We start from the raw sequence: 63310 nt of genomic DNA on the forward strand, positions 1-63310 counted from the left end.
TTGTTTACCACCATAATAGCACAGATAACATAATATTACATAATAATAGTATAAAATAATCACACATACAGTACCTAAGCTACATTATGAGCAAAAAATATGAATTGGATTCTTATATTTCATATATAGGTACTCGTACATTTTATACTTATTTTATCTATCTGTCATTACGCCATTTACCTCACAGAGTAGGCAGATGAAATACTGACTCATTGACTTGAGTCCTTACACACAACTATTTCGCCATTCGTTTTTAAAACTCTTCTCATTCGCATATGTTAAAATATCCATACTTCCATACAAATATTGTAAATGAAAGTGTGTATATCTGTCTTGGCTTGTTTGTAGCCTTTCTTGTTTGTAAATAAACGGCTCAACGGAATTTATTGAAAACAATGAAAAATTTCCACCAGAGCGAATATAGACTAAACTTTTTTTTAAAGCAGATAATGTTGCAGGTAACAAAGGAATCTTTTTATAATTTCCAGTATCCAGGATTCCTCCCCAACCAACTGCAGATGATTAACCTAACAGCGTTGAGCACAGAGCGCTGCCAGAGTCTAATGAATAAAATCAACCCAGTGTACGAAACGCAAATATGTTCGCTCACGAAATCCGGGGAAGGTGCCTGTCATGTAAGTAATTGGATAAAAAATGTACATTACGTACAGTTGGGCTCGAACGTTGCTATTTCATGTAATGTCATTGACATTTTGCATGTCTGTTTCACTCGCTCCATCTGTCTGTATGAGCGCGATAATCTAAAAAAATACTTTTTTCAAAAAGATTGTGATAAAATCCTTATTTATCAATAGAGTAATTTACAGGTTTAGGTGTATAATATAACCTACTACTACATAAAAAAGCACAGACTACAAACAAAATTAGTTTGTCCAAATAGTCTTTCTAATACTGTAATCGATAACGAAACTTATCTATGAATATCTAATGACATTTGAATAACATAACTCAAAGCGATATACAACAGAAAAATATAAATGTTAGCACACAGATTATATATATTTTTGGTCATTTTAATGTTCACCAAGACTTCTTATAATAAATAATAAATCTTCCAAAGGGTAAGTAGAGTGGGCTATGTACAATTTCTACCCACTAATAACCACGTGCACTCCTACACATTAAAGCGCCATTTGGCAGAGTTATGGAATCGTGCTTGCATTGTAGCATGACCCCTAACTACCTCCCTAAATGTTGTGGTGCCCTTGTTATCATAATTCCCACACGAAAGTAGCACGTAGGTGTATACTCACTCTTCTAACCATATCCTTAATTAACGCACAAAATACATGTAGATAGTAATATTCAGTAAAATACCCCTATAATACAGACAAGAAAAACCTCATGTTACTTTGCTAAAAATATATATTTTTCAACACACTTGCTCATAAAAAACGCATGCTTAATAAAAGCAAATAGGAAAGTTGTTCCATAACCCTACTATTTCAAAAGAAGAGAAAAAAACCAACCCCACTATTTGCTGTTTTTCAAATTTCGAACTGACGGCCACGCCGCGCCGCGGCCGTACGGTACTAGCCAGTAGGCAGAGCGCTGAATTAAAAAAGTAAAATGGCGGGAAAGCAACAGTGTGCATTGCAGTTTTATGGTTGAGTTTATTTCAAATCAAATTGAAAAACGTCGCACAATATACGTACATATTTAACACACTCGATTCTATAACGCACTCGCCTTCAGCTCAGAGTGAAATTCAGCCTCGTGTGTTATATCATAATCAATGTAACGGATTTATATCGTAATATACTATTATGATATTTCAATATTTAACACGCCTTTACATCTAGTTTTACTTTCAGGGTGATTCAGGCGGTCCTCTCGTTGAAGATGGTAGAATTGTAGGCATCGTATCGTGGGGCATGCCGTGTGCCCGGGGCTACCCTGACGTGTATACCAGAGTATTCGCTTTCAAAGATTGGATTTTGGATAACATCTCCAGCCAGGACGGAAACGTCGTCCAAAATCTGGAGTAACAGAGATTTTTCATTTACTACACACGAGTGAAGTTTATGTTACCGTAAATATGTATGCAAATTATTTACTCGTATGACCATTTCTATTTATGTAACAATAAATAACATAATAAAATTTATGTAAAAATAAAATATTTTTTTACTTGAAGTATTTATGTGTAAAACACTTAGTAACAAATTATTGACATTTTGTAATATTTTTTGCTCGCGTTACGGAAACGTTTTGTACGGTTGTTTCTGTTTATATAAAATATAAATATCATATATAAATGTTGTCATTTACATTGAATATTCTCCTTTAAATTTGTTTATACACAATACGACCCATAGTCCTGCCCCAAATACTACTCCAGGCGTTTCTCACTGACCTTTCTGTAAAAATGGGAAAATTCAAAATGGTCTACATTTTGAATATGAACTAAAGTTTATAAAATACGTAATAAAGTATCTAGCTACAAATCCCTTTTAACTGTTACACTTTATATTTTATGACTTTCCTTCTAATTGAAAGAAAAGCTAGAGAGAATATGTAATTTTTTTTCTTCAGGCCTTAACATGTCGAATCGAACATTCCAAATTTAAAATAGAATATATGGCAATAAAAATAAAAATGTTAAAGAGGTTTTACAGTAGATGTAAATAAGTTAAATATCTGTAAATGAAACCTATAATAATGGCATAAAAAATGAATGTTATCGATTTGAAATATCATCTGTTACATTTATTCGATTTGACCTGATTCGATTCAAAGTTACCCTTCTGATTATGGCGAAATAGAATTATTTTTGGCACAGAAAAGCATGAGCTGATATAAAAAAGAAATATTGTATGTAATATTCGTATTGCGAGATATGAAATGAACTGCACATACATTACAAATGTCTTGGGAGAGTATGGCCTTCCATATTCAGTACGGTTATGACTGTATGTGACATTTTTAGTATACCATATCTTCGAAAAGTCGTTACCTCTCCGTTTTCACTACGTTGAATTAGAACACAAAAGTCGTGAGTTCGAATCTGACTTTAAGAAACTTTTGCGTTAATTTATATTTGTTAATAATTTTCCGGTGATGGAAACACTCGTAACCTACCACGTTAATCTAAGATAATACCGTGGACTCACCCCCTACTACGGTGAATTCAATCATTGTGAGCATAGAACAAAATATCTACCTCTTTCTTTTGTGATTATAAGCATGACAAGTGTTTCATACGCCAGGTGATTAACGTTTGAAATTGCCTCTGCTTACACCATAACATAGCAGTCGTGAAAATGTAATATCTTATAAACGACTACACCTCTGTTACATTTTTCTGTCGATCTGCCTCTTGTTTTTCTATCTCAATATTTATTATTTTCAGAAAATACCGGAAAATATCATCGATATATGTATTTCTTTTAAACGACGCAAAAGTTGACTGGTTATCTGACGGAAGGTGATGAATAAAATAAATACCAATATATCGGCTGTCAAGTTTGTGACAAAATAAGGTATTGAAGCTTACATTATACAGCTATCCAGCCTCCTCATAGGGTTCAAACGTAAAGATATTGACACGAATAGATTATTCAAATGAAATACGTAACTAATATTACGCTTTATTTCTGACGGTCGCTGGTTCAATTCCTCACACACATACAAACATTTGTATTCATTAGTATGAATGTTTGTATTGGTCTGAGTGTTTTCAATGTATTTTATGAATGTACTAGCTGTGCCCGTTGTTTCACCCGGTGGAATTTATAGCCTATATATTATATTGATGTATAAATAAGCAAAATTATAAGCTATATTACTGTGCAGGTTCATCAAAATCCTTTCTAGCGTAGTTACAGTAGCGCGAAAGAGTAACAAACATCTATCCATACTTACAAACTATCACATCTTTGATATTAGTAAGATTTATAAATAAAAAACATTCAGTTGTATAGTACTTACTTATAACACAAGTTCTGATTGTCTTGGACTTTTATTTGTCCTGGATTATTACTATTACTGAAGTATGTAGAAACGCATAAAATAAGTTAATATTATAAGCAGTACAGATTTAATATTTGCAGGTTTTTTGTAATGTATATAATATAACTTATAAAATACTTTGAGGGATTTCAGATAATCTTGCACAATTATAGTAGCGGTATCAGCGAGTGATATAGGCTATACAGGAAGTGTTAGTAAGTTATTGTGAGTTATTGCTAGTATGTTTTTGATTAATCAACTTAATTTACACTTGCATACATTTTTTACCTCACTGTAGAAGATGGGTATTGATTTTTTAGGGATGTAGGTACATAAGCAGATGTGTATGAGTAAATAAATATGTTGACATAATGTCGACTAGAAATAGTAATATGTTGACATTTTTTGTAAAGAATCCCGAAAAGCATAGCTAACTGCAGCATAACTAACTGTAATAAAAGAGAAGAAACAAACTATTGTCTCTAGAAACTATAGTAATTATTGTTATTATGTAATAGTAAATAATAGATTTAAATTTAGGACAAATATGCTTTATTCATGCAATGATATGAAATACCCAAACACAAAATTTGAAACCAAAATAGTGTTCTATTTTCAAATAATTTCTACTCAGAAATATTAAAATAATTTCCGAGTAGAAATTATTTGAATATTTGAAAATAGAACACGACAATTCAAGCTGTACAATTTTAAAATAACTGCTATAGAACTAACCTCGACTAGTTCTATTATACTGACAAATGAAAGAATTGCAATGTAGAAACGCTTTGTTTCGCATTTCTCTTCAAATGAAATTCAGTCAGTTCATACGAAACAGCTAAATACTTTATTAGGATTTTTGCTGAACCCGCGATTTCATAGCAGTGGTATTCAGAATGACATAACTTTTAAATAAATTATATATATTATATGTCTAATTTACTACAATACAGTAATGTTAACGTAAACTTATTTATTACAGGTACAGAAAATATTGTTTTATGTAATTCGAGTGGCAAACAATTAGACGGGCCACCTCATGGTATGTGCTAATCCTGACCCATTATGACACACTTAAACACCATTATGGGTGTTACTGCGAGCGGGAACACAACTACTATTTTAATAAAAACCAAATACTAGTAAAAAATGTGTATTCTTCCCAAAAGGGCTCACAGCGAGAATGTAACAAAGCAATATTAGTTAGTCAAAAGTGATGTATAAAAAATAGATACAAAAAATATAAAGTTTATAAAAAGAATGGTAGACAAGCTGCCAGTAACGATGGGCATCACGTTATCATGTGTCATTCGTGCGTCATTATGCGACTTATTCAGTACTGAAAGTACTACTACTGGCTAATCTACATTGTATACGCTCAATAAATAATATTGTAAAACACGATACGGCAGTTGGCAACACTCACTGATTAAGTGTTCTGTGCAACTCTTTGATTATAAAAGCAATATGTTTTGAACATGTAACCTATTCCTAATAACTTTTTTTTATGTAGAATAAAATAATACAAATTAATTTCATTATTTACTTATAAACGATCGTACTGGTCATAGATCCTACTACCGAAATACAGCTTACAAAGCATTCGAACATTTTGTCATAACTTCTATTTACAGACAGCTATAAGATACATTTTTGTAATACGACTAACTGTTCCGGCAAAAGTTGTTTTGCCATATATGTAAATTAATAACGCTATAAAAAAAATAGGGATTGATGCTAAAAGGTTGAAAATTTAGGGTTATATGTATTTTTCAATCCTAATAATACTTAAAATGAAAATTAAATATTATGTCAAAAAAATAAAAAATATATATTTAGGGGTGTGGACATCCCTTACCACTTAGGGGTATGAAAAATTCTCAGAGCTACTGAATATGCATACAAAATTTCATGAAAATCGATCAAGCCATTTGGGAAGAGTATGATAACTAACATTGTGACACGAGAATTTTATATATAAGATGTAGATAATTTTAATATGAATTTCATTTCCCGGAATTTGTTTTCATCCGATGAAAATAAAAATACAATAACGTCATAATCCGTTTTCCTTAAAGGACGCGACTTTGATCGAACGACAGCGAATTGGATTGAACGGAAGATGAACATTTGTTATTGGCTCCCGCCACCAGAAACCATGAAAACGAACAACTTCTTAACAAGTTTTCTCGTTAAATAAAAAATATATTTAAGTTTTGGCTCACAAACATATTTATGGTTAAACAGTGTGGTATGTACCAAAATTAGTGAAGATTATTGTGAAGCGTTTGGAAATTTTTATTTCACATCTACTAATATACAATTTTTCATTATTTCAATTTATTTCCATAATTCGTTTTTTCGCTGAATGTAAGAGAAAAGAAAATGCAAGAATTGTACTTTCTAGAAACACACCTGCAATTTCTCATTTGCAACATAAAATCACTTAACATCAGTTGAACCGCATTAAAATAGAGAAAAAATACTATAGTATATCCTACTAAAACCTAGTTGTTAATACTCATACTAGTATTACATCGTATACAGCTATATGACCCTCTCGTCATCATACGGCGGCCGTGCAATATTGTGCATCTGTGGTGCAATACGTTTTGCGCGGGAAAATAAAAAATATAAAAAAACTTCTTCAGCAGACACACTCATTTTCTTGTGCTCTTCATTTTTAACACTTTTACACTATTATACATAACCTAACATATCTGTAATTTACTTTTATTATAATATAGTTGTGTCTAAAGGCACAACTATATACCTTTAGACACAACTATCCAAGTATAAATACAAGCCCTATTGTGGTACTAAATATAGTAAATTCGAAATAAACTATACCTAGTGCCTAGTCGTCGACTTAATAATACCCAATATGTATGTAAATTTGTGGAGAACCAGTGCCCGTACTAGGTATCCGAAGAACCTATGTCATGGATAATGTACTAATATGCTCATATAAAGTGAATACATAACCCATGTTAAGGGAAATTGGACAATAAACTGACACTCACCATATCGAGTCAGTATTTTGGTTATTAGCGGTTTAATCTGTCGTAAATAGAAACAAATTGGAACATTAATTTCTGAAATAATGATTATCTGCCTGACAATTCACACAGTTCCATCTAATCCCATACTATGCAGAGCATATGAATACAAATAATTGATATAAATACTTATTTATTCTGTAAATTATCTAATACCTGTAACCAGAGCAAAGCTTTGCTCTGCCACTACAGGTTAGAAAATTAATAGACATTTATAATTACGTTTTATTGTAAATATAATATACGTACATAGAGGCATAGGAACTGTTAGTAATGTTATATAATATTATGTTATCTGTGGTAATGTAGCCTGTTGACCCCATTGCAATGTATCATGTCAGGTTGAAGTCTACGCGGTTCTCTCTGGAAAACATCATGATAAATTCCTAATGAAGATTATCTAGATGGGCTAGGTAACATAATCTCATGTTAATGTAGTGCCCTGCAAGTGTAAACCGTTAGCGCAGAATGTGCAGAATTCCAATATATATCTAGCTATTCAAATTATTATATATACCTATATAAAAACTATCAGACCAATACAAACAGATTCACAAATACAAAAGTTTATTACATTGTCGAACTGGTAACCATGCAGAAAGGAAAACAATATGCTCATAAACCGACACAACGTAGGGGTCATCGCCTTCATTCTTAAAAATTATTTAAACAAACACATTTGTTACCTCCACGAATTTATTATTAAATCTTCGTTTCTAAGTCAAATGAACGTCTACTTACTTTACATGTACTTTTTAAGTAAAGTATTTATGTTTAACATAAAACAAAGAATACACGTTGAAGGTATATCAGTATTACCTGAGTCAGTATTACATTTTCACCGTGAATTTTTGTACTATAAAGGCTAGTTAGCGAATAAACTAATTCGAAAGTGTACTCCCAAAGGCGAACTACACGAACCAGTTTGTAGATCTTTAGCTCTTTAGTTCGTCAATTTGTTTAATAAACAGTCTTGCCAATAACAAGAACACATATGTATTACGCAAAAACATAATAATAATAATATATTAGGAAAATTCACACAGCGCTCATTTAGCTCATTTAGAGTAGAGTTTATGTTATGAGTACTAGACAACTGATACAAACAATCATACTCATAAATACAAGTGTTTGTACCGTACTAGGAATTGAAACCGCTAGACCACAGAGAACGCCAAACCTGTAGGCCTTATGGGTTGATCAGCGTACTGTCTTTTTCTACTATGAGTTGGGAGCGAACGAACAAAAAGAATGAACTAGACCTAGAGACTAGACCACAAGAGAGATACGAATTAAAGTGAGCTATATAATCACGAACTATAACTAACGCACAACGCTACTACAATATATCCAATATCTAAATATCAAAGCACTAAATTGATTTTGTCAAAAAGCTGCCTGTCCATGACACGATTGAATTTTCAGCTTCAATGTTATAAAATTACTAGTTTTCGGTGCTCCGTATTTGTTTACTTTGTGATATTTCTATCAAAATATATTTGTTATTTAGAATTCCAATTTTCCTATAGTGAAAATTAATATAAATCAACATCTAATAAATTCACTATTTGTTTTTAATACATATTGGTAATAGCGAATACTTCTTTGTAAACATATGTTCACGTGAAATCAATAGTGGTTAATTTCTACGAAATATGCGGTCTGCGAATTTGTCATGATGCTAAACTAACTGACTTTCCCGTCTTCATTCTCATCCAGTCGTCCACTAGTACAAAGCTAAAGATAATATTATATACTAGAGGGGTGAAAATTTAGGATTGTATGTATTTTAAAGCCACGTTATAAAAAAATAAAAAGAAATTGTTAAGAAAATAAATGTAAAGGGTGGACAACCCTTATCACCTAGAAGTATGAAAATAGATAGTAGCAAATACTCAGACTTACTGAATATGAATATAAAATTTCATAAAAATCGGTCAAGTCCTTTCGGAGGAGAACAGTAACACGAGAGTTTTACATATCAGATAAAAAAATATTCCATCAGTTAAGTCGTTAAGTCATATGTAATGTTAAGTATGTAGGTACACTCATTTGCCTGTTCAGTGCAACTTAAACGAGGTTTAACTTTGAGCGTAGTTACTAAGGATAATTCCTCTTCACGAACTCTGGCATCTGATAACTAACTAACATAGTATCGATTCACGTTACAGGCCGAGTATTGTACAGTAACCCTACCATAAAGCACAACTCACATTGGCGCAGACTTGTGTAATAAACTTATAGTAATACTATCTGAATATGAAAGTGAAGATGGGGGAACTATCACGGCAAACGTTGTTTTGACATATAAATGTAAGTACTAATATCGTTATTAAAAAATAGGGGCAAGACGGGGCAAAACACTTTTTTTTTTATTTTATTTTTTTCTCTCAAATGTGTTACCTAAAGAATGGAATAATAATAATTAGTTGTTATTTAAAAAATAAATAAAATGTAGGGTTGTATATATTTTGAATGCCATATTATAAAAAAAATGTCACATAAAAATGTTAGAGGGCGTGGTCAACCCTTATCACTTAGGGGTATGAAAAATAGATATTAGCCGATTCTCAGACCTGAATACACATATAAAATTTGATAAATCCGTTTCAGACGGTAATGGTAACTAACTTTATGACACGAGAATTTTATATATAAGTGACCTACATTAAAACACACATGCCGCTTATATTTTATTTATACTCAACTTTTCTTTTGCAATATATTTTTTTAGTTGTTTGTAGAATATTAATTAATTAAATTTACTTTGATAAAACATATAGGTATTAATGTAATGGATATGGAAGAGCTTGATGCACCTGACAAAGGCACTGGATGCTTACTAGGATATCTCAATACTGTATTATTGGAATCGAAATGTTTTATAAAGAAATGAACATTTTTCATTTTCAATAATGTAGTAATTCTTATATTCGAAATATTTACTCAGGCTTTTTTTTTAATACAAACAATTAATCATTACATACTGTATTGCACCCTATTCAACATTGCTACAAAGCTAACTACTTTTAGAACTTCTTCTTTTTAGCCTGAGAAAGCTAATATATTAAATATATGATACTTGAAGGTATCACGACTCATAATATTATGAGTCGTGATACCTTCAAGTAAATTTTACAATAACTGTAAGGCGATTTACGTAAAGATAGAGTTAAAAGATTATATTAAATCTTGAAGAAATAAAATTACAATATTTAATTGTGTACATCAATTTATAATTATTAGTAATTTTATAGTTCTGTGATACTTTAAAAAACATTGCATTATACTTCGATCACATTACTTCCAAATCAGCGCTTGTGCTCAGAATGTCGCTTTTATGATCCAAATACTGATGATCCGATACCCACACAATATGAAACCAAATCCTGTAAAATCCCCTGGGAGACGCATTTTACAACCCGTAAACGTAGATACCTTTGTAACGGCAGTTTAGAATAAAGCTTTCCATTGAGGACACATAAAATCAGATAGTAAATGGACAACCCCGCAAAAGTTTAGAACTTTTTAACTTTGTTTTCTTAGAGAAATATATTCTGAAGACTGCTATTTATATAATGCAGCTTGCAATATGATTTTGCTATAAATACCTACACATCAATTCATATTATTTTTCCTTTAGATGCTATTACATTTCATACTTCTTCACTAATACTTACATATTATATTATATGTGCTAATACTGAAAATACATTAGAATATTATAATTGTGACATCACTAAAAAAAATATAGCAAATTCCTTAATTTCACCTATTTTTTCCTGTTTTATATTTTTATAGATACTTTATTTATTTCTTGTATTTTTTTACATCACAAACATTTGCAACCATAAATCTATCGTATGTAAGAATACTAAATAACAAATCAATTACTCCTATGAGTAGTTTTTGAATTGCATAAACCAATGAACCCTAAAAACCTTGTTACCGCAAGAAAACAATATACCCAACGCGCAACAAAACCTTAACGCAAAGCTAGCAAAAACCCGTACCTAAAACGATTTGTTCTAATGCCGGGGCAAAGTCCTCGTATACACCGCGCTAACACCGAACTAAATGCAAATTGCGCCCTTCTAGCAAGAAATTCACTAAGGGGCGGGGTGAGGTTGGTCGGTGTAACGCGGTTCTACTATACATACTTATTACTAGATCTTATAAAATAATTTATATTATCTATAAAATCAAATTGTGAAATCGCTGGCGGGTACATTCCACCATCATATCTTAATGATATTATAAACGCGTATGTTTGTGAGTATGGATGGATGTTCTACGTCGGCAACGCACACGTAACACCCCTAATGTCTCAAGTCCATTTACCTATAATCTTGTTTGCCTCCGTCATAGTATAAAAAAAAATTGTTGCTCTTTCATGCAAAATGTACTGGCCGGATTTTGATGAAACTTCCCCAAATATAGCTTACACATCAGAATAACACTCATATTTCACGCGTGTAAAACCGCGGGTAACATATGGGTCATCCATAAAAAATGCGTTGCCATTCTGTAGAACTTTGGTGTCGTGCCAGCATACACTGTAATTTCACTGCCATATCGAATGCTTTCTAATCTTAAAAAAACTGCTTGGCGGCTGATATTGACGAAACGGAGGTCCGACTGAGAACCCACGCAAACAAATTTTACTAAAACTATCTGACTCTACCTCTAAATGTATGTGCAAAACACCAGATACAAATATGTTCGATATACAATTCTGTATCTACTCGTAAAATCTGTATAGTTATTATAATATAACATTAAAAAAAACAGATTAACCTCAATACAATTATTATTTAATTACATTATGTATTTACTTTATTTTTTTATTCATCATGTAAAACAGGTTCTATTTTCCTCATCACTTACAAAATTATAATTTAATAGTAAATATTACCCTTAATTAAAATTTTGCTTTGACAGATGTATGTTCATTAATATGATTGAAATTATTAATACGAGCCGCTTCGTAAAACCACATATAACATAAAATTACATAGTAAAACCATACCGCGATGTACTTACACACAGTGCCATCTAGTTTACTTAAATTGAATTAATTTGTCCAATATTTTAGGCAGTATATATAGTCTATGGTTTGTTAAAAAGAGGTGAAGGCGATAAATTAAATGTAAGTGCACTAAAACCTTTATTTACAAATAAATGCAATGACAAGCTAACGACACACCAAATGATAAGTGATAACCGTCCTCTGTATACATGTACAGTACTACGTGCATCACGTTATCATGTGACACCACTTACGCCTTGCCTTTCCAGAGTACTACGATGTCATGCCTCTTATCCCGTAATTTCACTGCCTACAACCGAATAACAGCACAAAACAAGCTGCTTGGAGGTTGAAATAACTGAGACTATGGTAGCCGACCCCACGCTGATGAAATTCTACAGTCTACCTCTGCTAAAATAAAGGAATATAAATTAAACAAACTAAACTTTATAATACTATTATTATGTGCAATTCAAAAATATATAGAAATAATAAAAAAGTAATAAATATTATTTTAAAACTGTTTTGTCAGAGAATCAATTTAGACGCAACATAAATGGAGAGCATGGTGTAACACACATAATATATTGTTTCTACAACTTATTCCAAAATCAAATAAGAAAATACAACAGTTAGCAGGAGTGCACAAAGTTTTAATTTTCCCGCGCATACCAATATCGCCACAGATTATAAAATTGTCGCTACGAACCGTTTATTATAGCTATATGTTTAAATATCTGTATTTACAGTGAAACAATATTACTAAATATTACTTTGTCTATTGTAACTGTCTCCGTAGAACAATATGAGCGTACAAATAATTCTGTGAACTTGAAGCCGTGTATTCCTAGGCTGAATTTATATAAACATTCGTACTTCAAGTATCACTGACATGAACCATCTGTTACTGAAAGATAAAGGCATGGTCTCAATTGAAGACGATTCGCATATTAGAATAATAGAATATAGTTAGAATAGTAATGAAATTATAGTATTAAAACTATCTGACTCTACCTCTAAATGTATGTGCAAAACACCAGATACAAATATCTTCGATATACAATTCTGTATCTACTCGTACAATCTGTATCTCTCTGTATCCTCTTGAAATTAAAATAATATAGAATTACAAATTGTTTTTCGATGCACACAAATACTTATTATAATTTTATAAATAAAAAGTGGTGCAAAATATTACGGTGTTTTATTCTTAATGATCATTAGTGGTTTATTCTTAATGATGATAATGATTTCATCAAATGTTGATCCCCTCCCCCGTCACACTTGGTCGCAATTGTAAGAATCTCATCTATCTAATGTCAGGACATATGTTTTGCAACTTTACACATATTTTTTTTTTAATTAAATAACATGCTTTAATACTTACATATATTATATTTTGAAATGCAACGTCACGTTAAAACACTTCCCACCCATTGTAAACCAATATCACACTTCCTCGACCCCCTTCCGCCCCCGTGTTATCGTGTGACATAATACCATCTGCTTATTGTAATGTAATAAAATTTTCAAATTGCCAAACAAAAAACATTAATTAAAAATTTGCCAAAACCACAAACAATCACGAGCTTATAAATTTATGAAGTGATATACTGTGCAGTCGTTGAATAACCAGTTACTGAAATAGTTTATTGTCTACATAATGTTTCAGCTATTTATTACAAATTACATAGATATAAATAGGTATTGAAAATGCTTATGAGCGTACCTACCTAACGTAATAATTTAAATATACTCTACCTTTATTACATGTATTTACAGATTACAACCCAAATGAGATCCAAAGGTCATTAGTTTTAATCTAACCGACACAAAAAATCTGTAAAGTTTTTAAAATTTCTATAGTGTTTGAATCAATGATTTTAGGTTCGAATTTGAGTACTATATCTAATTATTATGGTTTACTACTACAACTTGTTTCATTTGCTAAAGTCTACAATTCTAATCTTATCGATTACAAAAATTCTTGTCTTTCTCACTCATTTCATATTTGAAGTCCTACATGAATTGATTTTAGATTCGAATGTGAGTACTATACCTAATTATTGTGGTTTACTACTACAACTTGTTTCATTTGCTAAAATCTACAATTCTAATCTGATCGATTACAAAAACATTCGTCTTTCTCACTCATTTCATATTTTGTCTGCTTCCATCATCAATACTTAATAACAAACGATATTACAATAAGAAGGAGGAGAGGTAGGGCGTTGGACGGATCCTGTACGAGAGGCCGCCAAACGAAATATACCTACAGTCGGCGGTCCACTTAGCACAAGATAGAAATACCTGGAGAGTCTTGTAAGTTTAAAGATAATGATGATTAATCATATATAGTATACGAACCAAAAAAAACCAAAGAAAGTTTTCATGAACTCAACTAATAAATCGGCATAGTTTTGTTTTTTCTTCCATTTATTCCCTCGCATTCATTCCCTTTCTCGTCGTATATATAGAGACAGTTCATACATATCTTTTTTGGAAACGATGATTTTATGATATAAAAATGATTTCATAAAATTATTATTATTATTTATTTATTTACGAAATTGTTTTACATGTTAACATTAATATTGATTCCTACACTAGGCTGGGTCTGTCTGGCAGGAACCAGAATATGAATTTTCACAAACAAATTGATTTAAGTTTGTGTCGCTGCCAAATTTCGTTTATCGTTGTTACTATTGTTAATTAAATTATAAAATACTAGCTGTGCCCGCGATTTCCCCTGCGTGAAATTTATAGCGTATATGTTATTCTTATGTATAAGCTATATTATTGTAAAGCCTAATCAAAATCAGCTCAGTAGTTTTTGCGTGAAAGAGTAACAAACATCCATACTCACAAACTTTCTCGTTTATAACATTACTAAGATTGTTAGTTCAATTTGTTATAACTCTTCGGTATCATAAACGAAACCAATGCTTTCAGTTGCAACCTTGACCGATGCAAATGCAATAGGTAATGTCTTCAGAACGCCCGTATATTTACAACACGGATAAACAACGAAGTAGGTCAATGGTGCGCCTTGCACCGCGGTCGATACCTTTCAAGGGCGGCCCGGCGGAAATGATGTAGGCTTTTTGAAACACAGTAACCTGATTGGTACAAAAACGGGGGCTTTGAAAGCATGTAATACATAGGTATGTCTGTGGATACATACATTATATTTGAACTAGGTGGGTCCCAGGGTTTCATCCGGCGTTTAATGTAAAAGGAAACCACCCTCGTCCCCAAACCCACCGTAGTCACACCGAATCACCAGTCCGCTATTACTTCTTTTTTTCACACTTAAGAGTCGCAGCGAAATGTTTAAAGACTGGAATGAAATGAGATAAAATCAGAATTCAACATTCATTCAGGTCAACTAGAAAATTCAATTTCTAACAGATGAATATATGTTCAGTATCTTCATAAATTATAACTAAGAACCATCTTAAACAAGTCAGTTTTCAAACAAAAAATCCAATAGATATCGATCCAACCATTTGTGCTAAAATTGTTTAACAAGATACTAATAAACACAAATATAAAGACAAAATAATCTTAAATAATAATGTTAAAAAATATATAATATCAAACAAGCTGGTATATAAACAATGCATTTCATAAGTACATTATAGTGCATTATATATCTAAAATTGATTAACACCCTCTATTAATAAACAGATAAAACTACAATAAAAATAAATTGAATACACAAATTATACATATAATCAAACTTAATAAACATCATTTTCTGTTAACGTTGTTAACAATCAAATTCCTCAATTTTATACATTAGTATAGTCAGCAGAAGCTGGCCTTGGATCTGTAGCCCTTCCGCGGGCTTGGAGTATCATCTGAACTTCGTTCGTCCCTTTATATCCGGAAAAGCTGTAAAGGCCATCTGTGGCCGACGGCATTGTTTTGTTCGAACAAGAAATATGATGTAGAAGATATGATTTATATGTATGATTCTCTAAAAATGTAGGCTCCTGAAGAACAAGTTTCCTTATGTGTTTTCGATGGATGGATCACTTTAAATCAGGGGTTCATCAGCTTCCAATTTCATAATAAAATATATTAAATTGATCATATGCACCCTTATTTGTATATGTATGTATGTATGAATGTTAAAGCTTTAATTAAGTAAAAAAATATCAAAATAAATTGATTACATCCAAACAAAATAACACATTACTCTATGTAAGAATAATAGGAACATTATTATTCTTATATTTCTTAGTGTAGTTACTATTCTTTTTAGTATGTGATGGCTTTTTAATGTTACATAAATCTCAACACTACATGATGACATTGGTGTCCTTACTAGGTCATTATAATGGTCTGTATAATAAATATAAATACATAGATTAATATATGAATACATATATACATATACGTATATATATATATATATATATGGTAAGAACTAATATGTACTAGACACGATCCTTATAGATCAAATATAACATTTGTATACTTCCACATAGTCCTGGTAACTGCCGATTGCGATGCCATGTTTACGAAAACCGTATGTTTAAGCCTAGGACGCACTAGGAGACATTTCAGTGAAAGAAAATGCTAAACGCTCGAAAATCGGCCCTAATTCATGAAATTTAATTAGAAAGTATTATTTATGTATATTTTCAATTTTAATTGTATTGTGTGCCACAAGGCATAAGTATCTATCTAGTATCTATTAACAAAAATATAAAATATATTTTATGAATTGCAGGTTCTAAAAAGTTTTTCTGCACTCCTTCTCGATATGAACTTTAATTGTGCCACATTACACACTCTCTCATTCATTACAAAATTTCACATATATTAATTATAACCAAATCTCGAAATTTTGGTGGATATGTTGCTGCCGTCGATTGAGATAGCTAGTAAACTCATTGGCATAAATCTCATGACTTTAGCCCTTAGATCTTTATCTTACGACATAATTCGTGCATTCTCATAAAAATATATTCCGAAAGCATACTTCATGGGTAACATCGTCAGAGATAAGTCATCGTGAGATTGTGTTTTTCAGTACAGGGCCTCGAGACACAATAATGTCTCCTATTGGGCACTAGCTTTAGATAAACAACGCCGAGACATATTTACGAGTTGAGGAGTTACGATTGCACTGGTACAAATACTGAATATTGACACCATATTGAGTTCGTAGCTCCGATCGGTAAATACAAACACACTTTACGACCGGCAGGCTATGATCATTTTTGTTTTTAGAATATAAAGAAATCTATTTGACCATTAAATTCTGCAGGATTTTCTGCCATATATATGATCACTTTAAGAGTCGCTATACGAGAATCTAAATCTAAAATACATTAAAAACAATGACTGTTTACCAGCTAATATTGACAGTAAAATAATTAAACTTCAGCCCAGCGAAATCATAAATACTTTTAAACAGACATATTTTACTATTAAATAAACCAATCTCATATCGGAAAGTACCTGTCCGTGGAAAGTAAAAAATCAATTTATTAGAAATAATTCGTAAAAGACGAAGAAAGCTCCTTATTGCATGTGAAAAATACTTGTTTTAATGTTATTCTCATCATCATTCAATCATTCTCCTCTGAATTTCCCGCAATTACATTGTTTTCAGGAAAATTTCCCACACATTTGTCTAAAAACTCTTAAAGTAAACTAATCCGTACAGTATCTAATTTAGGTCTAGAAATTGGCACACAAAACATACAGCTGTGAAAACTATTTACAGCCATGTCCGTCAAGAATGCCTAGTGAATACTTAAATATAACCTAAAATGTTTATGACAACTGACAGGCAAGCAACAGGAAATAAGAGTATTAAAAGTGTAAAAAATAAACAACCAACATGCAGCACGTCCTGACAAACAAATGCATACATTTGCATGCGAAATGAGTGTTCAACTACACTCAACGAATGCAATTTAGCAAAAGACAAAATATTAGTATATACATGTAACGTATGTATAATGTATATATATACTACCTACCCACCTCGGCTTCTCACAGGTGTACATGTATTATACATATACATACACCTTCCTCTTGAATTACTCTATCTATATCTAAAAACCAAAAGATCTATGCGATCAGACAACGGAAGCGACTTCATTATATACTATGTACATAAAGATGAAGAATATTGACTACGAAAAACTTTGCGTAGTAGCAAGAGTAGCAAATGCTACAGACCCAGTGCAATAAGGGACATGGCGCTCTCACTTCTGTCGAAATACGATACAAACAAGAAATAGAACTTTTTATACACCTCTCCAACCTCCAACCTGGGCCATATTGGAGTATGCCAAAGCTTCAGAAAACAATTCATTAATAGTGTAAAAGAGAAAAGTATCTATACTACTACACACACACTTAACGCAATACTTTTCGTGGAGCAAGTGAGGAAAAGAAGAAACAAAAAGACTTTAAAACAAAATGCAAAAAAGGACATAGACTTAAGTCTATGGTAAGCAAAGGCGTAATTATAAAAAAACCTGGGCTATAACAAAAACTAAAAAGTCCCCAGGCCCAGGTCCAAAAAAAAACATACTAGCAAGCATCCGCCTGCGTTGCGGTATACGACCAAAGGCAGTAAACACCATTTGTTGACAAAAGCCTTTTGTATACACCAATAAAAGTATTCAATATCATATTATATATTTTATACATCCATGAAATAGTCATCTTAAAAAGTCTATAATAGAGTAATAACAATTTTTTATTAGAATTGATTTTAATTTGTTCTTAAATTTTGTTGTAGACGTTCTTTTTAATTCGTTAGGTAGTTTATGATATATATTTTTAGACATATATATAAAAGATTTTGACATGAGTATTGTTCTAGCTCTTGATGTCTGAATTTATATCGTATTTTTATCACGCTTTTGTCTGTATTTGCTTTTAAAGACAGTTAAATAAATTGCTACTTGTTTTTACAAATATACATACTTCGTTTATACTATTGGATCAATAATGGGTACTGGAGATTACCCAGAATAGTTTACCACTTCCTAGATCGATACCCTGTATCGACGTGTAGCGACGCCTGGAACTTATTATTCAATACACGCTCTATTTCACATTTAAGATCTCACCCTAAGAATTCACAGTATATGTAACCTGTCCCATTATAGAAGCAATTTATGATTCCGCTCTAATAACTTGTTTACTGCATAGGAATGGAGTAGGTATATATTTTTACAACCAACTCGGAAAATCAATTCAATTCAAACTCGGATTTTTTTATCAATTCTTCCATTTTGATGTCTTACATAATCGATAGAATTTCCTCCAGCAATGGTATAAACTTATGTACCTAGTCCTGGATTTATTAATCCATTCTTATACATATAAATGTTAAAGCGTGTCTATCTATCTGTCTGTTTTTGACCTCTTCATTATTAAAATTTGATGTGAAGATTTATTGTATCACGAGTTCCGACATAGGTTGTATCTTATCTGAAAAAAGTGATGATATTTCGATACAAAATTTCACCTCCTTTCTCAGGGTCTGTCATCCTTTTTCAAAACTATCTGTGTAACAAATTTCATTTAAATCTGCTAGTAGTTTTAGCGTGAAAGCGAGAAAGAGACAGACAGACTGAGTTACTTTCTCATTTAAAATATTACTACGGATAATTTAAGTATATGTGAATTTGGAATACTTTCCCTGTAACAAAACTCGTTATGTCTCATTACAAACAGATTATTACCGAGTAAGATAAACTACTACTCTAATGCTGTTTGCCGCAGCTGGCCTTTACAGCTTCGACACACCGGACTATAGGGGGCGAGTGCAGATGGCACTCCAAACCCGCGGAATGGAGCGGTTGAGGGCCAACTCCCGTCTGTCGGATACGACTTCAGTCTCAGGGCATTGCTAGGGGTTCGAACCGCAGCTCAGGCCGCCGTAATTTTGATGCCCGTTTGAATTGGGACGATCAGTGGGGTGGACAGGGGATCGTACGGATGGAACAACAACAATAAGAACTGTAATAGTATCAATATTGGAATAGCAAAATTCTACCATTATATATAATAGAACAACTACAAAATTAATCTACATCTTTCATACACTTCGGGGAATATAAACATATTCACAGACATGTTACTGAATATCCGACAGCATAGATGCATTCTGGGAATAGGGAATAGCGGAATATTTGCAAAGCAATATATTTTTACAAGTATGATCGCATATAATGCAGGCAGTTGTAGTAGGAATCACATGAGTAAATAAACATTGCAGTAGAAAAGCTTCGATATATATTGAAAATAAAACAGGAAACATGCTCAAAATCTATTTATTTATTTTATTACGAGTATTATTACTAGGCAAACGAATGGACTGCTTAGTAGTGGTGTGTATAACCTATATATTATATCATCTATATAAATACACTAACTATTCGACGTTCTGCGACTTCGACGTTCATTTAAAATTGCGTGTTTAATATAATATATGTATAATAAATATTTAATATATTATATAATATAATATCTTAATAATATTATAAACGCGAAAGTTTGTAAGTATGGATGTTTGTTGCTCTTGCACGCAAAATCTACTGAACAGATTATGATGAAATTTATAACAATATAGGGTGAAACCGCGGGTACAGCTAGTATCTAATAATATTGAATTCATCGATGCTATATTTAACGAGATGCATATTGTGTATGAGTTTAATAAAGTATCTACTTATAAGCTGCTATAACATAATCGTGCAACGCAACTAATTAAATAAATAAATCTGATCTGATCTAAAGGAAAATGTTAGTAATGTGGACTGATGACCCCCTGAAAATTATGATAAATTCCTAGTGAATTTACCGATATTCATGTAGGTCTATAACAGACTCTTATGATATGTCAAATCTACCTTCAGTTCGGAATGATTTCGAGATAAGTACTTCTTATCTCGAAATCATTCCGAACTGAACGAGAAACTCATCTCGTATTCTTTTCAAATAAATGATACTATACAAATAAACAGAATATAAATATACTCTGTGTTTTCTAATATGTTGCGGCTGACTGAGATTTTTTTAATAGACAAACAAGAGTGTTCATAGTGAAATATGAAATACTTCATAGATTAATCAAATTTAGAGCCTGAGGTCATTCACAGGCTGCGCTTACAAAGCGTGCAGATCTCATACATATATTTATACTGCAGTCGGTCTAGAATGAAATTGGAAAGGATGGTAATTAAATTTCTCGCTATATGGTATTCATGGAGTTACTAATTTAAATTGTAAATTAGGCTGTGCACCTATGAAAACCACATAAGTAGCAAATTGAATTTATATTCTAAATTACTGCTGCTTTTCAATAAACCTGTTCAAAATAAAGGTGTAAATATCGTAGGAAATATCTGATTACCTACCTATCTGGTCGACACCAATATTGTGCGTACAAACTTAACTAACTTTCCAGTAATGGAAACACCGGTAAAAACCAAATTAATCCGTGACACGAGTGAAATATAAATTCTTGCCATTATTCGTAATGGCTAAGATAAGCCTTGTTTTATTCTTACAGAATTGAAATGGCACTCAATTCTGTAAGAATGATGGTAAGTCATAACCACCACCTTTATACATGAACAGCATTACAAACATGAGGTTATCATGTGGTGCATGTGATAACATGATGTCTTACTCATGCGTTGCCATTCAAGAGGACTGAAATCTTATGCTGTCCGAAACATTATAAAAAGCAGCTCACAAACCAAGTTGCTTGGCAGCTGAAATACCTGAGACTAAGGTACCTCAGAAGACATTTTATAAAGACTTTCACAGTATAATAATATGAATGACGTTATTTTTTGTGTAGGAATATATAAAATATATATAACTTTTAGTTAGTATAGTTTAGATTTAATTAAACACCAAACTTAAATATTAAACTGTGTATTTTTTACACTATATCATGAACATAAACATCGTAATTTTAGTTATTATGAAAAACGTACAAGTATGAAGGCGGCCTTAAGAAGACATTTACATTCTATAAAAATGTTTGGAGACTCTTTACAGTGCCTCAATGACTTTGCTTTCAGAAGCATGTATACTTGAAAACCTTCCGCGCCATAACGACCGCCCGCTCTTCAAGCACCACACACTTAAGACTCGCACTCCACAGATAACTCAAAAAATACAAGGTATAAGTTACTTATAGCTCTATAATGGAAATACACACTAACTAGCTGTGCCCGCGACTTTGTCCGCGTGTTATAGTGTCCTAACCAAATAAAGAAAATTTCTTCAATAATCTAATTCATTCAAATCGGTTCATTAGTTTTGAAAGCGAGATCCATGAACAGACAGAATTACTTTCGCAGTTATAATATTAATAATAAGGATTATTAAGGTATTTAATAAACTAACCCCAAAAACCCGAAGAAAAAAGTTTTAGCTATAAATTTTTATCTATCTTTTCAACCCCTCACAACCCTTTTTTCCCATTAGAAAGTAGTCCTAGGTCCTTTCTCAGGGTCTAAACTATTTGTGCACCAAATTTTATTTAAATTGGTTCAAGTTCAGACAAACATAGTTACTTTCGTATTTTTAATATTAGTAAGGATATTCATTATATTCACACACACAGAAGCAGGATAATAATAAAAACATTAGTCCAGTTTTTTTTTATATAGCTATTGTAAATTACTTTGCATTCTGTGTTACTTATAAATCATTGTATATTTCGATCATAAACCATTATATGTAAATAAATAAATTTGTATAATATGACGATTGTTGCTGATCCTAACTAAATAAAATAAGAGAATTGTTAGCTGCCCTGGACAATTCACACCGCCACCTTGGCCTAAGCGAAGCAGAGCTTATGTTATGGGTACTAGACAACTGATATATTTATGTAAATATTTACTTAGATATATTTTTATAAATACAGATACAATCATACTCGTGAATACAAATGTTTGTACCATGCGAGGAATCAAACCTTCGGGAGGAAAGTGATGTGCTAAACCTCTACGCCACCAAGTCATTACTAATGTTCAGATATATTCAGTTCGACCTTCATAAGATCCTCGATCCTTCGTTACATAATATTATCTTATTCGTGGTAACAGCTGGCAGAATGCTATTTATTCCATTATCCAAATCAACTATTAGAATGGTTATTAGTAACAAAAACAAATTCAGTTCAAACCTAAGTGAATATTTTGATAATTTCAAAAACATTTTACCTCTATTTCTTTCCACAATAAACGTTACTTGTTATTCTGAGCATAATATTAGCTCAGAATAACAAAAACAATGCATTTTTAATTGGAAATTCAATCCCAAGTTTTACAGCGGCACCCAGAGTCGTCTAATGATTACTTAAGCAACTGCCGTGTCGATTTAGAATGTATATTTGGCAAAATAAATCTCTTCTACAAGAAAAAGTAGTATATTTCTGTACATAAATCAGGAAAAATAATAATTAATGTATATTAAATACTATTAATGCTACTGTCATGTTCATCTTACACGAGTATGCCCATCGGGGTCCATAGTGCGGCTATATTGATATAATGTGAACCATTATGGTAACATTCCGGAATGTAAATAAAGAAATAAATACTAAATACACTAGACACTAACCAATAAATTAAATATTTTGTGGTTTGTGTCTAGTGTTTAGTAATACTAAATTGTAAACATTCTACTTCTAGGTCATAAAAAAGAAGAAGACCTGTCAGATAGACCTTTAAAAAAGTCGTGTCGCGGCGGTTTATCAGTTTTACATACATGCGAAATATCAAAACTACAAAAACTAGTAGCTACCTATAGAAAATAGCTCATAGACTTCGCGAATTTTTTGAAGTTTGAAAAGGAGATATTACTTCTAATTTTAATAGGATTTTCAATGAAATTTGAGAAATACCGTAAGATCAACTGATAATACTGACTTTTGTTTATTTCTAAGTTTCAATGTTCATGTATAAAAATCTGTTTGACTTTTGGGCTTGTATCCATGGTCATGAATAAAGAATTAAGAAAAAAATATTATTGACTTCTACTTTTTTAAAGTCAGTATCAATCATTCAAATGTCAGTCAATAAAGAGTCGTTTCACAGAATAATACAAAGAATAAACAGATGCTTTGAGCAGTGGTTAACTTTGCTTCTGTTGGTTTTTAATTTATTTTGTATAAATAAATACAGGAAATAGCCGAAATAGAATAATTCGTTTAATTAAACACAATATGTTGTTTTTTATAAAATAATTATATATTTTTATTTGTATTAGCTCTAGTTGTTAAGTCTAAAATGGATTTTATAATAGATAACGTGGGTGACGATCAACTTAACCTAAAAACTGAACTACTGGATGGAAAAGAAAAACCTTATTTCGTCGGTTAGTTTTTGAACTTTTTTAACAAAACTATATTTTTTTACTATTATATTATTCCATTATTATTAGTGTGTTTTACTATATTGAAATTTCTATTATACAAGTAAATGATTTGAACTCTAAGTACCACATGACTGAAATGACAATTTTACTTATAAAACTCGCTATTGCCAGAGAATTCGTCCGCAATTTATATGTAAAGTCTTAAAACACTTTCGCTTCATTACTCAATTTGATTCAATACGTACGAACAACAGAGCTGGGTCTATTTATTAAACTAGTGACTGCTTCCCACACATTACTGTTAATTCAGAAAGCAGGTTGGAATGGGAGACTAGCGGGTCCTATTTTCATTATTAGAAATATCCACCTGCGCTAATGCCAATGCATTATTCTGCTAAATGCATAAAGAAATATATTAAAATTCATTCTAATTTCCAGACAAAGAGGACAAACAGCAAGCTATACTTAAACTATTTGAAAAGCAGAAAGAAAAATTGGACACACAATCAGCAGCTGAAGACGAAGTCCAGAATAAATTAAAGGGTTTAAAAATTGATAATTTATTTGATGATTTTTTCCAAGAAATGCAATGGACGCACAAAGTTGCAATTAAAAGAGAGAGGCGTGTTAAATTTCGATTCGAACAGGTGGACACAGAGACTGGCAAGCTGAAGTCTGGACTTGGAAAAGTAGATGTGGAGAAAGAAATGCTCAATTCCGTGTTGAAACCAGGACTAGAGAAAGAGCACCGATTATCAAAATATAATTTGTCTGAAAGGGCATTGAAAGCATTGCGGAAGGTAAGCAGGAAACATTATTATTATTATAATTGAAGGTTTTGGGCCATAATCTGGTGCTAAGAACCCTGTAGCAGTAAGACCTGTATAGTTTGCTACCTAGACCCGTGACAGATAAGAATTAAGGATATTCTTAACAGTGATGGTTTTTATCTCCTCAGGATATAGTGTATACTTTCCAAATGAGATATTTTGTTTATGCATGAGTAGGGTACAACCACATAGTAGTTGCTGTTAAGCTGAGGCTTAGTTTGACTGCAGGAAACAATTCTGTATTTGTGATGTCTTTACTTATCATACACATTATTTGGTTAATTTATGAGCTATTCCATTTTATATACTCAATATACATACTCTATTATATATATTCTATACTCAAAGTTATAAAGCACCAGGCCATTCAGTATTGGTTGGCATATGCATAATTTTTCTTATACTATTACAATTTTAATATGTAATAATATATTAAACTACAATTTTTTAATGAACAATTATTTTGCTTAATAAGGTCTCCATTATATTGCTTTGATTATAGTAGTAGCTATACATCTAATTGAAAAAAAAAATACAAATTTGTGATTGATTTATTGTAGAGGAAGCTATAGGTAGTTTTTATTCTAATAATTATTTTCCTTCAATCAATATTTAGTGAGTTTCTAAGAATTTTTTATATTCTAATATTAGAAAGAAAATGAGAAGACTAAAGGTCCACAATGGTTTAATCTACCAGCTCCTGAAATAACAGAGGAACTGAAAAATGATCTGCAAATCCTCAAAATGAGATCAGCACTGGATCCAAAACATTTCTATAAGAAGAATGATATGGAAGTTTTACCTAAATATTTCCAGGTAAGTTCTTTTTAATTTTTATTTATAGTGTAGCACAATGGGCATCACCTCCCCACTGTGACATTTATATTTTAGTAAAAGAAGAGTAACTATATTTAAGTACCCTACATATAATAACTTTTTTGATGATAAAAGCTTTGATAGTGGGTAACAATAAAAAACAATGACACACAATTTTATACATCATAGGTGTCACTATTTTACTATTATTTTTTTGTCATTGTAGTATCTTGGAGTTTAGGAGAGTGGTGAAATATAATTTCATATCATATTTGATTGTACTACATGGCTTATGGTTCAACACTGAATCAATATGTGGGTTAACTTTTCACTAACTTATGCACAAACATAAATAAATACAATGATGTTGAGTGAAAGGTCTGTTGATTGTTTACATAATATTAAAATATTTATAAGTCGGAGCAGTTGTTTTGAGAAAATGAACAATCTGATGGCCAGCTAAGTGTAAAATATACAATTTTATTAAACTGCATTAAATACAGTCCATGTGACTTGTTAATTATGTGTTAATTTTTTTTTAAACTTATATTTATATTGTAACTATTACAATAAGAAATCAATCAATTATCTTCTCTCTAAATTTATATCTTTTTCAGGTTGGTAGAATAATGGATTCTCCCTTGGACCATGTCAATGAGAGGTTGACCAAAAAACAAAGAAAGAGAACAATGGTTGATGAATTATTAGCCGATGCAGAATTCCAGAAATACAACAAGAAAAAGTATAAAAATATTATAGATGAAAAGAGAAAATCTGAATATAAAACCTTCATGAAGGATAAGAGACAAAAAAATAAAGCAGAACTTAAAAAGAATAAGTTAAAAGCAAAGAAAAAGGTGCAGAGTTAGTTAATATAGTTCTTTATTGTTTATGGATTTTTTTATTTTTATCCACATATTATATTTCCACCACAACTTAATTATTGTATTATGTTGATCTTCCTTTAATATTTAATTATTTCCAATCACTTCAGAAATATTAACTGATAACAGGGATGAATGGGATAAGGAAGAAGCAGTTGATGGGCTTACAAACAAGTTATAAAGGTACAAATAATTGTCATAAAAACTTAGTACATTCCATTACAGTACCATTTAAGTAGTATGCAGCTTAATTTTGAATTGATTGCATTTAATTGATTACGAACCGTCGAAATAGCGTCGATAAGGGTGCGAGAACTGGTTTGCTGATATGATATTACAGTATCATTTTTTTTATTTCGATAGTTTGAGATATCTTCTACACATTTACGAATTACGAAAATACCTATATATTTAAATATATTGAAATTTGTGTTAACACTTAATTCAAAGGGTATTGTTTTTATTTTTATGCGATTTATGGAAAAATTATAAACAGTAAACTTTTAAATGAAAAGAAAATGATAACGAAATTTGTGATAATATTTATTTTTTAACAAATTCAAGTAAACTGATCATAAGGTGTGTAAAGGACAACAGGTATATAATATTTTTACATTATTATATTAACAACAAACATTTTACAACATTGTTTAAAAATATCACAGGTGCAAGATTGTGTTCGATCAGAGTATGGTATTATACATGTCTGGCCCCAAGTTAAATATATTTCTGCTTATAATACAACATTAATAAATAAACTGTTCTTATTCGATTCGATATTCTGAGGGGGCGATTAATTATTGTTTTTATACAAAACTCACCAGTGTTTCTTTTCATATTATTTAAATTATCAAAGGTTAGGTTAATGCTGAGAACGCACGCACCTAGACTGTTCAGTTTTATTATTTATTAGTTAGTTTATCAAAATATGTGACATATTTTGAAATTTTAACTATTTTCATTAATATTTCACTTGTTTTATTATGTACAAGATATATTATATACATCTTGAAATTTAGGACCATTCACTTCCACCTCCTTGTCACGCTTTATATACTCATTTGACGTTTTTTACCCCCTGAACGTCACATAATTTATAATTAACCCCTGATTATAAATGCTATAATAAACTAACTGCACCCACATCATAAAGTATATGTATCAGTAGATAGATTAAAACAACCTATCTATATAATTAAGCACAATAAATAAACAAGTAAGATTACGCTCGAAGTTGAACACTACTAACTTACTATCAGAATCTATTTTCATAATAAACATATATTCCATCCATTAAACTTTTTCACCATTTCCTTATTTTCTATTAACATTTTTTAAGTAATGTCTCTTCTTATCTAGACGTCTAGCACCATAACATAAATACAAAATCATAACAATTTAGTGTGAACAGGACTAGTACAACTGTTTTTTATATCCAATTAAGTTAATTTTCTTAACTAATATCCTCCTGTGACGTCGATCGCAGCGCCCGTGATGAAGGAACTTTTATCGGAACTCAAGAACGCTATCACTTCAGCCACCTCTGAAATTAAAATAATATTTTTATAACATATACTACCATAGGGATACGGGAGAAAGAGAATTGTTAACAATGTGGACTAGTACCCCATTGCTAACAATGTACGTCATGTTGACCTGTAACTATTGTTTCAAATTCCGTGTGTGAATTTGCCACGATGGGCTAACTGACCTGACCTCATAATCATCCTCCTCTGGTGCCCAGCCACGGTAAAGCGTTAAAGCAGGCGGGTGCACCATTCCATTATCATCCTATAAAAAAAAGAACTACCATAGACGTTATATTCTTGTGTTCGATCAACAAAGAAGTATCAAAAGAATTGTTATCATGTGCATGAATGTTTGTATTGCTCTGGGTTTTCTATATATATTATGTATGTATTTACATAAAAATGTATTTAATAAACCGTTGTTTACTACAACAATTTACAGTTTAACACAAGCACCAACCGCTTGGGACTAACTGCTGCTGAGTAAATTATGCTAAATTATTATTTTATTTCTATTAACAAAAATAATAGTTTTACCGAAATAGACTTTATAGAAGTCTCCTGCGTCCACCAATTAATTTGCTTTGTAAGCTATGTTTCGGTCGAAAGGTAGGATGTCTGCATAAGCGTTGAAACTAATGGTGCATTTTCGTTTATTAATTTTATATATCATATCTTGGTAGTAAAAAAACCTAAGGGACCAAAGTCTTAAGTTCTAATATGATTTTATCAGAAACAGATATGAGATCAAAGTTAGATTAATGTCGATTGTCGGTTGTGTATTGAGGCTGTAAAATGCAGATATGAACATATTTTTGATAACATAATACATTGTATATATGCCAATAGATAAGATAGAGAAGTTATATAGTAATTACGCGGATGAAATAATAAATAAGTATTTACCAATTGGATTGCCCACCCTCCCCAATGGCACTAGTTTCAAGAGGCCTTGCATAACTTTATCTGGAACAGTTTTAATTATTGGCGTGTCTATGAAACCCGGTAGAACAGCATTTACTCTGAAAACAAAACCGTAATGTTTAACCACAAACTATTTTACTACTATTTAAAAAATTGCTAACGAAACATTTCTCAATTCAAGGGTATATTTTTTCAGTATGTATATTATCCGATGTCTTCGTCGCTTCTAAAACGCTTATTTGTATATAAATATAGGGTATTAAAACCAAACCTATATTTATTGACGATACTTAAGTCAGGATAATCTTTAAATAACTAGAGACAATAAATATTTTATCATTTACCTTATATTAAATTTTCCCAATTCCTTAGCGGCCGACTGCGACATTCCTACCACTCCAGCTTTACTTCCAGCGTAATTAGTTTGTCCTGCAATAAAAAAAAATTAACTCAAACCCGAAATCAGGACCATTAAGGTCTATAAATTAAGATATAATGTTATGACAACACTTCTTTAGGTGTTGTATAATTACTTCAATATTTGAAAAATGGAACAAGAAATAAAAGCCGAAAACAGGATATAAAAAATAAGAAGAATTTTGTAAATACATACCCATATTCCCATATTTTCCGACTATACTCGATATATTAATAATTGATCCAGGCAGTGACGCTTCAGTTAATGCTTTTGCACAAGCTTGCATCACCAGGAACGTACCCTGAACAATATAAAAAACAAAAATTATACAACTTTTTAATTTTGTAAATTATACACAATCGTAAAAGATATAGCAAGCCGAAAGACAGTAATAGTATTCATGAAAGTGAAAAACTTTCTCCAAAAAGAGATCAATTTAATATGAAATATTAAAAAAATATTAATTCCCACCTTATTTCTATGTGATATATACCTAGTTAACTTTCTTTTCATAACTTGAATATGAATAAAGTTGTATAATAGAAATTTTTATCTATTGTGGAGAAAAACTCTGAGCACACCTCATTTGCATTTGAAGTTATAATAAATAAGTATAGTTTGAAAACAAATTAAAGTACATGTTTTTAAAGAAACAGTGAGTTTCTGTATATGTAAAGCAAACGTGTTTAACATAATAACATAGTGCCGTGACCATAGAGACAATTTTATTTACATATTTTATTATTATTTCTTATGTATGTTAGTCTATAAGGCATTTATAATATGGGCCATCATGTAGCCTGAATTAAATAAATAAATAAAAATAATGTACAAACATACTATAATATTTCATAATCACCTGCTTTCTTGGCAGATGAATATATAATTTATATTAATAATAATTTCTTAAAACATTTACATATCGCCTGCAACTACCATTGTTAAAAGTTACGTAATTTTTTTTATGAATGAATGTATTCTAAATAATTGACTAAAGTGTACTTACCACTGCATTTGCAACATCCCAACCAAGTTTATGTTGTGTAAACAAACAAATGTATTAATGAATAATTTTTCTTTCATTGACAAAACAGTCTTGCTAACATTATGTATACTTATTTTTATGTATGTGAAATCGGAAATAATCTGACGGCCTTCATAATGGTAAGCTATGTACATGAACAGCTCTAAGAATATCGTATTATCATGTGACACTCATGATAATACTCATGAGTTTTTAGAGAACAAAGATGACATGCCTCTTATTCTGTACACACTGCCTAATTGGACATTCAAAAAAATGCGCAAAGCAATGCTTTGCGGTTAATATAGGTGAGACCAAGATACAACTTTCTAAAATTTACCTTTAAATTGACATCAAGCACAGTGCTGTAGTCGTCTTCAGACATTTTCAAAAGCCAATTGTCTCTTGTGATGCCAGCAGAGTTAACAATTATTGTAGGAGGTCCCTTATACTGTTTCAAAGTAGTTTTTAATAATTCCTGTACTGCATTGGAGTTGGACACATCTAGTTCAACCGCAGAATGATCTCCTATAGCTGAAATAAAATTGATGTCAACAAATATTTCATACAGCATAAGAAAATAAGAAACAAGCAAGCAAGAAGAGCCTTGGTTAGCTTCCACACCTTTGTGGGAATTTTAATGGAAGTCAATGGCCTATATTACTATTGGTTGACAGAATGAGTATGAAATGAATGAGTATAAAGTCGGGTCAATTGGGCTAACTGAATATTTGCAAACTCTGCAGGAATTTGATAGTGTTCATGCAGGTTGATCAGATATGGTACATTGCTAGCAATATGGTTCCTAAATAATGTTACTTAAGATCAGAAACATTCACTAGTATTGTGGACTAGTAGGAGCTTTGCTACCAATATAGCAAATCAAGCTCCACTTGGTCTCTCCTCAATCCTTTCACAGATTAATTTCAGAGGAATTGACTATAGTCGGCTAAGTGACTTTATTTTATAATAACCTGTCATTTTCAACTGGTGACCAACCAGCATATCCCAAAAATATAGGCAGCAGCACCATTCCATATTCATCCTTACAAAAAACACTCTTATGCTTTTGAGAATTGCATTTTTTTGCAATTTCAACTTTTTCCTACATAATTCCAATTTTAAAATGGAATTAACTACACAAGTTTGGAATAAAGTCATTTCCCATCTATATATATATATCTATATATATCCTATCTATAATACCACAAGATTGTTCAGAAAAAAACTATTACCATTTGCACCGCTGGCTAAAGCTGTATGAGTTTTGATTGTTTCAACAGCTGCCTCATAATTTTTGTCTGCAGCTATGACTGTGGCACCTTCACGGGAGAGCACCTGGCATGCTGCACGGCCAATTCCAGAGCCAGCACCTACAAACATTATGACATTTACATTATACTCACATAATATTATAACACAAATTTTATGTCAAACTATAGTATTTAAGAACACTGAAAAAATTAATTTATATTTCAGATTAAATTTCCAGTGAAAGAAAAAAAAAGAAACAGATAATTAATCCAAATATTAGCAGCTCAACCTGTCATGTTGGATTCAAATATTACCATAAGAATGTGATGATATGAAGTGTTGTTTGGACAACAACAATTTCCAAAAAAAACGAGAATTTCCCTGCTTACCCACCCCAACAGGGATAATACTTGTCTATGTTAAACCAATCTAATATTATTGAGAAGAAATTTATATAAATATTTCTTAATTCTATAATAACTATTTTTCTATTAAATTGTTGTACAATGTAGCCACAAATTAATAAACTTATTAAGGATTTAATGATCATAATGGCATGATATTTTTAACTTAAATAAAGTGTGATTGTTTATTTATTTGTAACGTCCACAGTTCAATTATAAATCCAACAAAGTAGGATGTAATATAACCTGCATGTCATAATACTTATATTACTTATGTAGATATAATACACATACTTAAATTATGACTTTATAGTTACTTTATAAATTAAATTGCATATATAAATCTTATTAACTAAAATAAATAAAAAAAACATACCAGTTACCAGAGCCAATCTTCCAGCTACGATTCCAGTAGACATTATTGCTATTTGTAGCCGACTGCTAGAGGATTAAATATGTAACTCTATAGACAGTTGCTGGAACGCGAATTATAATAACACGATCAGCATTTGACTTTGAACTCTTATCAGCTTATCGTGAGTATTCATGAGATTTAAGCGTGTAAAAAAAAACGTGCGTCAGGGTTGCCAACATCACAAAAATTTTCTGTGTGATTGGCAACCCTGATAAAAAAAAAAAAAAGATTATTATACTACACAGGATAATAATCTTTTTTTTTCCGCAACCTCAATATTCCCAGAGGAGTTCTTTTATTTTCTAGGTCATCATAATTAACCGATTTTTAACATAACAAAATCAATTACAATAATGATGTCTTTATTACCTTAAATTCAAATTAAATGTGTTTATAAGGGTTATAAGGGAAAGTAGTTAAATAATAGTCATAAAAATATGTTTTACAGTTTTAATCAATGTAGTAATGAAATTAATACTGAACTTTATCATTTGTTGTATTAAGTTTCTATTACTTTATTTAAATATGAACATATTTACCTTATATTAATTATTAGTTACATATAAAATGATATATACAGTATCCGAAATCCTAAAACTTATATTTGTTCCAGACAAAATTAAAATTTAATACATAAAAGTTGTTAGGAAAATTTTACAAACTTAGATATTAGTTTTACAAACTTATACCAATAAAAGTACTTTAAAAAATATTATAGGTCAGCGTTTATTATTAAGAGAAATTTATACAGCAACCTTGTATGGCATTAGTTGTTCAAATGAGATTTTTTATACTTAACATATGTGAGACATATACTTAAACACTATATTTGTTTAAAGACTTAATCTGTTTAATAAATCATACTTAAAATATAAAATGTATCAATTGAGTATCTTGACAGTTCTCAACTAAAGTGGCTACTCAAACTGGGCAGTAGGGATAGTAATAACAAATATTATATAATAGGTTGGAAGATATAAAAATATATCATTTTTATTTCTTGAACCAGTTGACTTGAACTAGTTTAGAATATCAAAAAATATAAAACAATTTTTTCTTTTAAAATGTAGACTATACAAAAGATCTTTTAATAAGGTTCATTCCTAAGATATCCTAAACATTGTGCAGCACCAAAATTATTTCAATAAATGTTACATAAAAAAAGAGTAAACAAATAGGCCCATAAGGAATATCCAAACAGACAACTAATAAAAAAATAAAAGTAATACTAAAGAAATTACTGAAAATACTGAAACTATGAATACCATAAGATGCTATAACTGCAACATCTTCACAAGTTACTTGTAACATATATGTGGGATGTCTGCCATATTAGTTCTCTTACATGCTATATTATAATTGCTATCCTTCCTCATTAATATCAATTATTCAAAGGAGTACAGGCTTAAATAATATCCAGAGTCTTTCAAATTCTTCCCTGTACTGCCGCACCAGTTCTGTCTGTGAAGTTACCGCCACAGCTTCCCAATTACCACACAATGCTTGATTCGTCCAATTTAAGGACCCCATTATAAGTAGTGGTACTGTGTTATCATTTTCACTTAATGTATCAATTAAAACAAATTTATGGTGCATTAAATTGCATGATTTCATCCAACGTACTGGTATCCCTTGCTTCTCAAATCTTCTCACATTAGAACCAGAACAAAATGCCATATCAGCATCAATTATTAATCTAACCTTAACACCTCTAAAATGCAGCTTTAGGACTGCATTTGTTATATCTATATTAGTCAGAACATACATACATATGTCTACAGTATGTTGAGGTGTATTTAAGTAATATAACAACCGGTCCATACTTTCGGTTATCATACAACGAGAGTATTTGCTTTTCTTCAACTCGCCCATGCCACTTGAGAAAATAATAACTTCGTGAATTTCACGTTTTTCATTTTTCTTCTTTTTTCTATAATATTTGTAAACGAGATGCGAAGTAAAAGCTATAGAAATACATAATAAGAATAATGTGCCACTGCTTTTAGATAACATTACTTTTATAAGCAAAATCTTTTACTAATAAACTAGAAACAAGTAATAATAAAAGTAGTTTTGAATATGTTTTAAAAATTTATTAAAACAATACAAATTCAAAACTGTTAGCAGTGACAAGTGACATCGTAACATTGACATTAGTTTTGACATTGACATATAAATAACGTTGTTGTTTTAAAATTCGTCCAATGTGGACAGGCAAAGAGCATTGCCCATACAGCCTAGTCAATAGTTATGACATATAAATAAATAATATAATGGATTTAGAGTACAGAATATCTACTAAATGATTAAAATAATTAATAAAATAAATAAATACAAAAATAAGGCTGCATAAATATATTTATGAAAAAGCAGTCTTAATTTTTTTAATTCAACGCGCTGCCTGTCTTCTGGCGACACCCGGCGCGGCGGCCAGTTCGAAATTTATATATCAAATAGCTTCACTATTTGCGTATTTTTTATGTATCGAAAACCAGTGAAATTAAATTTACTTTGCGAGTAAGCATTTTGAAAAGAAAATATTTTTTTAATACCTGTTATAGGCTATTTCGAGTTTTTAACAAAATAAAATACAAAGCCGACTAACCCAGAATTAAGAAATCATAAAATTTACTTTTAATCTAAACACTAGAAATTTATAGATCACCAATATTTAAGTTTTAGAAACAATCAAGGAGACTAGAATAAAACATAATTGTATGATACGTATGTTTAATAACAATAGTAATATGTACATATCTATATATTGTCTTTATATCTCATAAAGTTATATTGTTAATACTAAAATCATGTGGTCTTAATCTTAAATTTAAGTTGTAAGAACTGTGATGTGCCGGCTGCAACGGACCACTGTAACCACCAATTAATGCACATGATCCATATCCATTATCAGTTGCTCCATTATAATTGACCATGCCTTGTCCCATTAAAGTATTTGAGTTCGACATGTATTGTCTGTTGCCTACATTTTGCATCATCAGAGAATAATCGTTTTGGTAGAGCCCAGAATTTGTGATAGGAATGCCTAGGTTCAAATTCAAATTGTTCGTTTGGAAATGATGCAGCCAAGGTTCCTTTGTATTCCGAGTGAAGTCTTGCCTACTGTCCATTTGATGTGGAATCCCTATGGGCACTGGGACTGGTTCTGGAGAACTCTGACTCGCTGAGCTTCTATGGTTTGATAGCGCAGATCTTTCATTCCTGCGAAATTTTGCGCGTCTATTTTGAAACCAAACCTGCAACAAAACAAATAGCAGAACAATAATATTAAAAAAATATCATCATGGGATAATCTAAAAAAAAAATAGTGTAGTCATACTAAATTATAACGAGAGCAGAGGATTGATTGTTTGTAATGATCTATTGACCCATCTGTTAGTCAATCAAATTTATTATATAATAGGTAAACTTACACCAAAATAATTAATTTTTTAGCCATTTTTAATTCAGTGGAAAATTAAAAGTTCTTAATGCCACAGACCCTACTAATGTTAGACTTAGGATTTACACTAATTTAATCTTGTATTGCTTCATAAATTTAATTCTTGTATATTTACCTGTACTCTTGCCTCTGTTAAATTTACTCTGGACGCCAAATCTTCTCTTACAAAAGCATCTGGGTAATGTGTTTTTTCAAAAACCTTTTCTAAAGCTGCTAACTGTTGGCTCGTAAACGTGGTTCTGTTACGCCTAGGCTTCTTTCTGTCATCTCCTTTCCCTTCTCTCTCTTCTTCTGATTCTTTCTGGACTTCCTTCTCTTTCGCAACCTTGGCGTCGTCGTATTTTCTTCTCATGTCCTCGTAAGCTAAATATTCGACAGGTTTTATGTACTGCCGTTGGAGATCTTTTGGGTACCAAGCTAAATCGTTTTGGTATGTGGGTTCATAGTTACTGTTCATTTGCCGACTGGTTGTTAAATGATGTAGTCGTAATAAGCTGTCTTCATGACACTTTATCATTTGAAATAGATTGTGGTTGTCCGTGTAATTTGGTGTATTTACATTATAATTAATTTGGTGTTGTTGTTTAGTCTCATAAGTTTTTGCGAGTGAGTCTTGTCTTCCATTAAGGGTTTCTGTAAACAAAAGAAATGAAAATTTACATAAGCAAAATATTGGGTTCATTAGGAAATGTAATATTACAATTTGGGTAGGCAGTCCCGTATTTTAGAAACAATCTGCATGTCTTTCATATACAAAAAAATAATTATGAGATATTTTATTTTAAAATAAAAATCCATTGTATGTTCTATTTTGTTTAACATTTTCCATTATTTTCTGTACTTTCTGCAATTTGTAACTTAAACTGAAAAATAATGCTTTAGTATCGAGACTTATTGTACAGTCAGGCATAGTGCAAGACATAGGTCACACTGGGTAAATAACAGGAGCTATGGGATAAAACTACTTAAGGACCAACCTAATTATATATTTTTTTTATAGCTGATTTTATAATAAAATAATACACGAACCATAAAACAAGCGATGGGGAATTTCCCGTTCCGTTCAATTCAAGCACACATGCATGGGTTGATTGATCTCAGTGTTGCCAACCTTATGATAGGTATTTTTTTAAATTAAATATATATACTAGTTTTCAATTGGGGCTGGGGGCCCTAGGCTGCACCTCAACAAGCCCTTTGGTAGGTCCGCCTCTGGTAATATACTGGGTTCAGCATGTGTCATGCGACTCACGCACCGGCGGGTGCTCTGTGTGGCGCATTGTAATTGGTAGCGGCGATCGGCGTACGCGCAACACTATCGGCTTCCACACACGTGGGAATGGTTTATGCGAAGGTCTGGGTGGTTAAAATAGCCACTTTAAATGAGTCATATCATTAATTCCATCTTCCATTACAATGTGAATCTTTTCATATATACCAGCCAAGTTTTGTTAGGTAAATGTTACCTACTGGTTTAAATAATACCTACATCGCGTTAAATTTAAAAACCTATTTCCTAAAGTAAAGTATGAATTAACCTTCGTTATTAAATATTATAAAATATGAAACTAAGATTTGCAATAAAGTTAAACCTGATTTAATATTTTATCTTGTTCAGATGAATTAAATATTTTAAACGCTATTTCCAATTCAATGAGTTTCATTTATAATTATTACAAAACTTAGTTTTGTATTATCAAAATTGCGCTAGTATTTACCGAAAATTTATGTGATTTACAGGTAACAGATATAAAGAACTTGGAAAGTATTAGGTACCTATTTCCAGTAGATACTTACTTCCAAGTATGATTCACATAAAGTGGCTATTTTAACAATTAACCTCCAAGCAGTGTAGATTCGAACCTTGATTAGACGTTAGACTTCAGAGATAATGGGAATAGTCTTGGAGGTGCGGTTGTATATTATAGGTATTCGTGTTTTCATCGATAGGTTTTTTTATACTAGGTATGTAGGTAGGACGCCTGAAACACCATAGTGTCACGTGCGTGTTGTCGACCCTTAACTAATTATATAAAGGTGTAGATAATTATACCCTGTATATAACTATACATACATATCTATATACCTTTGCGTAGGAGGACTGTGGTGTATTTAAATGTTGTATATCGTAAAGTAATCTCTAATCATTACAGATATATTAGATATTCTGTTATTATCTCTTTTCTCGTACTGGTGTCATATATATATAAAAGCTCTGAATAAAATAATACATTTCAATAACGGCCTCTGTGATCTAGCGGTTTAGCACAATACATTACTTCCGATGCTTACGGTTCTATTCCTAGCACGATTCAAACGTTTGTATTCATGACTATGATTTTTTATATTGAAAAAATGTATTTCAGTATCTATCTGTATAAATGATCTAATATCCTTATAACAGAAGCTTTGCTTAGCTTCCCACCAGATATGCTGTGTCCGTTTTGATGGAGTGATAGAATTGTCTTTGAGTATAAAAGTCACGAAGCAATGACAATTATAAAATAGGTAATGATTATCATTATTATTATTATCTATTTTAATTTTTCCCGTGAATTATATTTCTTCTTAATTATTATTACCAATTAATAGTTCATTTACAAAATAATCAAGTATTAAACAATATCATTTATGCATAAGATACAAAGTAAATCATACACGAATACTGGTCGCCGTAACGTGATGTCCATGGTGCTGTTCATGTAAGCATATATATGGAAAAAGGCATTACCTACACCAATCAGTAAAATTATTTAATAATTTACCAATTGAATTAAACAATATTTACAATTTTATATTATTTACATTGGTACTATTCCGTAAATGATTATTACAATGATGACCATAAAGACTAAAATCCTATTGCACTAGGCTTGCTGACATAACAAAATGTATTAAGTTACTTTTAAATTTCGTGTTAGCAAATATATCTGCCTACCTCCCTACATAAACCTAGTATCTTAAAAGACAATGAACCTAACATGTAGGAGATATAAGGTAGGGTTTGGTTAATACAGAACTTTCTGAAGCGAAATATTTCACAGATATTAGTGTTTTGTATATAAAAATATCAACTCAGTATCTACAACTAAACTATGCAAATATATTTTTTTTAATTACATCAGTAAATAACTATTTTATCTTCAAATGTTACGAGATATATTTAGAAATTAACAACCCACTGCTCTAATTAATAAAAAACATAGACATGTTGTCTAATATAGGTACATTTTAACTATTAAACTGTTATGTTCTTTTCTTCAGCATTGTTTAATGATTTTATAAAAAAGTAACAAAGCATCTACTAGGCAACAATAGTAAAATTTTAATAGATCTTTTAATTAAAATAAACCAACATACCTTTGGTCTGATCCATTCCTTAAAAATAAAACATGGAATCTTGAATTTTCCTAGCACTGTCACTTTTCATTAAAAAAAAATATGGACTTGTCCATTCAATCTCCAATCCAACCAAGCACCGCAAATAATTTATTATTAATCCACTAACTTATTGAATTACTTTATTTAATTATATAATTCGACTAACTCGCCTAATGTGCGAACTAATGGAGTCTGTGCAGTGATCTGGCTTCTCTGCTACGCCATCCCTAATACATGTATGGTTACTAAAAAATATCTTGTAAACCTCTCTGATCACACCCACTATAATGAAAGAAGTTACTATTTGAACTCTGTTTTTATGTCCTCAAGTTCCAAATTTGATAATTTTCGACTACACATTTTATTAGCATGTTGCTTAATAAAATTATATCTTATGAGCATTAAGGATAAGGTTTATAATAATTCAAAGCTATGGCAAGAGGTGTTTCATCTGGTTCTTATTTAGATCACAAGGCGTGGCTTTCCTTAGACCGCCTGTGTTAAAAAAAAAGTTTTTGGAGGGAAGTGATTTCAAGCAATAATTGACACGTCAACATGTATTATTTATAGAACACAGAGTAGATAATTAATATAAAGTCTTTAAGTAATTGGATTTGAAAAGTTTATGTTCTGTGGTACGGATGTGGATACTAGTATTTTTTACGGCCGATTCACTAAATTAACCACGAAAAATCGAGAAGTCTTCGAAAGTATTTTCATATTTTAATTTATATTTTAAAATTAACTCCATAAGTACAAATAAGTAAATGTTATACCTAAGTGCTAAAGTGTCTCTATGTGTCTGTTTATTACATTTTCATAGCTAGGTATATGCCTAAATGGATAGATATAGATAAAATGCATTATGCAGACAGAAATAGGCAATCTATAATCTAAAAATCTATCTAATCTATTTGTGCAGACGAAGTCGCGGAAATACGAAAATGTTTCTGGCTGTTTGCTTATAACATCATTTTTTTACGTGTTTGTTGGAAAACAAGCTGACTGCCCACCTGATGGTAAGCTGTCACGACGGTAACATTATGAATCCCCGATACAACTCACGCGTTGCCATTCCAGAAGACTGAGATGTCATACCTCATTTATATATACCTCCCTACTCTTCACTATATCACCGAAACCGAGCATACAAAGTAATGTGTTTGGCGGCTAAAATAATTGCTACTGAAATGAAATTATTTTACCTACAATAAAAGTAAGGTAATTATATCTACAGATGGAGATGTACATGTTTGAGGTAGTCTTTTAGTTTATCGTACATGCAATTTTTTTCTTTTTAATACAAGTCACAGCTTGTTAATCACTAGGTATGTATTTTTATACTTATTGATCCTCGCAACTTTGTTTGTAGCACACCAACTTGACATTTATCATTATATTTCGCACAATTTATATAATATCTAAAAAAATGTGTTATTCTGATGTATAAACTATATTACTGAAAGGTTCATCAAAACCTTTCAGTAGTTTTTGTGCGAAAGAATAACAAACATCCAATCATGCATCCGTCCATACTCACAGACTATCGCGTTTATTAATTATAAATATTAGCAAGATTAACAATACCTAACAATTTATATAATGTAATTAATTTTAAGCGTAAAATATTTTTTCAATGATTAAAAAGGCTGAAAGTTTATTTTGAATTTGAATTAATCTGCCATTTGTCTTTTAACCATTTTAAACAGAAAATCATAGCTGAAGTTCTTATAGACTTTTATGCAACATGTACCAATCTATACCGAACTGTGATACAATACACGTTTTCTCATTTTTACTAACACAAGTTTTCCAGTGTCTCTCACTGTGGTAAGTAAGGTAAGCCACGGAGATCACATTCAGATGGAATCCCCAATTAGTCATAACATTTATTCGTACAGGAGTAAAAGAAATACTTAGTTGTATATTTTTTTAAATATTAACATAGAAAAGGCATTAAATATTATATACTGACTATTATTTAGGTATTAAAACTAGTTGATACGTTATCTATATGTTACTGTCACATCCAATTGCATTCTATAAGGATTGTTATACGAGTATCATCAACACCCCGCCAAAAATGCTGTCCATTCTTATTATTGCATAAAATTAACAAGTAGGCTGGTTGCCAGACATTGATAGGTATCTGTACGCGGCAACATACACTTACGTTCGTATTTGATGATTTGTTTAATGCTATATGCATTTTTATGCTGCTAAATAGGTGTATAATTGGGGTAAAAAATATTTTTTTCGACCAAGTAGAGTGGTACATAAGGTGGCAGAGCATGACATCCGTAAGTGGCTAACATATTACATAAATGCAATAGTGTTAGTTTCTGGAAGTCCAATTTAATGTAGAAATTAAATAAAACGCATTTTTTGTTCTATAATTTAATACTATAGTTTTTGTATTTACATGTTATGTAATTAATTGAAGGTAAAATACGTAATAATACCTAATTTGAGAAAGTGTAGATATTTTTTTTAATATGTATAAGTGGAAGAGGAATTAAGGAAGAATAGCCGGCATGATTGATACTCGTACTATATATATATATATTATGTATATATATATACAGTGGAACTGGGCCCATAACCTGATGTTTATATTTAAACGCAGTAATTATGATAGAACTTTTATTTAATTAATAAAACAAGTAAGTAATATTTTAGTAACTAACATCCGTACAAATCAGAGAGAGAATTATATATATACACATGAACAGCACCACAAACATTAGGTAGTATCAATCATGCCGGCTATTCTTTTGAAAAGAATGTTGTAATTAAACATGGGTTATTTAATATCTTTAATATATTATTTAGTCTTTTCTTTGCCGTATGTAACAAATAAAGTAAATTCTATCTATTAATCTTACCTACGCTGTGACTTTATTGCCATATCTCACTCATCACCCAAAGCACAGCTAACAACACAAGCTGCTTGGCGGCAGGAACAGGTAAATATATTATTATGGTTTTGAAGAATATCTACCTTAAAAATGTAAGGTTTGTGAACTAAACCTATTTTTATAATGAATACCAAATATAATCACCCTGCGTCCTCGACCGTCATTCCATACCAATTAAAAAAAAAAACTAAATTTTTACTCAATATCTAATATTTTGTTCTCGTTATTCAGCTGTATTCAATTATAAAAGCAATAAAAAAGAAGATGTAACCATTTATAATATATAATTCAATTATAATTTTCAAATATGAAATAGACATCAAAGTTCCAAATGATCTCTGAATATTGTAAATTCTTAAACATCCGCCGTTCAAGCCAACTATCCCGTACCGTGTCGCGCCGGGAATAGAACGCGCGACCCGTCGCTTTGAATTACTGTAAAATCATGAAAAACCCGTACACAGGCGACAGATCGTACCTACGAATTATACACCAATCGTGCCACAGAGTAGTAAATTGTTATGTAGTAGTCCGGAGTCATTGTAAATATTAGATATATTATTCTTAATTTTCTTCGCATCTTTTTTCTCTTCTTTTCTCCATTAAGTTCGAAGTTTTTGTGTTCCGCCTATTGCTTAAAAAACTGAGATGCTATCGTAAGTATGTACTTACGATAGCATCTCAGTTTATATTTATTATTGACACGCATACAAATTATGGTATTAAAATGTCAGAGAAACTTAAAAATGAAATAAAAAAAATCTTTATGCTTTACAATTACGCATTTTATGTCTATGTAATAGAGTATAAATTAATTTAAATTATTCATGAATTATTCTTGTGACAAAGTGTAATTGCTCAAAGAATAATAACAGAATTAAGTAACTGTAGGACTGTAGGTAAGGATAAAGGAAAGACCTAAGTACCTAGCTTTAGTCTTTGTTCTTAGGTAAAACCAAATACTAACATTGAATAAAAATATAACTTTGATATACCTACCTACTTATACTTAAGTCAGTTGATTAGGTACATTTTAGGATATATACTCGTAAGTTATATATATACATTAACATACATAGTTATACAATATCATTAAATATACTGATTTGTAGTTTCACTTCTCTTCTAGATTTTAGTCTTATAGATTTAAACTTGAATACCGCGACCAAATATTTCTAAAAAAAACTACATTACGTTCTAAATTCAAAAGCAAGCGCGCGAAAGTGTCATTGCGCCCGTAATTGAAGGTGACAGTCGTTGGTTGGGAGACAGCTCGTTTGCGGGCGGCCGTAACGAGAATGAACTCCCGTCTGCTCTTTGATAATAATACAAACAGATAAACATTAAAGCAAAATGTAATTTAATTTAAGATGGTAGATAAATGTTGCCAATAGGTATTAGTACAGACTTATAGTAGTTGGGAGTTATTACCGGTAAATTAGTTCATCAACTCATCAGGGTACCTATATATTTACTTACTACAATATTAGTATTTATCTATTCTATATTAGTATTATCTATAATATTATTAGTATATATCTATAATATTCTTTTAATGTAATTGGACAACTTACTTTACCATCCCAGAAGACGAAAATGCTCTTCCTTCATATGCTCTAACTTTATTTCCACCCTTCACCGGAAACAGCATACAAGGCATACAATGAACCTCTTTATTTTGCCGACTATATGTATACAGGGGTGGTAAGTAAATTTAACAGCAAACTGTTGGCGGCTGAACTAGTTGAGAGTTTTTTTATGGATCATGTGTGGGGCTCCAGTGGAGGATGATAAGATGGGCATGAAGTCAGGTTAATTAGCCCAAATTGGCAAATAACAATTTACCATGATGATTATTGGACACTAGACTCCAATACTACCAATCCCCTTCCCCCCAATAGCTGAGAGTTTGAACAGTGGTACAGGTAGACGAATATTTACAGAGTCTACTTCAGTACAAATATTTTTATATTTTATACCATTTATAGTTATTTAATTTATTTACATAAAAATATAGATTCAACAAAAATAATGATCAAGAATTATTGTTCTTTAACCATATTATTACTTAATTATAATAATAGGTTAAGCTAAACAAGTTAGTTACATAAATCATGTAAAATGTCATTTAGATGGTGTTTTTATTAACCGCGTGCTTCGACACGGTGTGGTCCGTTCGACGTGCGTGTTCATCCCGGAATGGCGTCTCAATAATGCGTGAACATACGCATTTATCAAATCATCATCCGGTATTGTGACCATGATTCACAGGCTGTCAACATTTCTCACAATATTTCTGTCCCAATATTTCGGTTTGTTCGTCTATAATACGAGACGTACGCAACTTATTAATATAAAGTGTATTTTTTTAACATTTATTCGATTCGTATAATTTAGTGATTTATATTCTTAACAAAATCTTAACAAAGTATAATCGTACATTTGTTTAAAAGAACAAAAATTCTTGGTCATTATTTTTGCTGAATCTTAAGCTTCAAAATCACTTATAGAAATGTGTTATAGAAAATCCTGTTTAAAAGTTGTTATATTAGGTAAATTTAATTAAATAAAATTGATTGGTATTCTTTTCTATTTTGTTACTTTTTAAAGATCATTATGATTCTGAGTATAATATTAATACACAAAAAATCGGATACATTTTGTAAAAATGCAATAAGTCAAAATTGCAGAAAACTAGTAAGTAACTTAGGCAAGCTGACTAACATATTTTCTATAGATTAAATAATTTGGATGAACGCTAAGAGCATATTTAGCTTTGTAAAAACCAAAGTTTTGCAAATTCGTCTAATCATACTTGCATAATTATAGCCTTTATGTTACTCTGATGTATAAGCTATTTTACTGTACAGTTTCATCAAAATGCGTTCAGTAGTTTTTGTGTGAAAGAATAACAAATATTCATCTATCCATCCATACGCATAAACTTTCGCGTTTATAATATTAGTTACTAAGATAAAGTAACTCTACTCAATGCAAACAAAACTAGTAGTAATGAGTTGAATTTTAGGGAAGCATTTAACATAACCTGTGGGTTATGTCAATACTTTCCCTAAAATTTAATAGTGGATTCAAATTCAAATTCGAAATATCTTCATTCATGTAGGTCTATTACAGACTCTTATGATATGTCAAATCTACCGTCAGTTCGGAATGATATCGAGATGAGAAGAACTGACAAGAAACTCAGCTCGTATATAATAGTGGAACATGTTTATAATAATATACAGTTATTAAAATTCAAATTTGGGTGAATAGAGTGACCACCTGCATATGCTATCGCAAAGAACAAAAAATTTTATCAGTGTTCGCAACCTGAACAGACCAGTCCCCACAAGCAGCACCCGTTCACGAGTATAACGGATGAGCCAGCCATCATTGCACTCAACCATATTTGAGAGAGCACATCGACCCGACCCACTACGCCGCCACAATTTTGAACTTTATAGCGAGCATGACTGTTTCAGGTTACTCCACTACGTCAGTTATATTATTTACAGCATAGGCTGTATCGATCACAGTTTTCACCCATTACAATATTAAATTTACATTATTTAATTTACAATATGTCATTACAAAAATTATAATAAGTTTATTTAATGTTATTACATTATCTATGTCAATTGAAAATGTAATCAACTGCAAGACTCTCTAATTATTTCGAAAGCATGGACACCTATATGCGCAGGCGCATGACAATTACCTCAACTCAGTGTAGCCATCAGTCACGTCGCCTCCACGGAACGGTTCGCCCCAACGATTAATTAGTGCTTAATTTTAGCGCTCTTCAGAAAAATACTCAAACTATATCTACAAATTACATGTTCCCCAAATAGAATAATTGATGATATATTAACTTGCTCTGCGAATTTTGTTTTTTTTCTTTTGTAGATAGTAAGTACTACTAGTAAAAGTGAAGGCTGCAGTCTCTTTACCGGTCTTTTTACTGGTTTCTCTTAAACTCGTCCTCGGTAGTCTTTTTTTTCATTAATTCTATTTGTTTCTCTATTCTGTTTATTGTCTTTTTTTTTTTTTGGTGATATTAAATACTTAAGCCGCGATTTAATACAGCTAAATTTTTAATTATTTAATGTGTTCCTCTGGAGGGGATGCTAAATTACGGCCTCGGTGGTCTACCACTTTACTTCCCATAATCGCGGGTTCGATTCCTCGCACGGTGCAAACATTTGTATTCATGATTATGATTGTTTGTATCCATCTGTGTGTTATCTATATACCTATATTATGTATTTATTTAAAAAAAATATTTAAATATTTATATCAGTTGTCTAGTACCCATAACACATGCTCTGCTTACCGTGGGACTAGATGGCGCTGGTAATTGTCCAGGGTTATTTATTTACTTATTATTAAATAAATTTTAATAGGCCACCACATTTTTGTATATTGTAAGTGGCCTATATATATATTGTATAAATGATTTATTTATAGTTGTTGTTTGATTATATCATTTATGGCTTGAGAGAGATTAACATAAATTTGTACATATATAACATACATAAAAAACACCCAGACCTAAACAATCATACACATGACTATAAATATTTGCGTCACGCCGTGCGAGAAATTGAACTCGCGACGATCGGAAGTAAAGCGGTGTGCTTAACCGCTAGACCACCGAGGGTACCATAATCTTTTCATTTCAATTTCTCCTTCCTTAAACACGGGCTTAAGTGAACCTGTACACACACATTGACAGTTTTTGCCTCGTCAAGGTTTTACGATTTTATTATATGTAAATACTAGCTGACCCACGCAACTTCGTCTGCATTACATTTACTTGATATTATTATCATTATATTTACCCCAATTTACATATATTTTTAAATTATAGTTGTTGTATAAGCTGTTATTCTGATGTATAAGCTATATTAAAAAAAAACCCATTAAGTAGTTTTTGTGTGAAAGAGTAACAATCATCCATCCATACTCACAACCATTCGTGTTTATAATATTAGTGAGATATTATTAACGTTGTCTACCTACCAGTGTGCAAATTAACAAAAACTCATTTAAACAAAACGTATCCATCATCATTCCGTTCCGGATCATCGCCATCCACTCCAAGTGTTGACGTTTCCTCCAAATTAATGGCCCTCCTCGTAAACGGGTCGTACGATTCGCGACGCGTGCATTTCCGGATATACAACCGGTAATGAGAGTTCAGGCGCCGTTCAGAAAAAAATGACAATCGTCATTTCTATAGAAGTAATATATAAAAAACTCGTATCACAGTGTTTGTCATCTCTGAAACCGCTTGACCGATTTACTAAATTTCTCGTATATCTTTGGTAGACCTGAGAATGGGTCGTAAAGAATTTTTTAGCAAAATATTCAAAAGACTGTTTCCCCCGTAGGGTGACGATGACCCCCTCGTGTGGTATTCTTACCCACTAAATAAACACACGATGGACTATGTATATAAAGTGTACTATTTAATATAAGTGTAACTTTGTACGATCGAATCCAACTAACTGAATAAGAAAATTGTTTTGAAAACAGTTGTGGAATATCAAACATACGCTACGACCCTAAGAAGCATAACAAGAACTAAGTGCTACTGACAGAAATACTAAATTTAAACATTATCTTTTATAATTACTAACTGTCCCGGCAAACATTGTTTTGCCATATGAATTAAAATCGCTATTAAATAATAGGGGTTGATGGTAGAAGGGTGACAGTTTAGGGTTGTATGTGTTTTTTAATGCTATATTAAAAAAAAATGTTCAAATATAAAATAAAATGTTAGGGGTGGACAACCCTTATCACTTAGGGGTATGAAAAATAGATAGTAGCCGATTCTTAGACCTACTGAATATGCACGTAAAATTTCATAAAAATCTATCAAGTCGCTTCGGAGGAGTATGGTAACCACAAATAACATAAGATTACATAATGGTAACTAACATTGTGACTCGAGAATTTTATGTATAAGATATATATTTTTAAAAAACGGAGAGTTGAGTCACACTTATGAAAACAAATAGCCGGTACGAACTCGCGACTCTCTGAAGACAAGTCAATAAAAACTCGATCATTTTGATTTAGTACCAGCTACCCGCCCAGGTTTCGTGGGTGGGTGTACATGTATTATACATATAAACTTTCCTCTCGAATCACTTTATCTATTCTTAAAACTGTATTAAAATTCGTTTGCGTAGTTTATAAAATCTAAGCGAACAGATAGCGAAAGCGATTTCTATTTTATGCTATGTAAAGAAGTGGAAAATTTTTATGTATTTATAACTTTGTACTTTGAAGAAAAATAACAAAGAATACAAAAGTGAGATTAGTGCGTACACTCGTGTTCCCCATATTTCTCTACGGTGCGGAGACGTGGACCCTGCGGGATATAGAAAAGAAAAAGATAGACGCTCTGGAAATGTGGTGCTGGGAGTATCATGGACCGAATTCAGAACAAACGTTTCTATACTCGAAGAACTCGGCATTACACAGCGTCTATCAGCAACAACACAATCCCGCATTATTTCCTTCTTTGGTCACGTTTCACGAAAAAACGACGCATCCATAGAGCGACTTCTCATACAGGGTAGAGTTGATGGTACGATCCCGTCCCCGTGGACGATCACCCATGCGATGGACCGACCAAATCAAAGCAGCAATAGGCGGTCCACTCCACGAGTGTACCAGAATGGCAGACAGTAGAGACAAATGGCGAGCTGTCGTGCGGCGGATGACATCAGCGTCACATCCCACTACGCAATGACCACGACCGTTCTGACAAGAACGAAGCGAATGAGAAGAAGAACTTTGAAGTAGCCCGATCAAAAAAACATAATCAGAACGAGGCTGTTATCTTGAAAATATAACAGGATGACTTACAAATAAGCTGCCAGATAAAAATACAAGATAATCAGCAATTTCCTCAGGATATTAGAAATTTGTGCATGTTTAACTATCATTCTAATCAAAAACACACCGCGTGTTAAGTGCTCCTCGCTCTTTTTAACTTTTTTTATTTCAACAGTCTATAATAAACTTTGACACTTTTTTACAGAGCCATCTTATCTTTGTACCGTCACGTTAAGTGTTTTGGTTTTCACAATTTTACTATCTCCTGGGAATCGAAGTGCATTCAAATACTGACGTGCCCTTACTACCATTGAGATTTTTTATTTATTTTTTTACAATCATAAGTAGACACTTAACGGTTTTAGAAGCCCGTGTCATATCGTTAATGAACTGCTGTCGTGTGCACTTTTACTTAGTGAAAAAAATATTTCAAGTTCGTTTTTGTGTATCCAAAACCAAAATACCAAACTTTCCTTGCGTTGCACACTGTTCTATGCAATCTATGCAATTAATGCTTACATGCATAGTAATATTATTAATTCTAAAGTGAGTTTGTGTATTTATGTTACACATCTGAAATATAATGCCCAATCTAATAATAACTTTCAGTAGGTATAGTATGTGGGATAAAAAGGACATAGACTACCTTCTATTCTTGACAACCAAATTATTTCTGTTACGTAGACATAGAAACTCGTAAACTACTATTACTAGTTTTACGTGTGAAATAGAATAAAATAAATGAAATCATAAAGGTTAAAACTACGTATTAATCACTACAATTAGCAGGTAACAACCAACCCGACAGACGTTGTCCTATTCCTATTCCCCGCAATATTAACAAAATTTTTTTCATGAGAAACTTTTCGTGACTATAACAAACACAACAAAAAAATAATTCAAAATCGGTCGAGGCGTTCACGGGTGATGCCATAACCAAGATAAATATGGAATTCATTTTAAGTTATAAAGATTAATATAGTCATCTGTATTATTTCTTAATTAAGTCCAAAGAATTAAGAAGTTAAAATTGTCATTGCAACGGAAACTATTGAGCATAATTTAGTATACGTTACATAAAAGGTACAACTACAGACAGTGTCTATTGTAGCTTCATCCTCTGCCCCATTTGTACGAGGCGACAGTAGCTGTATCAGTTGAGATGACATGTCATGGTCTACTGACTTACATGTTGACAGCGGAGTCTGCGCGGGCGCATCGCTGCTCATGTAACCGATACCCGGCGGCATCGTATGCGCAGGGTGGTCGGCTATTTAAGAAATTTCGCGGAAATATGCCTAACTTACAATATTGAATTACGTGACTTCCCTACACAGTCTTTTCGATTTGAAATGAAAGAAATTCATTGTTCTATTGAATAGTATTAAAGAATTTAAAACGACATCTATGTAATTAGGTATGTACATTGGTGTAAATGAAAAGTATAATCTATGGGTTTTAAAATTAGTAATGTTTCTTAGCAACTGTGTATAAGTGTGTATGTAGGATTATGTATATGATTGAAATCTATATCCAATCTGTATTTATAAAAAACACCATCTGTAAAACATACAAAATGGTGGTAAAACGGTTCAAATATTGGCATCGATAACAAATAAGTAAGTATAAAATGGAAAATTACGGATTTATGTACGATAATATAAAATATTATTATTTACTTGTATACACACTATTTTATCAAACGATAAAATACTATTGCTTTTTAAAAACAGGCCGAATCTCGTGCCTTTCAAAGTTGAGCTAGTAATATTACAATATTGTTATACTACTGTGATACTTTTATTTATATCTCTGTCGACATTGTATAACTTAAAATAATACTAATAGACAAATTAAAATCGTGGTACAATAATTTAGAACCAAATGAGTCTTGGTAACTACACCAACTACAATTCTGTAAAATAATCGGTACAATTTAAGATATAATTAATTTATTAGCAACAATAAGTTGTAAATTCTAATTTTAAGTTGTACTTAAGTATCATGGTCACAAATTAATTGCCGTCTTTTCATAAATAAGTACAACCCGATCCCAGAATCCCTAACCTATCAAAACAGCTACTTTATTGTCGACACAAGCCTTCTTTCATTCCCAACGCATTAAACATAATAAATCTGATCAATTCAACGTTTAAGTCGAGTAATTTCAAAGAGTCGAAATTTGTCCTGACAATATTTACGGTGACAGCTGAGAACGCGCATGATTCGCCGAGATCAAAGCTGGGATGCGCAAGCGCAGCGTCATGTGTTCGACAAGGAGGTCGAGCATTCGCTCCTTGGGGAGTACTTAAAAAAACAGCTTGTGTATTTTGTAAATAATATTTTATTGCGGCGCCTTCAGTCGGTCTGTGGCTGAATGTTAAACGGCGGTTCTTTTGACAAATTGTATTAAAAGATATTTATTGAGTTGTTATGGAAACAAAGATATTTATAATTATTTTGTTATATTCGATACATGCAGTATAGTATTAGTGAATTATCAATCAATGATCACTAAACGAATTTATGGTTGAAGTAGTGGTAGTGAGTATGAATTTTGAATTGATATGGTTTAGGAAGTTTTGTGAGAAAATATGGAATAATAATAATATCCTAGTCAATTCACATAGCGTCATTTACACACCATCTAGTGCCCACCTTAGAAGAGCTTGTGTTAGACAACTGATACATATACTTAAATACTTTTATAATTAGTAAACACCAAGGCCGTTAAAAGTGTTTGACCTGTGCGAGAAATCGAACTCGCGACTATCGAAAAGGAAGGCGATAACGATCTACGCTAAACCGCTAGATCTACGAGATTTTCCAACACAACCATATAAAAAGTAAGTAAATATGCAAATTATATTAAATACAATTTTAAAAAGGTAACACAGTATTTGCTTTACAATGGATGACTATTGGAAGATAGATAGTAATCTTTCGAAAAGCATTAATTCAGCATGCAACATCATTTATGGTTCTACTATATATGTATATACTTCTCGGGACTTTGAAGATAAATAAAAAAAATAAATTCTTACAAAAAAGTAATCAACTCAGTCAATTTATTTTTGGCTTATAAAAATAGTAAATTTTCACAATGTCATGTTTTTCTTCTATATATTTGTATATATACATTTATGTTTATTGCGTGCTTTTATTCCATGCTCCTGGGCATTCGTAGTGCCTGTTGATTCTTAACCAATCCTTGTCGGTGATGTAAATACGTTGACCCATTTCTCCTTCATGCTCCTGAAATTTAATAACCATATGTTAATATTTGTGCTACTTGGAAGTAATCCTAAGCCTAAACTACATCAACCAGAACATACGGGGGGCCCCAGTATGTTCTGGTTACTGGACACTGCAAGCTGAATAAGCACATCGCGAAATTAGGCCTTAGTTTAACATCAATATGCACATTTTGCCAAGCAGCAAAGCACTCATCCTTAAAGGAAATATTTCCATTTGAGGGAAGGGGATTCATCATCGTGGGCTAACTGACCTGGCTTCATAGTCATCTTATCATGCTTCACTGGTGTCCCGCCAGCGTAAACCGTTAACGCAGACGGGTGCACCATTTCATTATCATCCATAATAAAAACCACACATATTATGCAACTAGAATATGGTTCGCTAACTAAACTAAGACTAAACCAATTTGGTCGCAGCTGTATTTTAAAAATAATTTGTTATAATTTTTGTAAAATGTTGTATGATTGTTTTGTATGCGCCAAATAAATATATTTTTCTTTCTTTCTTTCTTTCTTTCTTTCTTTCTTTCTTTCTTTCTTTCTTTCTTTCTTTCTTTCTTTCTTTCTTTCTTTCTTTCTTTCTTTCTTTCTTTCTTTCTTTCTTTCTTTCTTTCTTTCTTTCTTTCTTTCTTTCTTTCTTTCTTTCTTTCTTTCTTTCTTTCTTTCTTTCTTTCTTTCTTTCTTTCTTTCTTTCTTTCTTTCTTTCTTTCTTTCTTTCTTTCTTTCTTTCTTTCTTTCTTTCTTTCTTTCTTTCTTTCTTTCTTTCTTTCTTTCTTTCTTTCTTTCTTTCTTTCTTTTTTTCTTTCTTTCTTTCTTTCTCTTTCTTTCTTTCATTCTCTTTCTTTCTTTCTTTCTTTCTTTCTTTCTTTCTTTCTTTCTTTCTTTCTTTCTTTCTTTCTTTCTCTTTCTTTCTTTCTTTCTTTCTTTCTTTCTTTCTTTCTTTCTTTCTTTCTTTCTTTCTTTCTTTCTTTCTTTCTTTCTTTCTTTCTTTCTTTCTTTCTTTCTTTCTTTCTTTCTTTCTTTCTTTCTTTCTTTCTTTCTTTCTTTCTTTCTTTCTATCTTAATCCCCATTACACTGTAAATAAAATGTAAATAAATAAATAAATGAATGTAGTCTACCTGGAGGGCGACGATGGTGGGTTGGCCGTTGCTACTGAAGGCAAATGGTCCGTAGTGGAGGCAGCTTACGTAGTCGTATTCGATCTCCAAGTTGTCAACCAAATCCGCGGTGTAGATAGCGAAGTTGTGCTCAGTGCCTGTACATATTTAAAATAAATAAATATATTTATCTTCACAATTCTTATCCCAAATGGGGTAAGAGATCTATTAACAGATGTTCTGATTAACGCAAACGCACTTGACATGAACATGTTTCTATATATTTATTTGAATCCAAAGTTGCAGGGGCGATCCTACAGGGACGTCTCCCGTATTAACTTTCAATGTCTTTAGAAGGCTAGATAGAGTAGATAAAATATGCTTTATTTGCATTATATAATTATAGAAGATAGGCAATATTAATGACTAAACTAAACATATGTATTTAAATACAACATACAACTTTGTAATTTTTATGTTACTAAATAAAAAAAAATATTATAATGAAAACAGTCTTAAATAATTATGTAATTATTTTCCAAATTACATTTTATCTCATAATTACAATATGTCTCTGAATAAATTCTACATCTACGTTATTTAGATTAACATAGATATATATATTGGAAGATTGAGCCCATAAATGGAGGAATTAATTAAAATTAATGGATTGTCATCATATGTAGATGATGAGAATCCATTAATAGATTATGTATATTTTGTTCACTGCCCACCTCAAGATAAATGATAACCATTCCCTACATACTTTATCAACACTAGAAGACTAGGAAGTTACGGCATATACTGTAATTTCACTGACTTGTCCGATCATGCAACAGAAATACAGCTTACAAAGCAAGCTGCTTGGCGGCTGAAATAGGTTTTATAGTCTCATTCTTTGTTTATTTTATATCATAGACTAGCTGTTGCCCGCGCTTCGCTTGCGTTATTTTATCTCCTTAGGGGTGGAGTTTATCAAAATCCTTTCTTAGGGAATGCCTACGTCATAGTAGCTTTATGCATGCAAAGTCTCAGCCCGATCGGTTTAAAATTGACAAAGTTTCATATAAACTTTCATCCCCTATTTTATCCCCTTGGGACTAGAATTAATCAAAATCCTTTCTTTAGATTCCCAACAGATCTATGGTTCTCCGTAACTAGTCTGAGCCAGTGTATAATCATCAATGTTACTCTGTGCCCAACTCTCTTCACTCTCCACTCATCTCTTACTCCATGTCTATTTATAAGATGTGTTCTATGTATATTCAATAATAATGAATTAAATATAATTGGTTCTTGTCAATTAAGAAACAACAATATAGTTTATAATACACAACAAAGAGGTTACTTTGATTATTTTGTTTTGTAAGGACAATTAGCGACATAAATGACAAATAAAACTTACCAGGAGTGAGATTCTCCTCAGCGATCCTAACGTAATCATCTCGGTTCCAGGTGGACTGCATGTGCAGGAAGCCAAGAATGTGCATCCACTCGTGGACAATGGTGGCGTGGCGGAAGCAGCCAATTCCTGGCGTGTTGCGGGCGAGGTTCAAGGTGTGGACGCCACGTGTCTCCCAATATCCTACATTAGCGTAACAACCGCCAGATCCACCCTGTTACATATATAGGTTATGAGAATAGGCCTAAATGAGCAATATTATATCTAAATTGTAATAATAATAGCATAAATCAAAACCTAAAACATAGCTATATTTTAGGGTACATTTAGGCTATTATTTTTATTATGATTTTCTAGAACATTTTAATTTTATGTTTAATTGTAACTACATATTTACTAGAATAATAACAATACAGAACGAATTAATCGATTTAGAAATGCAAGTCAACTTACGAATGCAATGGCAACTGTCGCCAACTTACATGAACATCACGGATAAGATCCGTAATATACATGTGTCGACATATATCGATATATGAATATCCTCGTCCTACATCGAGACCCGTGATAGCACTCACCTATTATCTATTATCGATTTTTGTAATTTTATACCATTTTAAATATCTTAAGGTTGGCAACCCAAATATTTCACTGGTACATTTCAAACTGCCCTTCAATCTTACAAAGCACCAGAAATAGAAGAGATAGCTAGTACTAGAAAGTTCTAAAAATTAAATAATCATTCGTCAAACACTTACAGTAACTCTCACAAACGCTTGATCTCCAGGCTGCCTGTAACGGAATCTGATGCAGGTATGCTCCTCGATATCCCTGATGCCCTCTTCGATGGCGGCTTGCTGCAGGGGTCCTACAAATTGTAATATATGCAGGTATATCTAAGTTAACATAACAATTGTTTGTCCAATACGGGTAAATGTGTTTTTGTCTTTGTTCGTTATTTGTTGTCTAATGTCTTAAATAATCTAAATTAAAAAAAACACATATGACAATATATATGGAAGAGCGGGATGTACCTGACACAGGCATGTCTATGCTTACTAGGTCATCCCAACACTATGTTATTGTAACTGAATTGTTTTTAAAGAAATAAACATTTTTTCATTTTTTATTTTCGTTGTTATATTGAGTAACAGCAAGATTTGTTTTCTTTTATCACAAACATTCCTTGGAATATAGAAAATTAATTAATATTTCTCATGGAGTTACTATTTATTCAATAAAAATATATATTTACATTACTAACATTGAGACATGATTTGCATTTTATTTTCAGTGAACATCAAAGAATTTTCTTCGTGATTCAATTTCATGGTTCATTTATTTTTATTTTTTAATCATATACAAACATTATCCATCAAAGGTTATTAAAAATCACTTATATATAGATACATCATTGATAATATGACACCATGAATTAATTCAAATTCAGCCATCAAAGCTGATTAAAGAGATAATTATGATTATGGGCATGATTCGACATGAGATATTTTGATAAATCATTAATGACTTTATCAAATTTATCATGGTATGTTTTAAATCAAGGTTTTTATTGTCATTTAGTACCTACATGTGATTACAAAGCGTGAATATAATTTCAATTATGAAATATTTATTAATACATTTGGACACTTTTACATTCATCTATCTACGAGTATACGTATTATTGTCTATAATAATTATATGATGACTCCATTGCTAGTAGGGATGCCATCGTGGTCAATTTCCAGTAAATTCGCCACGATGGGCTAAGTAAGGATGAAAGGATTATCATGACAAGTTACTGACTTCATGCTTATCCTATCATCCTCCACTAGTGCCCCACCAGGTTACCATTAGCTTAAGCGGGTACACCATTCCATTATCATCAATGATAATAAAAAATACTCACCGAACTCGCCTTCTCCGAATTCCCAAACGACAACATTTCCAGGCCACTTAGTATTGGGCCAAGTGTATGCATTACGGCCCATAGCATACTCCTGGATCATGTTTGCGATGATGAAGTCATCAACAATGATGTCTCCCTCGTATTTGCCACTGATTTCCTCGGGGTTCGCGAGGGGGAAAGCCTTCGAGCGAGCGAGGAACGCTTCACCGTCATCTGTGTCTGTAAAAGACATTTAAAAATCTATTAGTATCAACAATATTTTACGTCTGTGTGTGTACATCTCTTCTATTAAAACATTCTTTGTAATACCATTATTCCAGTTGAACCAGATAAGGATAGTACCATTGTTCCAGATAAGGCAGTAAATACGGCACATAGGCTGGCATCTGAGCCAGCTCAGATGATACTGAAATCTAGCAAAGCATGACTGATACTAAGGGAATCACGGGATAATTTAATGCCTTAGTTACCACTTACCATCAAGAGGGTCGTCTACTTATGTACCATTACAGTTACATTAAAAAATTACATTATTCTAGTAGGCAAGAATGGCACTGCTTTCTTATTGATAAAATATAATACGGTTATGGGACTATAATTACAATGTAGCCCAACTCATTACTTCATTACCTTCAAACTGAAACAGATTAGTAAAGCAAGCTGTTTAGCGGCAGATGTAGATGAAACCTATCTATCTACAATGAACGTTATACCACAAGAAACTGTTTTATTAAAGCGAAATGTTATAGCCAAATTAGCATTATATACAATATAAGTAATGTATATTTATTTGCTAGTAAAACATTTTTTGTGGATAGAAAATATTATTCTACATATTATGGTAAACATTAATAATATTGTTTCATCGTGTTCTACTTGAACACATGTAGATAGCTCTGTATAAGTTTGATAAAAGCATACTAATCGTTGTAATTAATTAAGATAAGACTAGTTATCTTAATTAATTAGATTAGTACCCACAAACCCAACCCAAAATACCCACGGGTAAAAATTAGCCGTGGTTATTTTGGAAAAACAAGTAGTATAGTAGGATATAATGACATCGCTTTATCATCTGCTTCTTCCTTTTCCTATTCATTTGGGGCCGGGGTAATATGTTTTCTCTTTCATTCATCCCTTTTCGCAGTCATATCATTATATATTCCCATATCATCTTTCACATAGTCTATCCATCCCCCTTTCGGCGTTTCTCTACCCGTATAACCATTCACATTCATAGGTAATACTTTCTTTGAAGTGTACTGAAATCGTTTGTCCATAAACAACGATTTCAATGTTATCTGCATGATATACATATTATGTGACAAAAACATCGCTATTACAAACAAAATTTTTATATCTGTTTTCCCCAAAATATATCTCGCAATTAACGTCGTTTTGTGGATATATAGTGTCTAAACAATGGAATAGAGTTTTGATGATTAATCATATCTAAACCACCTACGTATAAAATACTGAATATAAATTATTAAAATATAAATACACAGAATATTAAATCTTGTACACTGTACTGGCTTATCAGAAATGTATTTGTACTTTAAAATAGTATTTAAATTTATAGTTCTTTCTTTGTATTACATACAGTCATAACAAGCATTAGCAGGTTGTCCTAAAACGTTAACTAAGTTGTAAATGTTTGGTAATGCACAAAGCACAAGAGTTAAACTGGTAGAGGGTAATTAGTAAAATTAGTGGTGGAGCTAAATACGACACGAAAATATTTCTAACAGTAAATTGTCATATATTTTTTCCCGGCATTTTCAAACGAAAATCTGTACCATTATCTGGACATTTATGTGATAACAATATATAATAATATTATTATCGCAACATTAAAAAATATTTTATTATAAGCCGACTCTTTATTAAAATATTAATACTTTATATTTTATTTCAGGCAGATGCAAATTTCATAAGTTAAATAACATATTTGTAGAGACACAAAATTTTCGATATGGATAATATTTTTATCCTATTTCCGTTATATTCGACCGCTCTCTATTGTCAATCAGTTTACAATATAATATATTTTGACGTAAATAAAAGCGACTGCCATGCAGAAATGTCATATTAATTATTAGACATAATGACTTAGTATTCAGTAATGATAACGAATAAAGGATACCATCAAATTACAATTATGTAGTGAAATCCATAGTGCTCTTTATATAAATTTGTTAACTTCACAACAGATAAGGAGTCAGTATTTTCGCCATTCTAAGTCATAGACAATAATTACAATGTATATGAACTTGTCCTAAAATTTTTAATAATAACTATAATCGACTTACTAATTTTGGTGTTCTCCAAGAAGGATCTAAATGACTCTATCTCTTCCCGGGTCCTCACCACAGACGGTGTGGCTGCCGCCAACCCTAATAAACAGACAAGAATGGCAAACTTCAACATCCTGACACAGCTGACACTAATATCATCAAAATACGTGAGACGCGGCATCGCATTTATATCAAGCGTTTATCATATCTTTAAGATAATTGTTATCGATTAAATTTTCTAATCTCCATATTATTATGACGATTTAATCGATATTTCTGATTTTTTTATTCATATGCATGTGGAACAGATCCTTATGGTGGACTTTTTAATAAAAATTTAAATTTGAAATATTTATATTATTGTATTAGTACAGGACATAAAGACTCCTTTGTATTTTTGAAATTCGAACGCGTAGCATTCATTTGTCTTATGAATAAAAATAATATTACAGAGATGTGAAAATTCAATCATGGCATTTTTATTATATACATAGTTTTTTTATTATATACATCTGCGATTTATATAATATTTATATGTGAATCAAAAAGTTTATACCTTTGTACCTTTTTACTAAATAATGGGATAAAGGCAAGGCAATGATGATGAATAGAAAGTCCTACTCAGTTGTAGTTAGCTACAACCCATTGTGGTGAATTAACTAGCAATTAGGTAACTTGACATGTTTACTGCAAGTGGGATCAACAATCCTTATTGGTAATAGTCTATTCCCGTCTCTTAAGGATTTTATTTTCATATTTAATGATAATAACCCTAGACAATTCTCGCTACGGCATTTTGTCCCAAGCTAAGCAGATTTCGTGTTATTTTTTTATTACATACTCTTTATTGTACTATTTAAAATAGGGCTGATTTTAGTATTTACCTAACTTAGGTAAATGTATCAACAGGTACTAATATGAATAAAAAAAATACATATATACGTACTTAAATACTATAATTATATATATAAACACATAATATAGATCAATATATTATGTATGTATGTACATATATATATTTTACATACCATCAGCAGGCAGTTAACACTAATTTTGTTGCTTCAGAATATAATCACGTTATGGTTATTAGCTGGATAATAAACATTACGGTATTAGCTAAAAAATATTCATGTATTTATCTCAGTAGTCTAGTACCCATAACATACGCTATGCTTAGTTCGGGACCAGATGGCGTTGTGTAAATTGTCCTGACATGTTATTATTATATTAACATAGAAATAGGTAAAACACTCAGAAAAGGGCGTAGTTTTGAATACAAATGTTTGAGGAATCGAACCCGCTACCATCGGAAATGAGACACTAAACCGCTAGACTACCGAGGCCGCATTTTATGATCTTAAGAGGATTTCGGTCTATTGTTACTAAGGTAGCCATGTGGCATGGTATAGGCACTATAATCTAATTCGAATACTCTTTCTTATTGTTTGTTATATGTTAGTTAATTTCGATTATTACATGGACGACGTCGCGGGTATAACTAGTTTAGATAAAACCGCGACTCAAGGCCATCACTTGAATTTTTTAAATGTATATTAATAGACTACCTAGTACCAGTGACTTCGTCCGCGCCCGTTATAGTAACAGTTAACAGTAAAAGTCTAAAGTAGCCTAAGCTACTCCTGATAATATTAGTTAACTATTTTATTAGATAACTCGCAGATGTGAGAACAAACAGACTGATTTTTTTTTCCTGTAAGTATCCTATAATACTTATGAAAGTATTATTTCGCATTAACAACTTTTCAGTGAATGCATTTATTGAAAAGCTGTTAATGCGAAATTATAAACAGATACTTAAATTTTATTTATATGTATATATATATAATAGATAAATAACGAAAAACAATGTACCTTATCGGTATGAAAAGACCAGACAACAGATGGGTCATTAATACCTATTATTTTGTGAAGGTAGGTACTATATTTCAACCTTTATACCAAGCCAGTTGTTTGTAGGCTGAATCAAGTGACACCGACAGAAAAAAGTTAAGTTTTAAGTTAATTAGCTATCCACCTATACTAGTTAACACCTAGTTCAGTAAGTCAAAAAAAAATTTTATATAAGTAATAAATAAATATTCATGGATACATAACTAACCAAACTTCAATTAACTGCTAAGTTTGTATTATAGTCACATCAAAAAATAAGCATACATTAAGCACATATATAAAGACATACTTGAGTAATCAATCATTTGTAAAAATAAAATATTAACTTATCTGTGAATAGATTTTTACCTAAGTTTGAATGAAAATCAAACCCACGACCGTCGGAGTTTAAGGCACTGTAACCACTGCACCACTAAGGTTGTAAATTTGGTACTTTGATACACTGTAATTAAGTATTTACGAGTGGGTTAATTACTTTATCAGCTTAAAAAAACCTGCGATTGTGATATAGCTAGATATAGATGTTGCATGTTTATACCTATGTCTGTTTCAAACATATTAAAAAAATAGCGGTGACTAATTTGCACAAAACTAGTTGTGCCCGCGGTTCACCTACATGAAATTTATAGTCTATATGTTATTCTGATGTATAAACTATGTCACTGTAAAATTTCATCAAAATTCGTTCAGTAGTTTTTGCGTGAAAGAGTAAAAAACATTCTTCTATACTCACAGACTTTCGCGTTTATAATATTAATAATTAATAAGATATAACGAATCTAATGTCTATTAAAACGGTAATAGTAGAATGACTGACGGATTGTAATATAACTATTTTTTGTCACCCTTCAATAAAAACAGCATAGGTAAAAAGCGAGAACGAAACAACTTTTTAAAAGTCTACCTCAGTCTACGGTTTAGTTATTTATTATATATAATGTATACTATCCTCAGAAAAGAATATCAGATAGGTTTAAATTAAATTTTATAATATTTGTAGTCAAGGGTACCAAACAGAAAAGTATTCTGAATAAAAAGGCAATGAAAATTCTGATCAACTGATGCTGATCATCATATACATAAACGAAATATCTCCTTTGGAAAGTACACACTCTATCCTGAGGAGCCCAAAACCATCGCCCCTAAGAATATTTTTCAATTCTTGTCCCTGATGATTAAATTATGGCAAGCAAAATAGATGTATACCGTAGTCGCAGTGCAGGTTCTGTTTAGAAACTTGCTTTATGAAATAAGTTTCGATAGGATGGGATAAGACAGTGCAATTACAAGGTAACACATTTTAGTCCTCTGGTTGATCATGATATGGTTCATGTTTAGAGGTGTCGGTTACCGCTTACCGATGAATCGTCATCTTGTTGGTCATTCCCATCATCATCTGCTTCTTCCTCATCCCAACCATTTGTGGTCGGTGTAATATAATTATTTCTCTCCCATTCAACCCTGTTCGCAATTATCTCGTTTTATAATCCCTTTCATGCCATATCATCTGTCACACAGTCCATCTCTCTCTATTTCGGCCTTCCTCGGTCCTTATTCTTATCCTACTCCTTTTTGATCATTCATATTACATACAAAAACGTTTGTATTGTGCGAGGAATCGAACCCGCAAAATGATAGACAACTGAGGCCGACAATAATAACAATAGGAACTAATATTTTACTCAGATTTTATTGGGAAATTCCTAATGTGAATGTTGGGTTTTTTATGAATATCGATATGAAGTCGAAATTAATTTCAAGGATTAATTAGCATAATATCTGTAATACGATATATAGATTAAATAGATAATAATATATTAACTATAAAATGAGATATAGATTACAGAGATTATTTTAAATCAAAAGTCCGCAATTACTTA

The 63310-nt window shown here is 31.5% G+C and overlaps 6 protein-coding genes across 6 annotated transcripts in view; 2 read left to right on the plus strand and 4 right to left on the minus strand.

Moving 5' to 3' along the window:
* LOC131853485 (chymotrypsin-2-like) overlaps positions 1 to 2111 on the plus strand; it is a 7014-nt gene extending 4903 nt beyond the window's left edge. The window contains exons 4-5 of the mRNA XM_059204380.1: positions 489 to 635; positions 1836 to 2111. Of these exons, the coding sequence (XP_059060363.1) occupies positions 489 to 635; positions 1836 to 2009 (321 nt within the window). The 3' untranslated portion in view covers positions 2010 to 2111. The remainder of the gene's footprint in view (positions 1 to 488; positions 636 to 1835) is intronic.
* A 22083-nt stretch (positions 2112 to 24194) lies between these two features.
* LOC131853461 (deoxynucleotidyltransferase terminal-interacting protein 2) lies at positions 24195 to 27014 on the plus strand. Its single transcript, XM_059204355.1, has 4 exons — positions 24195 to 24444; positions 24883 to 25244; positions 25926 to 26090; positions 26708 to 27014. The coding sequence occupies exons 1-4, from the start codon at positions 24357 to 24359 to the stop codon at positions 26957 to 26959; spliced, it is 867 nt and encodes a 288-aa protein (XP_059060338.1). The 5' UTR covers positions 24195 to 24356; the 3' UTR covers positions 26960 to 27014.
* Positions 27015 to 28214: 1200 nt separating this feature from the next.
* LOC131853453 (estradiol 17-beta-dehydrogenase 8) lies at positions 28215 to 33108 on the minus strand. The gene is made up of 7 exons (XM_059204347.1): positions 32904 to 33108; positions 32105 to 32242; positions 31210 to 31403; positions 30041 to 30146; positions 29772 to 29856; positions 29410 to 29525; positions 28215 to 28517 (listed from the first exon to the last, which is right to left on the minus strand). The coding sequence occupies exons 1-7, from the start codon at positions 32944 to 32946 to the stop codon at positions 28432 to 28434; spliced, it is 768 nt and encodes a 255-aa protein (XP_059060330.1). The 5' UTR covers positions 32947 to 33108; the 3' UTR covers positions 28215 to 28431.
* Positions 33109 to 34230: 1122 nt separating this feature from the next.
* On the minus strand, positions 34231 to 35072 carry LOC131853455 (uncharacterized). Its single transcript, XM_059204349.1, has one exon. The coding sequence runs from the start codon at positions 34953 to 34955 to the stop codon at positions 34332 to 34334; it is 624 nt and encodes a 207-aa protein (XP_059060332.1). The 5' UTR covers positions 34956 to 35072; the 3' UTR covers positions 34231 to 34331.
* A 623-nt stretch (positions 35073 to 35695) lies between these two features.
* Positions 35696 to 39968, minus strand: LOC131853471 (paired box protein Pax-6-like). Its single transcript, XM_059204366.1, has 3 exons — positions 39763 to 39968; positions 36518 to 37035; positions 35696 to 36196 (listed from the first exon to the last, which is right to left on the minus strand). Exons 1-3 carry the CDS (start codon positions 39776 to 39778, stop codon positions 35720 to 35722), a joined length of 1011 nt encoding a protein of 336 aa, XP_059060349.1. The 5' UTR covers positions 39779 to 39968; the 3' UTR covers positions 35696 to 35719.
* A 12735-nt stretch (positions 39969 to 52703) lies between these two features.
* LOC131853468 (seminal metalloprotease 1-like) lies at positions 52704 to 59652 on the minus strand. The gene is made up of 6 exons (XM_059204362.1): positions 59535 to 59652; positions 57223 to 57441; positions 56072 to 56181; positions 55317 to 55527; positions 53933 to 54069; positions 52704 to 52811 (listed from the first exon to the last, which is right to left on the minus strand). Exons 1-6 carry the CDS (start codon positions 59650 to 59652, stop codon positions 52704 to 52706), a joined length of 903 nt encoding a protein of 300 aa, XP_059060345.1.
* Between the last annotated feature and the right edge of the window lie 3658 nt (positions 59653 to 63310).

Source organism: Achroia grisella, unplaced genomic scaffold, assembly GCF_030625045.1.
Source record: "Achroia grisella isolate CSIRO2021 unplaced genomic scaffold, CSIRO_AGI_Agris_v1 utg902, whole genome shotgun sequence".
NCBI lineage: Eukaryota > Metazoa > Arthropoda > Insecta > Lepidoptera > Pyralidae > Achroia > Achroia grisella.

Coding starts and splice junctions, on each gene's coding strand:
- LOC131853453 (XM_059204347.1), bottom strand. CDS start 32,946: ATGTCTACTGGAATCGTAGCTGGAAGATTGGCTCTGGTAACTG. Junction 30,147..31,209: donor TGCTTGATGTCAATTTAAAG/GTAAATTTTAGA, acceptor TATATTGTTCAG/GGTACGTTCCTGGTGATGCA. Junction 29,857..30,040: donor CGGAAAATATGGGAATATGG/GTATGTATTTAC, acceptor TTTTTATTGCAG/GACAAACTAATTACGCTGGA.
- LOC131853471 (XM_059204366.1), bottom strand. Junction 36,197..36,517: donor TAACAGAGGCAAGAGTACAG/GTAAATATACAA, acceptor GTTTTGTTGCAG/GTTTGGTTTCAAAATAGACG.
- LOC131853461 (XM_059204355.1), top strand. CDS start 24,357: ATGGATTTTATAATAGATAACGTGGGTGACGATCAACTTAACCTAAAA. Junction 24,445..24,882: donor AGAAAAACCTTATTTCGTCG/GTTAGTTTTTGA, acceptor TCTAATTTCCAG/ACAAAGAGGACAAACAGCAA. Junction 26,091..26,707: donor TTTTACCTAAATATTTCCAG/GTAAGTTCTTTT, acceptor TATCTTTTTCAG/GTTGGTAGAATAATGGATTC.
- LOC131853468 (XM_059204362.1), bottom strand. CDS start 59,652: ATGTTGAAGTTTGCCATTCTTGTCTGTTTATTAGGGTTGGCGGCAGCC. Junction 57,442..59,534: donor CTTGGAGAACACCAAAATTA/GTAAGTCGATTA, acceptor TGTCTTTTACAG/ACACAGATGACGGTGAAGCG. Junction 54,070..55,316: donor TGAGGAGAATCTCACTCCTG/GTAAGTTTTATT, acceptor AAATATGTACAG/GCACTGAGCACAACTTCGCT.
- LOC131853455 (XM_059204349.1), bottom strand. CDS start 34,955: ATGTTATCTAAAAGCAGTGGCACATTATTCTTATTATGTATTTCTATA.